Here is a 71,041-nt window from a genome sequence, read left to right on the forward strand (position 1 = left end):
GGGAGGGAGGGAGGGAGGGAAGGAGGAAAGGAGGAAGGGAGGAAGGAAGAGAGGGAGGAAGAGAAACCCAACAATAAGAGATCATAGAATAAATTGGAATAAAAGAATGTTATGATGTAATTAGAAATAATATAACAAGAATATTTAACAATATAAAAAACGGGAAAGAAGGAAATGGGACAAAAGAATATGAAACAGTACAAACTTGAGGATTTTTAAAAGAAGTATACATAGAAAAAGAATATGCTAAAATGTAAATGTGAATTATCTGTACAATAAATACATTTATTATTCATTTTTTCTTTTTCCAGTTTTCCTAATAAGCACATCATTTTTCAGAGGGGGAAAACTAATGAATTTTTAAACATTGGGAAAAGAAAACAGAAGGAAATGTACCAAAAGGCTATGCAAAGTATATTTTGGAAATATAGTAGGTAAATGTACTATGAAGTATTTTTCCCTTTTTTCTTTTTTCCAGATTCTCTGTGGTTATAGTTTTCCAGCAATTTCATAAAAAAATAATCTATGTGGTGAAATGTGGAGCAGATGGGCAATTAATTTTGTCATTCAAGATTATGCCTCACCTTTCCCACATGTTATTATCAAGGTGATGTACAGAGGGGTTACCATTTCATAAGTCAGATGAGTACATTTCTTTTTGGACAATGTCACCCCTTCTTTCACTCTATTTTTCCCTCCTGTCCCCGCCCACAAGGTGTGTAGTTCATTTTCAACATAGTGGCTACTGAGTACCACAGCTGCACTTGCTCACCTCAAGATTATATTTTTAAAATCCTCCTGCAGCCCCTGCTTCCTGGTGTGAATCTGCTCAGGGCCTGCTTGCTTCCAAAGAGGGAGGGGCTAGCACTTCTGGGGGGAGGGGTAGTACTGCTGCAGTGGGGAGTCTGCTGTGCTGGGGGCTGGTGCTGGGGCGCCTGGGTCACCTCTCTCCCTTGGCAGAAGAACTCTGAGAAATTCCTGAGCCCCGGAACCTGTGGGCAGCAGCTCTCCAAACTCACCCCTGCTCCTCCATTCTCTCTCATTCCTCTCAAATTCTCCTTTCCCATTTGCACTTTGAACCCCACCCACCCACACCCACACACATGCAATGCATCTGCACCCAGTGTGAGCTGAGTCCCATTGCCAAGGTCTTCCAATAAAATCTACACCTTCTAACACATGTCGCCTCCCTCCTGACGCTTCACCTTTCCCATTTGCTTAAAGGGGGGGGGGGTAAAAAAAAAGCCTAAAAATGGGGAGACAGCAAAGGAACGGATGACATTGTCCGAAAAGAAATATACCATTACCTGCCTTATGAAACCAGAACTCCTCTGTACATCACCTTTATAGTAACCATAAAAGGCCTTCTTTAAATGGAATAGTTCAGTGTTTACTGGTGTTAACAGTTATAATAATCCTAGTAAAGTGATAGAAGAACTAACAGGCTGAAAGTTTATAACTATACCAAACACCAAGGTGATCGCCTCTACCTGTAGACGTCCATGTGGTCCAGTCAGTGGTACTGTTTATCCCCGCTTGGTGATGAAACCGGCCGGCAGCAGAGGGTAAGCTAGTCCCTGCCCCGAGAGAACTGGAGATTAGCTGAACCACATCCCACCACCTCCCCTCACTGTAGAATGGGCAGAAAGACCCTGACTACCACTCAGCTTGGATTTAAGTCTCTGAGCTGACTCAGCTGAGATCTTCCTCACCAAGGCTACCTAGGGATGGGAGGTGATCTCCAGGACCCTCAGCTGACAGGACACCTAATCCTGGGGGCTAGGGCACCTCAGTAGGCAACAAAAGATGGGTCAGTGGAGGTGTGGCTTCCCTCAGATCAAAGAAACTGCTCAATAGCCAGTACAAAGATCTGCTACATTGGAGTTGTTTACACACATCTGCCAACCAAACTCAACCTCTCAATGAATCCAATTCTGAGGGGGAGAAATCCAGTTTCAGAGAACAGTTTTGGCTTCCATTTTTCACGTCCTTTACCTTTCTATAATGCTCCTCCACATTTTTTTATCTTTGTTGATCCTCGTTATTATTCATAAACATGGTATAATGATCAGGAATCAGAGAGGTTAACTGGTTTGCCTAAGGTCACACAGCTAATAAGTTGCAGAGCTGACTAGAAATTAAATCTAGCCTTTTTGACTCCCAATCTGATGCACTTTCCACATTGCTGCACAGACCTGCCTGCTTTCTAACATTTCTAACATTCTGAGAGCTTCACAGAATGAGCAAATTCACCCTTGGAGGCTAAGAATCCTGAACTCCAGCCTCTTTCTCCTCTGAGGAAAGCGTCTCCCCACCTCTGCTCCTCCATCACCATCTCCAATCATCCCCTTCCTGTCCTCCTTCCTCTCAAACCCCCTCCTCTCATTTGCATTTTGAAACTGTTTCCTTAATTATTGTCTTGCCGTGGAAACCTGCTCTCCCTGGCTTGGTGGCATCCTTTGATTTATCTCTGTCTGGGTAACAGCGCCCCAATTCTCCTTGGGGAATTCAATTTTCATTCATTTTTCTGCGGGGCTAGATTGATATAGACCCTCTGCCCTGGTCCATATTACTCATCCCAACAGAGAGGACCAGGGAACCCACCCCGCAGCCGGGCCCCTGGGGAGCTTCTGTCTTGTTTAAGGAGCCACAAGGAGTTCTCCAATAAAAGGACAGGGGCCTTTGCTCTTCTCCATCTGTCCACCCAGTCCTTCCAGTCATTTGTCACGGGCCCCTTCCGTGGACCCACCACTTTGTCATTTGTCTCCTTCTCTTTCCCAGAACCTTGCAGGGGTCAGTCCCCACCAGGACACTGCTCAGAAGGCCCCCCACTGCTCCTCTTCAACCGGCCCCGTGTCCTTGAAAAGGGAATGGGAGGGACACAGAAAAGGGACAGCCGGCCATGCCCTTGAGCATTTAACCCTGAAGAGCCTTGCTGTGAAACAGCACGGGGGCGGGGGGGGGGGTGGGCAGGGAGGACCTTCGAGGTGAAGGAGCATGTCACAACAGCGATGTCTGGGGCTCTGGCCTATTGCCCTGTATTAATCCCCACAAATCCTTCCAGGCCCATTCTATTTTCATCCTCCCTTTACAGATGAGAAAAAGGAAGCGCAGAGAGGTCAGGTGATATGCCCAACGTTGCACAGGGGAGAAAGCATAAAAACATGTTTCCAGATAATCTGGTTCTATGTCCACCAGCACCACCAACACCATCAAACAACACTTAATAACAAATCTCCATCCGATCCATCTGATCCATCCATCCATGCAGAGTGCACAACCCAGAGAGTCCATCTGTGAGCTATCTCACTCCATGGACTGTGGGTACAGGAGGGAGCAAAGAATACATCTGGGGATCAATTTTGCTCTAATTTCAGGATGAATTCTTTCTATGAATCAGCCAAAGTCAAGAGTATTCAGCCCATGTCTTGATTGGAGCATTTATTAAGCACTTATTACATGCCAGATACTTGACTGATCCTGGGAGTGTCAAGTACGTGTGTAAGAGACAAAGTCAGCAGTGTGGTCCTTGCCAGGGCGGGGGTGGCAAAGGGGAGTTGGAGAACTGGGTTAGATGGGGCTCAGATGCCTGGCATTCAGACCCGAACTTGGATATATTTATGGAAGGAATCAGGGGACAAGAAACTATTCCAGATGTCTCTGAGCAAAGACTAGACTTCAGGACCTCATCTTTTCTAGGAATACAGCTGGGTGATGGGTGGTGATCTTTGCATTTCCCTGGCAATCCAATTCAGTCACAGCTAAAGTCAATGCACCAGTATGGCTCTTTGGGTGACATTTTCACTGGACTGGGGAAGGGTCTTAGTCTATTATGAGAATAGTCACTTTTCCCTTTGCTCGGTAGGAAGAGGACAGGCAGGTAGAAGCGAGGTGATTCTATGTCTTCTCTTCTGGACCCATGTCTTCTCTTCTGTACTCTTCTTGTTGTTTGTTATTTTTCCAGTGTTGAGGATTGAATCCAGGGCTTCTAGAAAGCACTCTACCACTTGAGCTTTGTTCCCAGACCTTTTGTTTGTATTTTGCTTTTGAGATAGGGACTTGCTAACTTCGCCTGCACTGGCCTCAAACTTTTTGTTTGTTTGTTTGTTTTTTATTTTTTGCCGGTCATGGGGCCTGAGCTCTGGGCCTGGGCACTGTCCCTCAGCTCTTCAGCTCAAGGCTAGCACTCTACCACTGGAGCCACAGCGCCACTTCTGGCTTTTTCTGTTTATGGTGCTGAGGAATCGAACCCAGGGCCTCATGCTTGCAAGGCATGCACTCTATCACTGAGCCACCTTCCTAGCCCCATGGCCTCAAACTTTTGATCCTCTTGCCTCTACTTCTCAAGAAACTGTGATTAGCGGCATGATACACCACACCCAGCTTTATGATCTGTTTTCTGACTGTATCTTCAAATTTCTTTTAAAAATGAGTCTAGAAACAGATGGCTCCCAGCTGGGCCCTCCTCCCTTCCTAATTTCCCTTGCCCACCTCCAGAGGTCCCGAATCCAGCTGCTAGGAACCAACATTTGTGCAGAGATGGACACTCAGCTGAGTATGTCATATCCCTTTTTTCTAGCCTTGACCTCAGACAGCAGGTACTGCACACCCTAGACCCATCTCCTTCTAGAGAAAACCTTTGTGCAAGAAGATCAAGTGTCTGCACTGCTAACCCTGGGCTCTGTCCCAGAGCTTCTAACCAGACAGGATGCTGTATAAGGAGGGGAAGGAGGAGGAGGAGGAGGGGGAGGGAAGGTGAAAGGGGGGGGGAAGGAACAGGGAAAGGAAGGGCAGAGGGGAAAGTCCAGCCTGAGTCTGTTTGAAATAGCTGCAGGTGTCAAAGCTAATCTATAAAACAATTGCAGCATGGTGCTGGTGAAAGATTTTTACTGGAGGAGCTTAACTCAGCAGTTTCCCCTCAGGAACTGACTTACAACCAGGAAATGTAGATGTGTTAGATGTGAGCTGAGGTGACAGGAGAAAGACCTGGAAGGTTTATGGGAGGAGGAGCAGCAAGGCAGGGACTAGGCTTCAGACTCTAAACCAGGAAGACCCCAGCCCATGCTGGCCCTGCCGGAATATGGGACCCTCTCGGAGCCTCGTTTACCTCCGTGAACAATGGGGTAGGAAGGGCTCCCACCTGACCAGTGTGGGCACAGGAGGGACAAAGGTCCATGTGCCCCAGCCAGGCTGTCTTCTGAGTTAGCTCACCCTAGGGACTGAGTGCAGGAGGGGGCTCGGGGATAAATCTGGGGATAAGTCTTGTTTAATTTCAAAGAAGTTTAGGGCTGGAATGTAGCTTGGAAAGTGATTGCCTAACAAGAACCATGTCCTGGGTTCAGTCTCCAATACCAAACAGGAACACACACACACACACACACACACCAAGTTTAGAGTGCCTAGATTATTCCTTAATTCATGCATTTTTTTTTTTTTTGGTCCGGTCGTGGGGCCTGAACTCTGGGCCTGGGCACTGTCCCTCAGCTCTTCAGCTCAAGGCTAGTGCTCTACCACTTGAGCCACAGCGCCAATTCCGGCTTTTTTCTTTTTGCTTATGTGGTGCTGAGGAATCGAACCCAGGGCCTCGAGCATGCAAGGCAAGCACTCTACCACTGAGCCACCTTCCCAGCCCCTAATTCATGCATTTATTCAGTACCTAATATAGGTCAGCACAGGTTTAGCGCATACTCAGCTGCCCATATATAAATGTTAAGTGTCTTTAGTGTATAGAACAGGGCTCTCAGTACCTTCCTGGGGCTTGGCCTCCTCTCTCCTCAGCCCTGGCTCACTAGGCTGGCCCTTAGCCCTAACCTTCCTGCTTTCAAACATTGACATGCAGAAAAGGGACAGGCTTTTGGTGGTGAAGAAGGAAATACTGAGAGCTTTGGGGGTGGGGGAGGGCAAAAGAGTTCCCCTAAGAAAGCATTCTGCAGAAGATCTAAGTCCTCTCTGCCTCACCCCTTCCCCAAAACCTCCTGAGACCTTACCATGCAAGTCACTTGGTGAGGAGGGTTGTTCAAGGACCACAGAGGACCTGGAGTTCTGTATTTCTACTGGTTTTCTGGGAGATGCCTGCCCCGCCCCCCCCCCGCCCCCCAGTGTGATAAGCTGCAGACTGCCATCACTGGCCACAGTGGGTACGACACACAGGACACACACGCAGCCTTGTGGCTGATCAGAAGTCAGACATACTGTAAGTACAAATTACATACTGGATTTTGAAGGCTAAATACACAGAAGAGAATAAAACATCTCATTCAGATTTAAATCTTTTTTATACAGGAGATGAATATTTTGGATAGATCGCGTTAAATAAATTAGTGTCATTCATTCCATGTATTTCTTCTTTTAGCATGGCTGAAAGAAATACAAAATTACCTACGTGACTAGTATGGTCTTTTTAGGGAGCACTGCTGTTTTAGGGCATTCTGACTTGCATGGGACTGTGCACACACACACACACACACACACACACACACACACACACACACACACACACATGCACAGAGACATGCTGTAGTCCCCTTTTCTCCCAGCACCTAGCACCAAATGAGGGTGTAGCAGGCATTCGCGGGGGATGGAAGGGAGGATACCAGCACACATAGTCCCAGGAGTCGTGGGCCTCTACACCGCTGAGGGGACTCAGCTGCACAGGCCGGGCAGCTGGCTGAGCCTGAAGAATGACCACCTCCCCCTGGCAGTTGACCCTGACCTGCTACCTATCTATTCACTGTCAGCTTCAGCTCCACCCTCTGCTCTTTTCAAGGCTCTGACAGCCAAGAAAAAGGAATTCTGGAGCTCTCTCCCTAGGGCTCCCAGAAAAGAGCACAGGGCTGGAAAGGGACCAGTTGGGGACGGTTTGAAGTTCAGGGCATACGCTGTTGGATGCAGGAAGCCTGCATGCTGAGAGCCCAGCCAACCTCATGGGCCCTGGCTGTCACTTGTACCCATTCCCCAGCCACACCAGGCCACGGCACCCCCTTGGCCTCTCCCTGTGGTTCTGCCCTATCCCTGCCATGGCCCGGAAGCCCATGATCGCAGGGCTTAGGCCAGCAGGAACCTTCCCAGACCTCCTTGAGCCCCTGTTACCCAGGGTCACTCTCAAAGAAGGAAAGGGAAAGAGGCTTCTGAAGATGTGCCACCCCCCATCCTCCACCCCATCAGCAGACAACCCAGGGCCCTGATTCCCTCAGCTTCCAAGACTCCCAGAGACCTGAGTCAGATTTCAGGACATGGGGAAATGGAGAGGTGGGGGTTGGCTGGAGAGAAAGCCAACTCCATGAAAGGCTGGGGGAGCTAGGAGAGTCCCCAGGGTGACAGGAAGCTGAGCTGTGTCCCAAATTGCAGGGTGTTGAGCATATGTACAGGAGGCCCCCCTCCTCCCACACCCCTCCTGCCCAGTCCCCCTCCCCAACCCTTAGCAGGACAAAGAGAATTGTGGAAGCATAGGAACTTACCAGAGGCCTGAGGAATCTGCCTTCATGTTGAGGATGGGGAGGAGGAGCTGGTCTCTTTGCCCAGCAGCTGTGGAGAAAAGTGGAGTCTGGGAGGCTAAGCCCCCCATCCAGGGAGGGAACAGGGGAGAGGTACGGGGCTGTGGAGGGGGGAAGAGACTGCAGAACAGAGCCCAGAGAAGGCCTTCTCCTCTTTCCTCTGAGAGAAGGCGCACTGCTCCCCTTTGGAAGCTGGGGAAAGCCGGGTCTGCCTAGGGGGAGGGTAGCAGAGGGGCTGGAGACCGCCTCAGCGAAAATTAAATTGCACTTGAGGGCAAATTCTATTAGGGAATAGATCCTGTCTCTCAACAGCCTGCGTCCATTTAGGTGATTAGCTCAGCCCGGCACCTCCACCCAGAGCCTGACCAGCTCTGTCCCAGGCTCAGGGAGCCAGGTGGTAGGCTCTGGTGGCTCAGCCATCCTGCTTTCCTCCTGGTCCTCACCCACTGTGCGAGCGCGCTCTCTCCACCAGCAGCACCATAGAGCCCCTTTGAGTGAGCAAGGGCAGGCACGGAGGCCGAGGGTTAGACTGCAGGTCTAGGGCAGGGATGGGGGGGGGTGGATAGTGTCAGAGGTTTAGGGGAAGAGATCACTCAGTGCTCAGAAGGGCTAGACTGCAGGGGGCTGGGAGACTGGAGGGAGGTGGACAGGTGGAGAGGGCAGGAAGGAAAGTGAGGAGAGGAGCAGGAGACAGAGGATCAGCAGGACTTAGAAGGAGTGAGCGGGTTCAGAGAAATACAGCGGCTGAGATTCAGAAAATGGCACGCATGATGGTAGATGAAGTGAGCCTAACATTGACTGGTGACATACATTCATAAATGGGCTTGATACTAATTTTGGCACTTCGTGGGCTGTGAGACTACCCCTGTGCACATATGAAGAGCAACCAACACTGGGGACTTGGGCTGGGGCGTAATTCAGTTGTTAAGAGTGCCTGACAAGCATGCACAAAGCCCCTAGTTCAAACCCCAGGACCAAAAACCCGAACCATAACAACAGACACAGGGGCTGTTAGTAGCTATTCAGTGTATGTGCATACGCTGCTGTCAGTATATGCGCATACACTGTCCCTGCTTTGGCAGAGGGTTCTAGATTCAAAGCCCTTTGAGAACCTTTAAGGCTCACTCTGACCACCTATTTCATGGCATCACTATCAACCCAGGCAAATGGCCCCCCTCTGGACCCTACAGAGTCTGCTTGATTTTCCTCACCTTCTGGTTATTAAACTGATTCGCTTAATGAAAACTTATTATGCCCTCCTGCAGTGTATTCCAAGGAGACTCTTGCAGTTTCCAGAAGTAGGAGATATGTAAGCACACACAACTTAAAATGAGTTCTGAGAACACATATAGTCTTTGACCATGTGCATGAAGAATCCGGGTTATGAGATGGGACAATCCTCTCACAGACCCTGCTAAAGCCTCCCATGTGCTCTGGGGACACAGAATTTCGGCCCTGGGTAAGTTTAACCTTTAAACCAAAGGCGCAACTGTGCATTCATATTACTAGAGTGATTACACTCATTTAAGGGATTCATGTTGGGGGTAGGGAAGGGGAAGCTCAGTGTGTGGAGGGGGGAGGAGGAGTGTGTGGGACATAGAGACACAAGTGTTCCCAGGCTGTGGCCTGAGGAGGGAAGCCCAGGCCTGTTCCGCCTTGCCCCTGGCAGTCCAGGGTCTCCTGCAGGGGACCTCTTCTCCCCAGTGATGGTAAGCCCCTACCTCCCCCCCACACACCTGCCCAATTTTCAGGGTGTAGATTTAGCATCTGAAGGTCCTGTGAATCACGAGACCTGGCTGGTGTGGCAGATAGCCAGGTCCCCTCCTGGTGGGGACTGTTCCAGTTTCCCAGGGGCCAGGCTTTGAAAACAAATAGTGTTGATAAATGCCCTATTCCCTAACCGTACATAGGTTTCGCTGTCTTCACGACAAGAGCTTCCCTAATCACACATCCCTTCATGGGACCTGGGTGTCCCCACCTTGTCCAGTCATCTACTCATGAGGACTCTGCCAGGTGGCTTTGTGAAGGCCTTGAGGATTGCTGGTTCTTGTTTCACTCTGGGAGACCATCAGCACTGCAGCGCTGGGCACCCGCCATGTTCCAGCTGAAGAACATCCTCAAGGCGCTCCCCCATGCCGATGCACCACGTGCCTCTTGGTCCAGGCTTCTCCAGAGTCATCATGGAATCCCTGGGCCCCTTTCTCCACCTCACTTTGCTGGCTGAATCGAAATGGCCGTGTTTACCTTTCTCTTTCCAGTTCTGTACACAGGACCTGGCATAGTAGGGCTTCTTAGAAGTGTTTGTACAAAGAGGGAAAGAGTGAATACGTTTAAAAGTAATTTGCTGCTACAGCACAAGAACGAGGAGAAAATCAAGCACTTCCTCTTGGGGTCAGCCAGGCTGGGAAGGGACACCTGCTCTCCACAGCAGCTGAGCCGCAATGGTGGCTCTGTCAAGCCTGGTTACATTATTGGCCCTGTTATTAGTGTGGTCAGCTGGCTAGATACTCACGGTGATGCGGCTGTCAGGACCCCACTTACCTCTCATCTGTAATGGTCCCTGGCTTTTTATGTACTTCCTGCTCTCTCGTGGCACTCTATGGACTTTATTACATTCGCCACATGGTCTCCTGTGAGGGGAGCTAAAGCAGAAGGGAGGCTGGGAGAACAGTTCAGAAATGGAAGCACCGGCCGCTAGTGACTGGGTAAGCCCGGGGCTCCTGACTGGATGCTTTCAGCATGTGCCCTGGGCCAAGGGTGCACACCCCACTTCTGCCTGCTCTCCCCGGCCCTTCCTTTAGTCAGGCCAGGAAGCAAGTGTGGATTCTATTTCCAGATTGAAAAGCATTTTAGAAGTCTCCAAGCCCAACTGCCTAGACAGGCAAATGTAATGACTGCAGTATCCCAGGTGACCGTTTGCTGCCTCAGGGTGGACACAGGGCTCAGTAGTTAGAAAGGGCTCTGTGGCAGTGGGGTACACGGGTGGCCCCAATGAACCACATCTCTGGGATTTGTGTCCGTGTGGAATCCCTCTTCTTGATCAGAACAGGACACCTGAAACGTTAATGGCAGAACAGAACCACAATAGATGGCAGTCAGATATAATGTTTTACGATGACATCATCTGAACACGAGGACTCTTTAGTAACTGACACAGAGGCAGAGGAACTGTGGGGACTTGGGTCCCTTGGTACTTGTGTCATTGCCTTTCTGGGCCCATTGGTTGGAACCAGTCATGTGGCCCCAGCTCCCCGCTCAGGGCTGGAAAATTGAGGAGCAGATGATTGCCTGGTGAGCATTACTGCCTCTTCCCTTATGTGTAGACTTAATATTCAAATTTCAAATGCCTGTGAGCGATGTGCAAAGGATTTGATGCGCAGTCATTTTAGACATTTTGCTGAAGAAGAAAATTTCCTCATTTTTAATCATGGATGGGATCTATCTGTCTCAATAGTTTAGAGCTGCACTGCCGTAGCAAATGAATGACACTTGAACAGTTAGTTTGCCAGTGAGTAAGAGTTGTTGCAACCTGTGGAGCTCACAACTCCTACTGTCTCCGCAGAGACCCAGGTGCCTGTCAGAGGGGCCAGAGGGACAATGGGAGAAACAAAGCTTCAGAGCACCAAGGTCTCAGCACAGCTTGGCCCTCTGAGGTGTGACATCTTCCTAAGAAATACCTCAGGCTGGGCCCTGCCCTGCTGAATAGCTGTACCCCCAAACAAACAAACAAACAGCTCCTGCCTACAGGATCTGGTGCAAGTCTCCAGGCTGTCCCTTCATCCTAGGACATGCCTGCTTGCTCTTAACCATCTCAGCTCTACTCTTTCCTTCTCTCTTCCTCCCTAGCCCCCGACGCATGTGAACCCCTTACTGTTTCTCTACGATCAGCCCTGAATTCCCTTTGCCGTGCGGAGGAGTGTCTGCTCATGACCACCAGGCTTGTCATTCGCACACTTACTTCCGGGTGGGTTGTATGAGACTCTACAGGCCAATCTCCAGGCTATGAACATTACTTCCCCATCTTCTCTTTTCCTTCTGGAAAAGCCTACCTGCAGCTATCCTCTGGACCAGGGCAGCTCTTCTTCTGTCCAACTGCATGAAGTTATCTGCACTTATGACTTCTGGTAATGAATTTCAAAACATGTCTAGAATTCTTCAACACCTCCCCCAAACACAGCCACGGCACAGTTTCAGTCTTTTTAGTCACAGAGACAAGACAGGGGTAACAAAAAGTGTTGCTTTGGCCACAGCCTGGACACAGAAAGGAATTCTTCCAGAGAAAAACAGAATGAGCGCCACTCCCTCCCTCTGATCTGAGAGGTGACAGTTTCCTTTAGGCCGCTAATCTACCATGAAGGCTGTGTTTCACACTTGTGCTCTGGAGTGGGCCTACAGGGAATTGCTCCTGGAGAGTGAAAATTGGAACCCGTCAGGGTAATTTGTCCATTTTACCACACACGTTGCCATTCAGTGCTGGTACTCAAGGCCTGAGCTGTGTTACTATGATTAAAACTGGTCTCAGAGAGATGAGGGCTGGACTTGGTTACCCTTGGTTCAGAGGAGGTTTGGCCAGTGGACCAGCGCGCCTGGCCACTGGCCCTGGCATGCTGTTCCCCTGCTGTGCCATCTCATGGCCTTGCTCCTCCCAGATCAAGGGCAACAAGAGTCTCCTGCCAGGCCTGTTGGACAGCTTTGTCCTTGCGTCTAACTAGGGAGAGGGCAGCTGGAGGTCTTAGATATTACAAGTATTTTCTTTTTCTTTCTTTCCTTTTTTTTTTGTCAGTTGTGGGGCCTGAACTCTGGGCCTGAGCGCTGTCCCTCAGCTCTTTAGTTCAAGGCTAGCGCTCTACCCACTTCCAGCTTTTTCTGCTTATGTGGCACTGAGGAATCGAACCCAGGGCCTCATGTATGCAAAGCAAGCGCTCTACCACTGAGCCACCTTCCCAGCCCTCCTTTTTTTTTTTTTTTTTGAGATAGCCTCTTTGACTTTCTCCCAGTTTGTGGTCTCTTGCTTACTTTTCCATGGAAGGAAATTCTTCATTGAGAGATAAGTCCATTGATGCTTTACCTTATGGTTTCAGCTTTGTGCTTCCTGTGTAAGAGGTACTTTACCACTCTAGTAGTATACTTTCATATTTTCTTTTATTGGCTTTAGAATTTTTCAAATTTATGTTTCATATTTATGTTTCTAGACCTGAACCATCCATCTTTGGTAGAAAGCATGTATGAAGCCAGCTTTGTATCCGCAGTTACTAATCCATTGATTTATGTAGCCACTTGTATTATATATTATGCTTTCATAGATACTCCCTTGAACTATTTTTTTTTTTGCCAGTCCTGAGGTTTGAACTGAGGGTCTGAGCACTGTCCCTAAGCTTTTATGTGTAAGAATTGTACTCTACCACTTGAACCACAGCTCCACTTCCAGTTTTTGGTGATTAACTGGAGATAAGAGTTTATGGAGCTGGGCACCTATAATCCTAGCTATTCAGGAGGCTGAGATCATGGTTCAAAGCTAGCCCAGGCAGGAAAGTCCATGAAATTCTTTTTTTTTTATTACTAATGTTTATTACAGATTTGTTCACATCAGCCAAATGGTGGAGTTAGCTGAGGTGTTCAACAACCAATTGAACTGATAAAACATGGTACCTATATGCTATGGAATATTACTCATACATGAAGAAAAATGAAATTGTCATTTGTAGAAAAGTTGGTGTAGCTGGAAGTCCGTGAAATTCTTATCTCCAATAAACCACTCAGAAAACCAGGACTGGTGCTATGGCTCAAGTGGTAGAGCACTCGCCTTGAGCTGAAGAGCTGAGGGATAGCGCCCAGGCTCAGAGTTCAAGCCCCATGACCTACCAAAAACAAAAAAGAGAGTTTATGGACTTTCTTACCCAGACTGGTTTCAAATTGTAATCCCAATCCTAAAATCTTAGCCTTCTGAGTAGCAACTAGGATTACAGATATGAGACACTTGTGCCCAGCTCCTTTGGATTTTTTTTATCATAAGCCAGTTATCCTTTTATTTGCCCCTACAGGAAAATTATACTTCTTTTTTGTACCATTACTGGGACGTGAACTCAGAGCCTGGTGCTCTTGATTAGCTTTTTTTTTCAAGTTTGATATTCTATGACTTGAGCCACATTTCTACATCTGGTTTTTTGCTAGTTAACCGGAGATAAGTCTCATGGACTAATCCTCAGATCTTAGCCTCCTGAATAGCTAGGATTATAAGTGTGAGCCTCAGGCACGTACCTAAAACCTAAGGCTTTTTTTTTTTTTTTTTGGTCCGCCGTGGGACTTGAACTCTGGGTCTGGGCGCTGTCCCTCAGCTCTTCAGCTCAAGGCGAGCGCTTTACCACTTGAGCTACAGTGCCACTTCCGGTTTTTCTGGTGGTTATTGGAGATAAGAGTCTCACAGTCTCTCCTGCCCGTGCTGGCTTTGAACCGCGATCCTCAGATCTCAGCCTCCTGAGTAGCTAGGATTACAGGCGTGAGCCACCAGTGCCCAGCTAAACCTAAGGCTTTTTAATTTTTTTTTTTCATGAAGAACTCCACTATTGTGACTAATGAGGGGAGGGAGGGATTATTTCCACTCAGTGCCTCAACTGAGTCCTGGACAGTAGCACCTTCTGAGGTAACCCAGGGCTGCCACCTGAAGGCGCAGTGCCAGAATCCCTTGTGTGGATGGGACTCCACCCGGACACAGCGGAGTCCCATGTGAGGTAAGACAGGAAGCTGGCATGAACAGTGTGCTACCATCATTAAGCACTTACTGGTTGCCAGCATGGCACCATAGTCTAGTGAATTAGGTAGCTTATCTCTACTCGTACACAAAGACAAGGGGACTTCAAGAATCAGATTACCTTGCTCAAAGTCACATAGCTGGGAAGTATTGGAAGTTGGATTCAGATCTAGACATCAGATTCCAAGTTCACAATCTTCAAGGCTAGACTTAACTCCTTAATCCAGCCCAACCCAGACTTAAGAGCTTCCTCTGGGCCCTCTTGGGTGGGCTGCCCCTGGGCTCTCCCACCATATGCCAAGGCTGTCCGACCTCCTGGGGTAGGGAATAGGGAATGGGCTCTCCACCCCACACTTTGTGGCTTTGAATCCTGGGTCTGGATAAGCCTTTGGATCCTCTCTTTGCTGGTGTCTATCCTCAAGACACACTCACCTCTATCTGTACCTTTGATCTCATTTTTTGGTTGTTGGTTTGTTTGGTCTGTCTTTATTGGTCAAACTCAGTTCCAGACATCAGGGAACATGTCTCCTGTGTTTTCTTCAGCTTCTAACCCAAGGCAGCCTCAAGGTTATCTTGCACACTAACCCATTTATTTGCTTAGGAATTCTCATGTTCACTAGTTTGCTTCATTGGACTGAGTGCATGCTTTCTCCTCTGCCTGTGATGCATCTCTCTCCTTATTTTCCTTGCTGATGCCTAGTCATTTTTCATAGTCCAGCTTAGCTGTCACCTCCTGAATCCTTAGGAGGTAACATGCCACACACAAACAGGACTTTCTTTCCAGCTCCAGAAAAAAGAAAAAACAAGTACAGCCTCCTCTTCAGACTCTCTTTTGACACAAGAGCCTTCCAAGGGCCAGAGAAACAACATAGGAAGGACTGCAAGGCGCAGCAAGCCCCCACTCCCAGCCTGGCAGCCTGGTGGGGGAAGGGACCAGCTGTGGGCAGGCTGGCTTATCAAAGCTGAGGGCCAGAGCCCTGGGGAAATCAAGGTGAAAGGCAGCAGTCCTGCAGAGGAGGCCCACCCTGCCTATCAATCAGAGGGCCTGGGACAGGGCAAAATGAGGCCTGCTGTGCTGGGGGGACGGCCTACACTAAGAAGGTCCCTGAATAAGACCTTGCTCCATCTTGGCCCCGTGGGTAGACCCTATTGAACCAGAGCAGCCCAAGACAGCAGTTCTAGCTGAGCTCCAATCCTAAACACCCAGGTCTTGTACTAGAAAAGATGGTCACTGAAGCCTATAGGAGTTGCTGACATGACTCATCTGCACTTGAAGAAACCAGGTGGTGGGGAGCAGATACCTCAGTGGTCTTGGCTGGGGGGCCTTGAGCATTGGCCCAGGACCCTCAGGCCTGCTTGCTGGATGTGCTGGCCCAGCAGCCTCTCAGACTCAGCCAGGGTCCACCCAGCAAGCACATGCTGCCCAGGAGGATGGAGGGAGCAGGCGGGTGGCTTAGATTGAGGCACAGAGAAGGAAACTGTCCCAGAAGCTAAACAGGTCAAATGATACCAGCACCAGCAAGGATTGATTGGGGGGGGGTGGCTGCTTTCCCCATCCCCCCACCCCAGCTGTCCAAATACAAGGGGTGTCCTTAGCATTCAACCAGCTCCACCCAGTGCTGAGGCCATCTGACTTGAGTGAAGATGTCAGAGAAAACCCCAAATCGGATTGAGGCTCCTGCCCCCCTTAATGAGGTTCATTATCAGCTGCTCTTATCCCTGTAAACCCCAGCAGGCTGGATTAGGGGCAAGCACTCTAATCCGGGTGACTTCCTGCTGAGCAGTAGCCAGGCCTGCTAGGGCCCACAAGCCCTTCATCCTGGAAGAACAGAGGCCTGAAGGTGCAGATGGCTTCTCCAGACAGGCTCAGGCAGGAGTCCTGGGGAGATGGGGAGAGCTGGGTGGCAAGGCCACATATCACAAAGTCAGTGGCCATTGCATATAGAAACTGAAGGCTGGGGCAGAGCCCTGTGGGGCAGTGGGGAGGGGACCGGAAGTTCCCACCTAGGGGAGGCTGGATGCTGCATGCTGTGTCCAAACCTTGACACTAGGTTTCCAAGGAACCAGTTAAAGAACACACAGGTGCTTGCCTTAACAAAAATAATTTATTCCACGTCCCTCCCTAGTGGGGACAGGGTGGAACCAAGCACATATACAGCGTTGTCTGCCCCTTAGACCCAGGGCCTCTCCCGGAAATGGAATCTCGAGCGAGAGGACACTCCTGACTGCCATCCACCCGCACCCTCCACGTCCTAGCACTGATTTAGGAGAGCAAAACAAAAGCCAGAAGACCCAGCTCAGAGGAAGGAGCCCCGTGGGGAGAAGGCAAAGCACATCCTTCTCACTGTACCCCTTCCGGTTGAGCCCACAGCCATGGCACGGCCCAGCCCAGCATGCTTCCCACACTCCGCCCCTTCACCCGCCAAGCAAGCCAAACCCACAGCCCGGCGACTGCCATCCGGGCAAGTCCACACCCACCCAAGACACTAGTGCAGCAGAAACTTTCACCTTAACCTCATCCAGGAGATGAAAATGATTTCCAGAAGATTCCAGAACCCCCCTTCTCCCTAAAGCCAAACCCCACACAGGTCTGAGAGGGAGGTTAGGCAGGCCAGAAGTGACTCTTCCTCTTCAAAGACCACCTCATGACCAAAAGGAGCCAGGGACAGGCGGAGCCCTGGGATGTAGAGAGGAGGGTCACTGAAGCCCACCCAGCCTGGGATCCTTCTCTGGGTAAGAAGCCTTGGGAATTCTGAGCTTGCGTGCTCCAATTTAGAGCCAAGACTAATCAGGCCAGACGGAGGCTTCGGCAAGAATGGGGCAGGACTTCAGATAAGCTGAAAAACAGGAATTTGGTGCTGAGAGACCAGGGCCCAATTCTCCCCTGTTCCCCTCAACTGCTGGTCCAAATACTGGTCTTTTGTCTATGGGACTCTCCTTCCTGGCACAATCAAGGGTTCACTAGAGCAACTGGCTTTCCTGGTCTTCTCACTCTGCTAGGCTGGATAAGGGGGAAAGGGTGGAGGCGAGGCAAGGGGCTGGAAGAGCCCCACGGACAGCAGCTCCCTTCCCCACCCTCTTCCAAGTTGGACAGTTCAAGCCACAGGGTGACCAGCATGGCCTTTTAGGGCCCTCATCCTGGCCCGGAAATAGGTGTACACAGCCAACAGGCCCATGAAGGACAGGGAATAGAGCCCCACACAAAGGCTGACATCCAGGTGGGAGAAGCCCCCTCCCAGCACTCGTAGCCAATGGCCTTGGCCCCGCACCGCTGGCTCCCCCCCAGGTCTGCTAGCCAGCTGCTTGGAGCCATGGCCCCCTAGCGGGCCTTGGAGGTGGCTCACCTCAGCCCAGGACTCAGCAAGCAATAGGGCCCCTGTGTCTCGCTTGCTCAAGTGTCGCTGGCCCTGGAGCTGCTCGGCTACGTCCCTCTGAAGCTCTCTCACATGCTCAGCCTTCCCCTGCCCTGGCACAGGTCTAGTCATTCCGAGGCTTGGGTACAGATCCTGGGGGCCACTTGCCTCAGGTCTGGGGGACCCTGCGGTACCAGCCTGCTGAAGGCCCAGAGCTGAAATTCTGGTCGGCAGTTTCCACGCGCCCATCACCAGCTTCGGGGTATTGGTAAAGCTCTGCACACCCCTCTGGTGGGCCAGCCCAGCTGTAGGGGAGTCCAGGACGATGTTTCTCGAGGAGAAGTGGTCCTTGAGGAAGCCGAGGGTGGCGTCCACGTCCCACACCGGCGCCCCATTGAGCTCATTGTGGCAGGTAGAGCAGAGTTCACGCGGTGGCCACTGTATCTTGGGAAACTGGGGGTCTTCACTGGGGGCACCTGGAGAGGGAAGCACACACAGCCTGGCTGGGGCTCTCCAGGTCTGTGAAGGAACTCAGACCTCCCTCCTCCAAGAGATACATAGAACTTGCCCAGAGCCTGGCACTGCAGGCCTGCACTCCACCCCACCCGGCCCGCTGGCTGCAGGAACTTGTGCAGGGGAAAGCTGACTTTGCATCCCAGAACCTGCCATGGCAGGAGTAGGAAGACACGGAACGAACTGCACTGCAGGCCGGCGGGTCTACGGTGTTGGCCCTTTTCTCCCCCCTCACATTTTTCTGAGATTTTACTTGTGTTGACTAAAGGGACGAGAGTTCCCAGCTGTTGCAATTCCACAGGTGGACCCCTCTCCCTGTGGGGTAGGCTGGACAGGGCAGGCCGTGGGGAGGAGCGGGGGACAGGTAGACTGGGGCACTGGACAAGTTCTGGAACTACGCCGGACGCATTCCTTTACCTGCGAGGCGAGCATTGACCTTGTTGTGGCTCGTCCAGAGCCAGAGAACCGCATCATTCGGACTTCCCACCTTGTGCATAGAGGCGGCAGCCATTTGCTCAAAGTGGCCCGCGCACTCTCGGCAGCCGAAGAAGTAGCGCACGTAGTTCCGGATGGCTTGGAGGACCTCCTGGCCATTGGCTACAAGGGGAGGAGCCACTGTCACAGAGACCCTACAGGCTGCCCGGCCCGCAGGCTCTACCTTCATCCCCTCCACAGGTCAGCCTGCCCTTCCCAGCTCTGCTGCGGCCACGCCTGCACAAATGCCTCACATCCTCCTCATCACCCTGTGACGAGGGCCTTGTGTCCCCAGGCCAACGGCTCCCTCTCAGGGGTCATCTTAGAGGTGACCTTTTTTCCTCCCAAATTCCTAAACCCCGGTCCTCCTGACCACTTCCTCCATAGGCTCACTTCTATCACTTCTGAACTATTTCTCCAGCTTCCTGATTGGCTTTCCTGCCTCTCCTTACCCGAAGAAGACCACCCTCTACCCAGCAGCCTTTCTAAATAATCACTTGCTTTACTCCTCTGTGAAACAAGGCGTTTCTCATAACACAAATGTGAGATGTATACCCATCCCTCAGCAAGGCCCTCGGGCTAGTGTGCCTCCGCCTCTTCTACCTGCCTTCTCTCTAGCTTCACTTCCCTCCCCACCAGGACCAGCCACAGTGCTGGTTCTCTGCATCTGGTGGCCTTGGCCTATTTTATGGGCTGATTTGTGTCCCTTCAAAATGCCCATGCTCAAGACCTAACTCTCAGTACCTCAGAAGATGGCTATCTTTGGGACAGGGCCTTAAAAGTAACCATGACTGGTTTCCTCATCAAGGAGAAAGTTTGGACAGAGGCAAGACTTGGTGAAGAGCCAGAGTAAGTAAATGTGGTCCTTTACTCAGGGACCAACCCCGCCACGCTTCCATCTTGGGTTTCAAGGTTCCGGAACTGTGAGAGCGCTAACGTCTGTCATCTGAGCCTCCAGCCTGTGCTGTCTCACCCATCCCTAAATGTATGCGGCAGGGAGCCATCTTGCCCATGTTGCATGGTCATGATGGTGGTCGGTGAAACCAGCGGGACTTACCTGGCTCACGTGAGTGGTCTGCACTCTGCTGACTTGCCTGCACAGTGAGGGTGTGGAAGAGGACCCACAGCGAGCAAGGAAAGCCTCGGAGATGTGGTTGGCTGCCCTGGCAGCCAACCCAGTGCACCTTCTCAGGAAGAACGGAGTCCTAAAGGACACACGGGAGAGTAAGTGCACAACAGAAGGGAAACAGTTGTGGGAAAGGAAGTGATGAGAGAAGTTGCCCGGAGATGCCACAGTCAACTCACAGCCCTGCAACCTTAGGGCTCAGCCTAACTTCCCAAAGCATCATCCACCAAGGGGTCAACAGGACGCCTCATTCTAACCTCACCTCCTGTGAAATGAGGGGCTGGTCTCTAAAGACTTTCAAGCTTTGAACAGATGAGTAGATGTGTGAGAACAAGTCTATACACTTAAAGAAATTTGTACAAACAGGACTATATGCTCACAGATCTGTTAGTTAACCTCTCCTACCCTCAGTTTCTTCATCTACTAAATGAGGATAGTATCTAGCTGCTGTTCATTTATGAGGATAAAAGTGGTACGCTGGCTCAAAGTGGTAGAGTACCAGCATTGAGAGCAAAAGCTCAGGGACAGTGCCCATGCCCTGAGTTCAAGCCCCATGACTCACACAAAATTTAAAAAAGTGATATGCACACAGAGCTTAGTAGCAGTTTAGTAACTATTAATGGAATGAGCTCTCTGCTTCCCAAATGCAACTTGAAGGAGGCTGGAGATTACAGCGTTAACCCCTTCCATTCCCTTAAATGTTAAGATGGTGAGATCTTCATCTGTCTCCCGGACTCACCTCTCTCCTGCTGTCCAGAGCAATTTTAAAGAAATTGTAGGGAATTTTCCTTCTCTGCTGCTTCATAAACCAATCACTTACAGAGTGCAGAAAGTTCTGGACCAGAGGCTGGCCAGGAAAGTACTGTGGGAAGGAACAAGAGGAAGTTGAAGAGTGAAAAGCAATTCTGCCCTCTCAGCATCCTACAGAGAACAGGAGCAAGGGTGGTCCAAGGCAAGTTCTCTAGAATGTTCCAAAACCACTAGAAAAATATTCTGCCTGGGGCTGGGAAAGTGGCTCAGTGGTAGAGCGCTTGCCTTGCATGCATGAGGCCCTGGGTTCGATTCCTCAGCACCACATAAGCAAAAAGAAAAAAAGCCGGAAGTGGTGCTGTGGCTCAAGTGGTAGAGTGCTAGCTTTGAGCTGAAGAGCTGAGGGACAGCGCCCAGGCCCAGAGTTCAGGCCCCACGACCGGACCCCCCCCCAAAAAAAAAAGAAAGAAAAAAGAAAATATACTGCCTAAGGCACAGCTGTGAGCTTCTCACGGCCTTTGCTCTTGGAATCTGGTAAGCCAAGGGGAAAGGGTAGGGGGAGGAGGAGACTAAGTGCGGGTAGTGCCCCAAAGGTTTCTTCCCTTAAGACTAAGCTCTCGTGCTAACCTGGACCATCACATGCCACCACTTAGAGGAAGGCCTGCCTCCCGGCCATCCCCCAGGGCTGCTCTTCATGTAGTCTTCTGATGGGAGCAGCTGGCTAGCTGGAAAAGGCCTTGCATTTGTATTCATGGACTACCAGGAGGGCCAGGCCGGCTAAGGGGCTTACAGCCAACATCCAAATCTTGATGGTAACCCTAACAGTCTCAGAGGAACATGAAAAGCTACTTTGACAATAAGTCAACTCAAATCTGATTAGTATCAGCACTTTAAAACCACAAGGACTCCAGGGAGGAGGATATATGTGCATGTGCACATGTGTGCATGCGCAAATGCACATGGGTAGGAGTGGGGGTGGGGAGGAAGAGGGCGTAGCAACAGAGCAGGGAAGTTACAACCATGAAGAGGCAATGGAGGAGGATAGTGACCCTGAGAAAATTACAGAGAAAGGAGAAAAAAAAACTGTTTTGAAAAGTTGGGTACCACTGCTCACCCCTATAACCTTAGCTATTCAGGAGGCTGAGATCTGAAGATCGAAGTTCAAAGCCAGCCTAGGTAGTAATGTCTATAAGACTCTTATTTCCAATTAGCACCAAACAGTCAGAAGTGGAGCTGTGGCTCAAGTAGAAGAGCATTAGCCTTGAAGAAAAAAAAAAAGGCTCTGAGTTCAAGCTGAAAAGTTGGCACAGTTTAAAAACAAAAACAAAAAACATTGAGTTAAGGACTGGTGAGTCAGACCTGTAATCCTAGCTACTCAGGAGAAGAGATCTGAGAAACAAGGTTTAAAGCCAGCCCAGGCAGCAAGGTCCATGAGACTCTTATCTCCAATTAAGCACCAAAAAGCTGGAAGTGGAGCTGTGGCCTATATAGTAGATTGCTAACCTTAAGCAAAAAAGCTCAGGGACAGTGCCAAGGCCCTGAGTTTAAGACCAAAACAAAAAAGAAAAAAAGTCCATAAGATGATTCTCTCCAATTAGCCAGAAAACAAAGCCAGAAATAAAGGGGCATGCTCACACACACATGTGTGCACACATGTGTGTGTGCACATACACACACACACACACAAATGTTTGAGAGAAGAAGGATCCTGGAGATATAAAAATGACTGAATAGGGAAAGCAGGCTACCAGATCCAGTCCTCTGAAAAAGCCTTTTTTTTCCCCTTTTTTTTGTCAGTTGTGGGGCTTATACTCAGAGCCTGGGTGCTATCCCCGAGCCCCTCTGTGCTAAAGGCTAACGTTCTACCATTTGAGCCACACCTCCACTTCTGTTTTTCGAGCGGTTAACTGGAGATAAGAGTATCACAGAGAGTCTTTCTGCCAGGGTTGGCTTCGAATTATGATCCTCAGATCTCAGCCTCCTGAGTAGCTAGGATTACAGGCGTGAGCCTCTGGTGCCAGGCTCATTAAATATTTTTATCAAACCTCAGAGCCTGGACCCACTCCCCCAGAGTGCCAAGTGCTTTCTAGAATTGAGCTTCAGTTTCCTCCTTCCCTGTTAGCTCACATACAGATTTACAGCTTAAAGTCAGCATTTCTCACTGACTTTCTCCTGTGGTCCTGAGCTGGCACCTTAGGCCTTCTAAGGCCATCCTGTCAGAAGGAACAATATATTCTAGGGCTCTGGATGGCTGGAAGTCGGGGGAAACTCTGGTGACTACACGCCACCTAGTGGTCAGTCTTTCCAGCTGCTCACATGAGGCTGGACTGGCAGAGTGAGCAGGCCCAGCCCGCAAGGAGCCCTCTAGTGGTAAAGAGCGAGGGTGAGGTGGGTGAGAATCTTATCACCCTCTAGGGAGAAACTACCCCAGCAAGGGTAGGGTCAGAATACTGGGTGATGGGCTGGCAAAGGTCAGCCAGAGGGGCCCCAGCATCCTGACTATTCCGCTATCCCATTTATTCCGCTGAGGGTTGGCCCTGGCTGGCCTCCCCCTGTCCTTTTAAAGGGCCTCGGCCTGGTGGAGGCCACCTTGTTGCAGCCCTTGCTGCAGGTGGCACTGAGCACAACACAGAGGGTGCTGCTTCGACCCCTCCCCAACACAAGCACTTTCTGGGTTTCGCCCCTCATATGGGATGCACATAGCCCCATGAGGGGGAGCAAAAACAACCTCACCCCAAATCCAAGCTTGCATACAGCCGAGAGCTACAAGTAGCACACAGAAACCACTGTGCGGGGCGGCCGCTCACCCAGTACAGCATGTGTCCTCGTCTCCTGAGCCCTGCTGGGAAAGCATGCTGGCAGGGAGATAGCAAGGACTTGCTCTGGACTTATTTTCCCTTGGGTTTCCAAGGCCTCACCACTCCCAGGCCTCAGAGGAAAGGAGGTCTTCATCCCGTCAGCAGCTTATCCGTCAACACTTCCAAGAGGAGAAGAAGACTGCAACTTCTCTCCCAGGGGGTATTTAGACACAGTCAAAACTGAGAGGGCCAGGAAGGGTAGGACTGGGTAGAGTCGAGACATAGGACAGATGCAGAAAGTTTCTGGAGACCAGCCTTGCTGAGAAGGGCACATAGAGGGAAGCCGACTGTACAGGCAGCCCCCAGGGGACCACTGCAGCCCACCTGCAGCTGACCCTGTAGCACTCAGCAGCAGCCTCTGCCTGCCGGGTGTGGCCAGTGGCTCTGGTACAGGAGGAGGGTGGCAAGGGAGAGGTAGCCAGATCCCCACTCAGAGAAGGGCTGTGGCAAAGATTAAAAAAAAAGCACAGGTTCTGCGGAGCGCTGGTGGCTCACAAATGTATTCTTAGCTACTCAGGAGGCTGAGATCTGAGGATCACAATGTGAAGCCAGCTCAGGCAGGAAAATCCATGAGACGCTTATATCCAATTAACCACCAGAAAATTGGAAGTGGCACTGGGGCTCAAAATGGTAGAATACTAGCCTTGAGTGGAATAAAGCTCAAGGATAGTGCATGGGCCAAGTTCAGGCCCCAAGACTCACAACAAAGGAAAAAAAAAAAAAAGCACAGGCTCTGTGGTCCAATTCTTCTAGAAGACCTAAGGCAAGTAATGTGTGCCCCTAGACAGCCATCTGGGCCCCTTAAATGGGACTCTACTTGTCACCTTGTAGAGTAGTAAGAGAATCAACTCCTGACAAATGCCAGCTCCTCAAAAGTAGGAGCTCCATTCCAAAGAGCAGCCTTTCTCAGGAAAGACCAAGAAGTAAGGCAGGCAGGGTTGGGCCAGGGATCAGGATCAGATTGGGAGGGGAGACAGAAGTTTCAGAAGAGTGTCCTCTTCACTGTGGTCTCCAGGGTCCTGCTTCTCCAATGACCATGACAGGGAGTGAGAAGCCATAGTCTGGGATGGGTGAACTCAGTCAGGAGAGCAGAGTGATGGCCAGGAACCAGCTGGGAAGATGTCCAGATGTCAGGGGTTCTGGCCCTGTGTCTAACCCACCCTCCTGCACAGGGGGTTTATGCTTAGCAGTATGGACTGGCACCCCCCAGGGCTGCAGGAGGAGGGAACCAGTCCATGGCAGATGGGAACAACTGTGGATCTAAGTGTCCAGCCAGAGGCCGTGTTCCAGGTAAGTGGAGCTGGTATAGTATGAGGCTTCCAGGAAGCACACCCATCCTGTGTGAAATTGCAATGACAACGCTATGGTCTTAATACTCACCTTGGCCAAAACTGCCACAAAATTTTTCAGGGCTATCAGGCGCTGCCCTTCCAGGATGGAGAACTTGCCCACTTCTACTCGCAGGATATAGTGTAGTGCAGACTCCAGGTCCATCATGTAGATCTTGGAGCTGATGGACCGAGAGAGAAACAAGAGGAAAAAAGGACACTGACTGCAGGGTTAGGGCTGGGGAGAGGCACTCAGGGCTTAAGGGAGAGAAGAGGAAGGGCACTTCTCACGTGCAGAGTACTGTATGTTAGCACTTGGCTCTGCTAGTAGTTTGGCGAGTCACCTTGGATGCATAACTTAACTTCTGTGGGCCCCAATTCCTTGTATGTACAATAGGAATAATCCAGTGCTCACAGACAGCTTTGCTGAGAGGACTAAATAAAGCAGAGCTTTATTTAGCACACCCACCAGCAGCTCCTGGAGGAAGTAGGGGGTTTGTCCTGTCCAGGCCCACAGCCTATCAATCCTGTGACTCGCTCCTCACTCAGCAGGTCACTAGTGTTAGGTTAAGTTTCATTCTGTTGTTATTAAAGACTGCTAAGAACAAGCATGTGTATGTATACACACACATATACACACACACAAGGAATACTGGAAATGCTGGTCCTGTGTGAAATGAAAGGTCACGGGTTTAACCATCTACTAAGGCTGGGGACTGAGATGGCAGATGTGCAGGGCAAAAACTTTCTATTTCTTTCATGCCTCAGGTGGGGCCCCCTTTGGCGTCATCAACTCCTGCCCTTTGTGCTCCCCTAGGGGCTCAGGGCTCTGATGGAAACAGCCTTGAATGTTGGCTGCTTCTCTTCCCCTGCTCCCTAGAACTGAGCTCTAGTCAGTACCACAGGAGCTTAAGCAAATCAGCTTACCTCCCAGGGCCTCAGTTTTCTTTGTGAAATCTCCTCATCATTCTGTCCTATCTACCTTCAGCAAGGCCAGTCCACAAAGTTGCTCTGCTCTCAGGCAAAATCTCCTTCTGTTCCCTACTCTGGTGTCTGTGGGCCTCAGTTTACCCCTGCACTTTGGTGTTATGCCTCAAGAATGAGCCTTTTAGCCAAGTGCAGTGGCTTATACCTGTAATTTTAGATACTCAGGAGGCTGACATTGGTGAATTGAAGCTTGAAGCTAGCCCAGGCAGAAAGGTCTGGGAGATTCCATTTCTAAAATAATAGCAAAAAGCCAGGGTGGAAGAGTGGCCTAAGTGGGAAAGTGCCTGCCTTAAGTTCAATCCTGAGTACTGCTCCCCCAAATAAAATAACCAAAGGGGCAGGGGCATGGCTTAAGTGCCTCCCACAAAAAAATAGTAGTCCCACGAGGATTGGAGGTAATTATAATAAACTGGATGATCATAATGATCGTTCCCAACTCAATTCTTTTTTTTTTTTTGTTGGTCTGGGCCTGGGCACTGTCCCTCAGCTCTTCAGCTCAAGGCGAGCGCTCTACCACTTGAGCTACAGCGCCACTTCCGGTTTTCTGGTGGTTTATTGGAGGTAGGAGTCTTACGGTCTCTCTTGCCTGGGCTGGCTTTGAACCGCGATCATCAGATCTCAGCCTCCTGAGTAGCTAGGATTACAGGCGTGAGCCACCAGCGCCCGGCTCCCACCTCAATTTCTTTCTCCCATGATTTATGAGCAATCTCCTTATCATTGCTCTGAGCTGAATGTATTTGTTCTTTTTTCTTCCAGTTTTTGGTTTTATTTTTGTTTTGAGACAGGGTCTCATACTATGTAGCCAAGGCTGGCCTCAAACTAAAGTCCTTCTGCCTTGGCCTCTGCCTCCTGAGTGCTGGGATTATGGACTATAGGTGTGAACCAACACACCCAGCTTCTATTTGTTCTTGAGTAGGGTGAAGTTTAGGAGGTGTGGGCACTGGACAGCATTCCTTCCATCATGGTGGGTAATGTGACATGCTACTTATTCAGGGGTCCCACATTTCACACTGGGGTCCAGCACAGACACCAGAAAGGCCACCCACTAATCTCTGTGCTCCCACATAGCAAGACCCTGTAAACACGGACAGCTGTCCAAGGTTATCCTTGGTCTTAGGAGTAGAAATGTCTAGACTCAGTACACAGATACACCTGTGACAAGAATAGGAACGAGCAAGTGTGGAAGTGAAGGTGTGGTCTGTGACCAGAGGAGGGATGGGAGTGGGGCGGGACATGGAAAACTGATGTGGCCTTACCGATCTGCCAATTTCCACACTGTGGGCGCTACGTTGTCTGTAACGGCTGGCTGAGCTGTGGTGGGGGACGCCTCCCTGGTGATCCCAGCGAGCCTCTGCAGATAGGAGGTATAGAAAGACCTGGATTCTACCAGCCTGTGAGGAAAGAGAGCACAGGGAGTCAGTAGGTACAAAGGACAAAAAGCTGAGCAATGTTGAAAAGGGTGGCCCCTCTACCAGAAAGGCTTATCAAGAAACATCCGGTCTGAGGGTGTAGCTCAACTGGTACAGCCCTTGCCTAGAATGCAAAAGGCCTTAAGTTCAATCTCTAGTACCTACCTACACACACACACTCACTCCTCCACACACACACACACTAATCTGCTCATGGACAAGAACGGGTAGATCTGAACACTTTCCTTACAGACCCAAAGCTTCAAAAGGTGGCTGAGCTCATGACAGTTTCCCACCGACAAGCTTGCTTCAGTGTATCACAGATGACATTACTTCCCACGGAAGTCAAGGGTGTTTGGTGTGTGACTTTTAAGAAAAGTAGATATCATGGCAAGCACAAGTGATTCACAGTGGTAATCCGAACTAGTTAGGAGGCAGAGATCAGGCAGATCAAGGTTCAAGACCAGCCTGGTCAAAAAGTTCAAGGGATTCCATCTCAACCAATGAAGCTGGGCATGATGGTACATACCTGCCATTGCAGCTATGTGGGAAGTGTAAACAGGAGGATCACAGTCCATGTATCAACACAAGACCCTATTTGAAAAATAACTAAAGGAAGAGAAAAGTGTGGGGATATGACTCAAGTGGTAGAATACTACGTTAGCAAGCACAAAGCCATGAGTTCAAACCCCAGTACTGGGGGAAAAAAAAAGCATAAATAGCAAAGAAACACTAGGATGATCACAATCCTCTGACTTCTCTTTTCTCTATTCTGATACAGGAGTGCTCAAGGGCGGGCAAGAAATGTCCCCTGAACACAAACTCCTTCTTACTCCCCAGGTTCCAGCCACCTGAGACAGAGAGGCCAAACCCAGCAGCAGTGACAGGAGGCCCCAGGGGGACTGGTATCAGGAAACCTTGCTTTCCCCTCTGCGGTCCTGGCCCAGTGTTTACTGATGAGCAGATGGCTCAGGAGTGGCATCGTCACAAACCATTTTCCCCTCCACCAATTCCAAGTGAGAAAACAATACCTTTTCTTCCCACCAGGACTGGCACTTTCAGGGCCAGCCTGAAAGTGAGCCCTCCCCCTCCCCCTGGGGCCATCATGCTTCCTGACTCTGACAGGTCTGTCCCAGGGCCACCTGGTGATCTTGCCAGGGCAAGGGCGAGTGGCCACTCTGTCCAGTTTCAATCTCATGTGGCCCGGAGGAGCAGCTCATTGGGCACTTCAGACGAGCCTTGATATCCCTGGCCCTCAACTGCATGCAGGGCCAGGCTGATATCAATCATCTGCCCAGGGAGGGCACCGAGGCACCATCTGGCGCCATTTAACAGGCCATTCAGCAGCAGGAGGCTGACAGAGGGGCTGAGGCTGGCCTGATTGTTTTCTCTTGGCATTTTGGAACAGGCTATTGTCTGGCTCTTAATGAACTTTTCTGCAATTAGAAAACCAAAGGGAGGGAGGGTCAGGCATATCTGAGTCCTTGCCAGGCCTACAGCCTGCCAATGAGTCTGTCTATGAACAGAGGAGGGTGGGGTAGGTCTGGGTGTGGATGGTGTAGGAATGAATGGTCAGAGCTAATGCAGGACCACTGAGCTGTCCTACAGAGACACAGAACTCTGCTTCTCCTGGAGGGGTGCTCCACCTGTCCTCAGAAGAATCTCTAGGGTGAACCTACCTGCCAGGACGATGGCCTTTCTAGGTAGGATGCGCACAGGGAGAGAAAAGAAAGCGGGGAGACAGCGCACTCACACAGGGACTCGAGCGACAGAGCCATTCCGAGACATCAGGTAGCACGATGGGAAGTCAGAGACACCAAACTTGGCCACTACGTAGTCCTCTGTGTCCAAGACCCTGCGCACAGCCAGGCCATGATACTGAGACAGGTCCAGAATTACCTGCAGAGACAGCAGGATGTTTGGAGGCTAAGCCTCTGGGCAGAGGGAGCCAGGGGTTGGGTCCTAGAACAGGGCTGGGCAGGCCCCATGGTGGCAGCTGTGGTCTGTGAAGACTGTCATGAAGAACGAGACTCTTGTGCCACCAACCCACAGGTAACAGGGTCCACAACCACCCAAGAGCCACAGGATGAAAGCTCTCTTGACTCCATTTCTTTGCTTGAAAAAAAAAAAAAAAAAAGAGGCTGGGCACTGGTGGCTCACACCTGTAATCCTAGCTACTCTGGAGTCTTAAGATCTGAGATCAAGGTTTGAAGCCAGCCCAAACAGGAAAGTTCATGAGATGCTTATTTCCAATTAAGCACAAAAAAGCCAGAAGGGAAGCTGTGACTCAAGTGGAAGAGCACTAGCCTTGAGCAAAAAAGTTCAGAGAGAGAGTCCAGGCCCTGAGTTCAAGCCCCAAGATGAGTAGAAAAAGAAAAGGAAAGCTAAAACAATCATACCAGTCTCAGAGGATAGTTATGAGGATTACAAGGGTTAATTTTATAAAAATAGATGTAATAATAACCAGCACATGTAGGTAGATAAGTATTTATTAAAAATACGGGGCTGGGAAGGTGGCTCAGTGATAAGAGTGCTTGCCTTGCATGCTTGAGGCCCTGGGTTCAATTTCTCAGCACCACATAAGCAAAAAGCCGGACGTGGCGCTGTGGCTCAGTAGTAGAGCGCTAGTCTTGAGCTGAAGTGCTGAAGGACAACACCTAGGCCCAGAGTTCAGGCCCCACAACCGGACCAAAAAATAAATAAATAAAATAAAAAATAAAAATAATAAAACCATTTTGTAGCTGAGGAAGTTGAGGCAGAGCAGATCATTTTCCCAATCAGCGTTTACCAGTCACCTCCAGGTGACAGGCCTCACCCAAGCTGTGGGGGCTACTTGTGTGTCAACAGGAAAATGCTATGTCCAGAGTGGTTTTAGCTTTACCCCCTGAGATGTCTCTTCTCTGCACTGACTTAAGCCACCTCCCACTCTGCACCCACCACAGTGGGTGCTCTCTCTCTATTAAACAATGAGGTGGATCTTTATGAAGCACCTTCTATGTGCCAGCAGCAAATCCAGACCTTCTACTGTAGATTGTCCCACTGGACAACCTGCCAGCAATACTATAAAGAAACGTAACTGTTACTACTCCATAGCCAGGGAAATGAGACTCGGAAAAGTCGGACAACTTGACCAAAGACATATGGAATGATAGAATGGAAGTCCAATGTGCATCGCTGGCCATGAGGGACTGGGTCATCCTTTACGTTCTTACTCCAATTCTGTGCAGTAGAGTAGTGTGGACACGACATGGGCTTTGAACCCAGTCAGTCCTGGGTCAGAGTTCTTTTCCACTTTACTAGCTGCATGATCCTAGGCATTATCTGATGACCCCTATAGGGATTAGCAGCCATGTATGTGCCTAGGGCTAACTCAACAATAAGCTGGTATTACTTTTGGCTTCAGGGAGAAAGATTTTAAAGTCCAACTCCATATTTCACATGTCCCCAGAAGGGGTCAGGCAGTGCCAAGCTAAGTAATGTACAGGGACAAGATGCTAACCAGTGCCAACACACAAACAAACAAACTCAAAAAGCCTGCTATTGAACGGGGTCTCTCCCAGTGGCCATCCCAGGGTAGGGGGGAAGGGGAAGTAGCTCACCTCTCTACCCAGGTAGGAGCCTTCCTTTTCAAAGATCAGAGCGAGGTACTCTTCGTTACTCCTTGGAAAGAATCCAATGATCTCCTCCAGCCTGTAAGAGACATGTCTGAGGTTACTTTCCACAGCTAGTGGGATGAGGCAAAGTACTCAGCACTTGGTACTGCAAGTTCAGGCATGTTGTCATGTGCCTCTGTGGTCTCCCTCTACCAGTCCTCTCTCTAGTGGGGAAAAACCAAACCCTCATTCTCTGAGGATGCTACCTAACCCTGCTTCTTCATCTGACCCACCTTGGGTTTTTTTGTTTGTTTGCACTGTTTTTCTTTGTCACTCTTTTAGGAGTCAGGACTGGGCAGGAAACAGGCTGGGGAGGAGATGTGGTAGGGATGCTGCTTTGTACTAGCTCTCTCCATGTTCCTTACTGAAGATGGCTTTATTGGTTTCCTAAGAAACTGATGATGAGAACCCACCAAAGTCAAGTCCTAATCTGCAGCAAGTCACCACCAACTGGGAGAGCTGCAATTTCATCTCAGAATAGGCACAAAAGGAAAACAAAGAGCCAGTGAGGACCAGGTACAGGAGTCTTTAGAAACTAGAATTTAACCTCCTTGGTTTAAGATGAAGAAAATGAGGCCCTGTTTTCTTAGGTAGAAATAACTAAAAATTCACATCCACTCTCCTAGCCAGAAAATTAAAGTATAAATTGTTTTAAAAGGTCAAGGTTTCAATAGGAAATAATACAGAATAATTTCTTTCCTTATTCCAGTTAAAACTACACATCTCACACATCTTAGGAGGCTGGCAGGAAAGAAGACCCAGAGGTCAAAGGAGACCGGATCTTTTTTCTTTTTTTTTTAATCGCCTACGTGATGTCTCATTTCTGCTGATTAGACCCAAAGACATGGCAGTGAGCACCTCCAAATAGAAAATGTTGATGTGCATGAATTCATGTGCATGAATGAACATGCCAGAGAGGCGGGGGTCAGGCTGAGCTTCACTGGGTGGATAAAAGGTATCATGGATAAACCAGCCTCTCTCTGGGGGTAGGAGTGGGGGAGGTATGCAGTGTGTCTCTCTCAGACTACTTCTTCAGACCTGCCCTACGCAGCCAAAGAGCAAGTCCTCAGCTCTTAGGGAGCAATAGCTTACCTTTCATCACACACCTCTGCCTCCTTCTCAAGCAGTTTTAAAAGGATCACTTTGAAAGGGGTTGGCAGATTTGACCAATTTGTTGTTTTTGAGATCCTCAGGGCTGGAAATAAACCCCACGAGGGGCATTCGTATGTGTGAGAGATGGAGACAAAGGAACAAGGAAGAACCAGAGCACAGCTTGGCATGGGGATTTTCCTGGGGAGACTGTGTTGATGGTTTGTATATGTAGTATACTCCCAAAAGAGGCTTTCATGTCCAAAGCCTGGTCTCCAGCTGGTGGATCCAATTACTGAGAGGTGATTGGATCATGAGGTTTCTGGCCCAACCAATGGATTAATCTACTGATAGACTGATATCTGATATCTCTATTTGAGGAAATAGGACACTGGAGGCATATCCTTGGGAAATATTGTCTCAGGTGTCTCTGTCTGTCTGCCTGTCTGTCTGTCTGTCTGTCTGTCTGTCTGTCTGTCTGTCTGTCTGTCTGTCTGTCTGTCTGCCTGCCTGCCTGCCTGCCTGTCTGTCTGTCTTTCTCTCTCTCTCTGTCTATCCTATGTTCCTTCCCCGATGATATCCTGCCTTTCCTCAGGCCCAAAGCAATGGATTCAGTTAACCTTGTACTAAAACCATGAGCCAAAATTAATCCTTTCTTTTTTTAAATTGTTTCTCAGGTACCACAATGATAGAAGAAACTAATACAGATGAGGTCTGGTTTTGGAACTCCAAATTACATCAGAACTATATACTGACTCCAGGGTCTCTGCAAGGCCCTCTGGGAAGAGAGGGAATTGGCTAAAGAATAAGGAAGTCAGGTGAATCTGATCAATCAGCAGGGCTATCGCTTTTGAAGTATGCTGACACACAAACTTCCAAAGCCTTCAACCTCCTCTGCCTCACTTAGCCTTCCCAGCTCTGGGGCCCTCTGCTGTGTTTCAAGCTGGGCTTCGTCTCCAGGCCCTGTTGGTTCATGGATTTATTCCTTCTTGGCAGGAATTCCCTGAAGTGAGCCTTAACCCATGAGAGTTCTCATTCACAAGTGTGTGTGGAAGGGGGCCTAGTCTTTATAATCTCTCTCATTGCCCTTATTTTCCTAGCCAAAACAAATCCAAAAAAAAAAAACAGTCATAAAACTTTCCCACCAGCCACTTGCACCTGACCCTGTAACACAGGGAGCTGAGGGTCACCCCATTCCCCAGCTGATGCTCAGAAAAATGACCACCTTTGGTTAGAAGCAGGGCTTTACATTTCTGTACACATCCCCTGCTTCTCCCCCTCCCCCGCCACTCCCCTTTTCCTCTCAATGGCATTTGATCTTCAGTCTCCCTATTCTCATGCTGTCAGCAGCCTTTCCTGGCTAAGATCATGTGAAATCCTGCTGTACTCCAAATGCTCCTAAGGACCGGTGGAGAGAAGCAGAAACAGGTATGCATGACCCGGAGAGCCTCACCTACTTTACTTCACACCTGGAAGAATGGACAACAGGGCTCCATAGCACCTGCCACCAGCTACTCTGAAATATCTCTGGATTCCAGCAAATGGAGATGTCTGCCCACAGGCAAAGGCAGCAGAAAGAATCAAAGTGGCTCCCATCCTCTTTTTCCCACCATTTTTGGACCCTGGTGTTTGCTGCACTTAGCCTTCCCCAGCCCCAAAATACTTGGCAGGCTCCAGTGGTGGACAGTCCTGGGGCCATGTGTCGCTGTGGGACTCCAAGGCATCAATGAGTCTCTCCCGTAGGATCTGCACGGTAGCACCAGCCACTGTAAATGAAACAGGCAGTGAGGGGCTATCAGGAGAGAAGGGCTGACTCCAGCACCCTTGTCTACTTCACTCCCAGAATCAAGGGGCCCCAAGTCAATTCTTAGAACGAGTGAGCACATGCCGTTGGGGCGGGGCTCCCCTTATGATTGAAAGCAAAACCAGGAGATCCAACCTCCTGATGGCAGGAAGGAGGCCCTCAAAACCAAGCCACCGAAGGCTCTCTCCGGGGGCCATCTGGTCTGTCCTCTGCCATCAACTCCTTTTTTGACATGAAGGCTATTCTGGGAACACAATTGCCCTGTCCCCCACCCCAAGACCCAGATGGGACACAATGAAAGGCTTCTTGAACCTGGCTTTCCTAAGGGATCTCCCAGACTGAATGGGAAAAAACATGTCATGCTTCCCTTGGAGAGAGATCCCTCACCCTTGTAAAGAGGGTTTTCTTCATTCCAGTAGAAACCCTGGAGGCTAAAGGAGGAGGCAGGGAAAGGAAGATGATGACAATACCAACAGGACAGCCACAGCCAGGACACCCACCTGGCAACACTGCTCCTGAGCCACTCTTGGAAAAGGCCTTAAAGAACTGGAAGCAAACACAGGCAGAGTCAGCAATGCATGCTGGTTAAGAGCACAATGGTGGTATCAGATGGACCTGCATTTAAAGTCTAGCTGATCAGCTGGGATGACTTTGTGCAAATTACTTCCTTGCTTTTATTCTCATTCTGTAAAAGGGAAGTCAGGGAAGTAGCCTTTTGGGTGTGGACACTGACTCCCTTCCTCATTCTGGCATCCAATTGCTTCCTCTACAAAACGGAAGCACCCACAGAACCTGCAAGCAGAGGTTTATAACTCTACTAGAGTGGGCTCTTTCCATAAAGCTCTAGTGCCTAGTTCATAACCATTGCTAACTCTTCAGTGCACAACTGCGGCTGGCTTTCAGATACATCTGAAAAATGAACTGAAGTCACTTATATATCCCCATGGAACAGCTTTCCTTCGTGTGAATCTGCCTTTGCCCTTTATCTTGGGGGTGGGCGGCTAGCATCTCCATCTCCAAGGCCTCCTAGCCTGGTACTGCAAACACTCGGCCTAGGGAGAGGGCATGAGAACAGGTACTGTTGAGGGGTGGGTCTGAGCCCTGCAGAAACAAGCCTGTGACCGACTGTCCAGTTTGACTCATCATCACTTCATCCTCTTCTCCTGTGCACACACCTCAGGCCTCATCTATCAACTCCTTGGGGTGAGAAGACAGAGAGACCAAACAACAGCTCCTTACATACAACCTGAGCCTCTGTCCTAGTAGTAAGAAAGCTGCCAGGACTCCGGCTTGTGCATTCCTTCCTTAGGAGGGAAGGGTTGGTTGTTCTGAAAGACACTGAACTACCTTGGAGAAAAGCCTGCAGCCTTCTTCCCGAAGGCCTCTAACCTCAGGGCCGTTTTTAGCTACTTTGAGCCTCTGCCTCCAGTAGCACAATTCAAATAGCCTTATCCCAAGCTGGCCGCTGAGTGCAGGTCTTAGGCTCTGGTAGAACTGTCTCTGCTATGCTTTTGCTATGTGGCCTTGGACATTTTGTCAACTTCTCCAAATCTTAGCATTCTCATCTTTAAAATGAGGATGATGCTATCCACCTTTAGTTGTTGCATGGCCAATACATATAAAGTAATTGGAGCCCATTACTCAGTACATATAGCAGGGAATTAGTGTTAGGTACATCACCATCACCATCACCATCACCATCCTGATCCATTCTCTTTTCTCCTTCCTACCTTTGAAACACTAGGAAATGCTGATCAGCTAGGATTCTTCACCCCCCCCCCCCGGTCCTGAGGCTTGAACTCTGGGCCTGGGCACTGTCCCTGTGCTCCTTTTGCTCAGCTAACACTCTACCACTTGAGCCACAGCCACATGAGCAGCTAGGATTACAGGTGTGAGCCTCTGTTGCCTGGCAGCTAGTACTTTTTTTTTTTGTTTTAGCCATGGAAAGGCAGAAAACTAAAATCCACCAGAGATCTGGTTATCCACCGAAGGAACAGACAGAGACCACCCCCACCCCACCCCGCCACACCATGTGCAACCTTCTCTTGTTCCCTCTGACCTTGCTGCCCCAGTAGCTCCATTTCTAGTTTTTTGGTAGTTAACTTGGAGATAAGAATCTCATGGCTTTCTTGCCTGGGTTGGCTTTGAACTGCAGTCCTCAGATCTCAGCTCCTGAGTAGCTAGGTTTTCAGCGTGAGCCACCAGCACCTGGCTTCATTCCTCCCCCCCCCCTTTTTTTTTTTTGGTCCGGTCATGGGGCCTGAACTCTGGGCCTAGGTGCTGTCTCTCAGCTCTTCAGCTCAAGGCTAGTGCTCTACCACTTGAGCCACAGTGCCACTTCCGGCTTTGTTCTTTTTTGCTTATGTGGTGCTGAGGAATCGAACCCAGGGCCTCATGCGTGCAAAGCAAGAGCTCCACCACTGAACCACCTTCATTCCCTTTTTAAACCATGAAAATAACCTTTTATTAATGAGTGAAAACAATTCACTGACATACACTGCCCATATTTATATGTGTTCTTTACAGTTATTGAGCAAATCTTGATCTAGTTAAATCATGCTATTCTAATAGCTTTAAAAATGATCATAAAAGTACAAAATATAACTTGGTGATTGTGGTCCTGTTTAAGCACTCAGAAAACAGACTTCAACTTGCCTCTCAGACAGAAGAACACCTCTGCCACCATGAAGCCTCAAACTGCATGCCTTTCGCACAGCCACTGGCATCTAGCCATTTTTGAATGAATGAATGAGCGAATAAATGGAGCTAAGCATATTGTTTCTCCCTTGCCAAACTCGACTATATCGTCCAGCTGATTTGCATTCTCAGGTCCCCACTCTAGACTTCTGGCTCCTCCTGTGCCCTCCACACAGGTGTCAGGGCACCCCTCCCCACACACCCAGGCTGAGTCACCCCTCCTCCAAGTCCTTCCTGCACCTGTGTGGTAGCTCACCCAGTGTTCAGTCCTGACACCCAGACTGGCATCTCCCTCTCCCACAACTCTTATCTAGTCTGCTGACAAGTTCTATGACTCTGACCTTTGCAACTTTCCTTTAACAGCTGCCTCCTTTCCTACCTCTTGCCTGGTCCAGGCCAGGGCCAAGAGGTGATAACTTATCCATCCCTACTCGTTCATTCTTCATGAGTAAGAAATTTAAATACTTTGGATCTTTTGTTCTTCAACCATCTTCCTTCTTGCCACCAAGGCTAAGATGCCACTAAGACTCAGTTCTGTTGCTCTTCCTCAAATGCCTCCATAGCTCACCACTGCCCACGAAAAAGATCCAAACTCCCTGTACTTGAGGGTTTTGTGTGTGTGTGTGTGTGTGTGTGTGTGTGTGTGTGTGTGTGGTTGGTTGTGGGGCTTGAACTCTGGGCCTGCGCACTGTCCCTCAGCTCTTCAGGTCAAGGCTAGTGCTCTACCACTTTGTGCCACAGCACAAAGAATCTCACGGACTTTCCTGCTGGGGTTGGATTTGAACCATGATCCTCAGATCTCAGCATCCTGAGTAGCTAGGTTTACAGGTGTGAGCCACAAGCATCCGGTTACTTGAGGTTTTTTAAATCAAAGATATGAACCCAAACTCACTTTCCTCTGCCCCATAGTCTACAGCTACAATGGACTTCACCCTGAACTTTCCACCCAGCCACCCAGCCACCTGCTAGACTTGAAAGCCAGACTATAGCTTATTTACCCAATATAAGCCATACTGGGCCTGGCACAGAGCGTAACACATGGAGACACTCCACAGATGTCTGCTCAACCCAGCAGAGACTCTGCCCTTTGATCATCATGGGAGCTCAGGAGGAGATCTAGTCAGGGCACATTTTTGTCCTCTTAGTAAAATGTATTCTTGATGGATTGTTGGAGGCGTGTGCCAAGGGCAGCACTGACACTCCTTGAAAACAGGCCACTGAGCCTTCAGAAGTGAGTCTTCTTTTCCCCAGGAAGAGTCAGCATCTGATCCCTTTCATCCCCTGGTACAAGATAGGACACAAGACAGACACAGAACAGGTGCTTCTTCCTTCCCCAACCTTGGCACTCTTGAGAGGCCAAGAGCAAGCAAATGGGGGCTGAGATAGCTCATAAGCGACCCATGGAACAACTAATGCCCTGTGAGCCAAAATGACTGGACAGAACAGAAAATACACTTTCCATTAGTACACAGTGATGGTCCAGGGTTCCAGCTCCTTGGACAAGTTTTGAGGAAAACAATACAGCCTCCAAATACTTCAAGATGTGCTCACAAAGATCGACAACCCCAACTACTTCCTTGCTGTAAATAGCCAAAGATGGCTGGAAGATAGCAGGTGACAGTGGCGAGGGCGTCCTGTCCTTTTTCCAGACAGGAGGGAGGCATCCTCCTGAGTCCTGTCCACTTTCCTCACATCTCACCGTCTTGCAATGGCTCTGTACCTGCCTTCCAAGGCCCTGCCATCCCTAAGCTTCCTCCTTCTCCTGCCCCGAAATGCCCAACAGGACTGGTCCGCTCAACATGCCACAGCTCTGTCCACATAGGGCTTTGTCTAACTCTCTATCATGCTCCTCTGTCCTACTCAAACTCCATCTGCCCTTTGACACACTCGAGTTTCCATCCTACCTGAGTCAAAGCTCAACTCCTCCAGCATTCATACTGTACACAGAGCTGGGAAGGTGGCTCAGTGGTAGAGTGCTTGCCTTGCATGCATGAGGCCCTGGGTTCATACTGTACACAGATCACTCCCAGCTGCCCAACCAGCAGGTCAGCTCTACATCCTGAGTCAAGTGTTCCTGCTGACCTGAAGATATTCCCTCAGTTGTTGCTGCTGGATGGGTGGCCTCAGATGTACCTACATGGAGGAGCTGCCACTAGCCCCAGGGGGGCAACAAGAAGGAAGAAAACTGTCATTTTCCAGACCTCAACTAATACCAGTGCCCCAGCCCCTTCACAGATATGACTTCATTTAACATTCTGCAACAATCCTGTTAGGTAGATAGCACCCCATTTTCACAGAGCAGGAAAACTGAGACCCAGGGCTGGTGAGAGGGGGGCTAAGTACCTTCCCAAATCACAGAGACAGTGAACAACAGAGCCAGGATCTGAATCTGCATCAATGGTTTCCTCAGAATCGGCACAGGAAGATTTGCTCTCTCCAACACCGTGGCTCCATGTAATCCTCAGTGCGGTTAGGCCTGCAAAGAGCTCCTTTCCCCTTGCATTGAGGGGCACAGCCACAGCCTGGGAGAAGCCCTTTGTCAGAGGTTCAGACAAAACCTATTGCAAGCAAGCCCTACCCTCCTGGAGCCTTTGTTTTATTTCGGTCAAACTCCAGCACCATGTCCTGGTCTGATGGTGACCTGATCCAGCTGCTCTGCCCTTCAGGGCCAGTGTTTGCTAAACAGGCTGGGCTGGAGGAAGCTCACTCTTTGCTCATGGTGACAAGGGGCAAAAGGCAGAAGAAAAGGGAAGTGACACATGTCCATAGTGGTGGCCAGACTTGTGTGGGCCTGTCAGCATTGAACTGGGCAACAGTCTTCCCCCGAGTCCTCCCCTTAGGGCTCTCCTGGCCTGTATGGGTACGGTGAGCAAAGACAGGCTCTGGCCGGCAGGGACAGGAGCCCATGCAACAGAACCATCTGCCTGGCCTGCTGGCAGCTGGCAGGTCTCTAAGATCTACTATGCTTTCTAGGGATCGGGACCAAGGTGCCCGTAGGTATACTATCGATACTAGACTTTCAATGGGTTAGAATCTCTGAAGTCTGTTTGAGTACTTTTTAGTACTCAGAAGCAACCTAGTAGTCACTTGTCAAAGAAGTTTAGCAAATCATAGGAAAAAAAAACCAGAATAGAAAATAGAAGAGTACACTATATCCAGTAAGAATGAATGTTTTATATTTTGGTTTAGTAATAGATACAGACCAGCTCTGAGATCACAACGTAAAATGTCTATTTCTTGCTATAGATTATAGGTATAAACCATTCAAAAGCCACTGCATATGTCTCAGGAGCACAACCAGAGATCCACAACTTGAACTGCTTGAGCACGGCCTACGACAGGTCACTGAGTGCCTTTCTTTCTGCTGGTTCCTTGGAGAGGCTTTGCTGAGGGAGGTCACAACACTGGACAGCTTAAGAAATGGACAGCTGACAACCAGACTGGCCCAGCCAGGTGCTGCCGGTCTGGAGGCAGGGGAAAGCCAAGAGGAGCAGTTAAGGGCCCTCCCACAGCAGCTGGGTGGGTAGGGAGGTGATTAATCACTGGAGGCATCCTGACTGCGTGCGCTGCGTGACCTGAGTAGGTGCTGAGGAGACACTGGCCTGTGACTGCCTGGGCCATTTCCTTCACACCCAGAGGCTGAGCTTCTCCCAGACAGAATAGAAAGCCACAGGTGTGGGGCCCTACAGAATCCCAACAGGATGTCCTGGTATTAGCCTCCATACCAATGCTAAGCCCTCCAACGGGCTGGGCAGCGGCAGGTGTCCTATGTCCAGACTTCGATGGGAGAAAACGATCTACTGGTGAGCAGCTATCATCTTGTGCCCACAACTTTCTGCTCGGCATTGCCTGCCCTGGCTTAGCCCAAGGAACAGGGGGGCTCCGTTTAAGACTTTCAGTGACATGTCTCGCCCAGTACAGGCCAATGTCCTTGGACAGAAAGAGTTTCTATTTTAAAGAGCTTACTGATAAGCAGTCTCTCTGCTGCCACTTCTGAATGATGTAGCAGTAGCTGCTGGCTCACTGCAGACCAGTCTGGCCTTCTACCCGGAAGTGGTAACAGTCTTAACTGAGCTGTGGAACCCCCAAGTCCAGCAGGAGTCAGAGCTGGCAACTCTTGGACAGCCTGGGACCTTGCTTTCCAGATGTATTTGTTGGAGGTAATCAGGCGTGGGTATGCATAAAACTTGAGGTCCCTGAGCCTGGAGGTGTCTTGTTCCAAAGACAATACTTGGCATTTCAGCTTTCAAAGGGATTTCCTGATTACTCCCTCGTTGCTATATAGGAAACTGCTTTTCTAGATGCCGTTCTGGCAGGCCTGAGCCCTGGGAAGGCCTTTGCCATAAATGGAGCATTTCTTACTGCTCTAGTCATGCAAGGGCCTCCTGCCTGAAAGCCTTGGAAGCTGTTCGCTTGTTAATTAACTGAGCTGTTGGTGCCCCACAGTGGGCAGACTGGAAGAGAAGGTATCAGAGAGTCTAGCCAGAGCTAAGTTGACAGAACCCTCATGTCTTAGGTGTGATGGAGCCCATGCCAGGAATCACTGCCCCCTGAGGCACTGGGCATTTGGACTATAGGGTGAGGCTCTGCCTGCAGGTCATTTCTGAGCATTTGCCTGGTGAGATGAGGCTTGCAGTGTCTCCAAGCATGGGAGGCCAGGAATGAGAGAAGTGAATCTTGGGAGCTGGGATGGTCACTTCACAGTCCAATCTAGAGCATCTGAAATCCGTCCACCCCAACACAGCCACCTTAGGCTCTTTCCTTTAAAAAGGAAGAATTTTTTTCTACACCAAATGAGCCTCTTTCTTTTTTGCCTTCATTTCTAGAACATCAAGCAAAGGGATAGTCCTAAGGGCTGTGATTTAAACAACTCAAGCCTGGAAGTGTAGCAGGCTCCACAGAATTCAGCAGCCCAGGCAGATGCCAGGGAAACACAGAGTAGGGGGCACTGTGCTTGGCCAGAACCAGCCCCAGCCCCTTTCCCCCGCCACACACACCCTCACAGTCGGGAAGCCACGGATGTTGAAGTCTCTGCAGACAGCATTGTTGACCTCCTCAGCACAGTCTAGAACAGCAAGGTTCAGTACTGGCCTCCAGCCTGAAAGGACAAAGAGAACAGGGGGTAAATGAGAGGAGCTGGCTGCCCCCGCCATGCAATTCTCCACTGCCACCCAGCCTCACCGCACCCAACAACGGAGCTCCATAAGAAAGGTCTCACCTTGCTCGGGAAAGGAGCTCTAAGATACTCCCTTTAGTTACATTTAGCCAGAGCCTGTGCTTAGGATAGACTTACCTAGAAAAATAGTACTGGCTTGTAATAATGTCTGTTCCCCCGAGTACTCTATGGGGTTAGAGTGGGGCTGGAGGGGCTAAGAGATGTGAGAGGAATCTGGCCTCCTAGAAAAGGTCCTAGGATTGCCTCTGTCTCTCAAGTCCTTGTAGAGGTGAAGACTTCCAGAAAGGTAGAGAGTATGCGTCAAGGGACTTGGAGTTCCCCAGTCGACCCCTGGTGACTGAATGATGGTTGCTGGGGACAGAGGTACTGCAGTCATCCAGCTTAGATGTATGTACACAGGGGATTGGGTCCTCAATAATAGAGGCAGCAATTGTAAAAGAGAAAAGAAGCAGCTGGAATAAGGGAAGGAAAGAATGTAAGAAGGAATGTAGGCCGGTCTGGCAGATTAACCACACTCCTTCACCAGACTGCCAAGCCTCTCTGGGAAACTAACTGGTAGGGACAATAATGCACAGGCCAGGATGAGTGAAGCGGAAAACCAGCTCCTATTCAGGCAGTCCTTCTGAGCTCTGATTCTAGGTCAGGGGCCCCGGAAGCACCCACATTAGTTCCACCCACACTGAGGCTGCTCCAGCTTCCAAGATACACACATGAGGCCACACTAACTGTGAGAAGGCAGTGGCTAGTCTAAAGCTATGTGACACAGACCTCCAAAAGCTTGGACACTGGAGAGATCAGTCCTGTGGACCAAGGCCTGGGCTTTGCTGAAAAAGTGGAAATTGAATAGAAGCTTGACACTCAGGCCATTTGACCCAGAATGCATGGCTGGAGGCTAGAGGGAAGGGAAGAGGAAGAGGGGACAGTAGACTGGGGAGAGAAATTTAAAGAGACCAGGCTCTCTCGAGAGGAGGCTCTGGCAGGAGACCTGGCAGTCAATCTAGACAATGATAGGAAGAGGACACACTGAGTAATGTAGGGGTCAGGTTTGCCCCATCTCACCCTGGAGCCACTGGCTATGCCTTAAGATGCAGCCTGATAGAGTCGCAGCACAGAGATCCAGGGTTCAAGTCTTCCATCAGTCCCCACCCCCGCCAAATAAAATCCAGAAGTGGAGTTATGGTTCAAGTGGTACAGCACTAGGAGCACTTGAACAGATAAGGCTCAGGGATGGTGCCTAGGCCTGATTTCAAGGTCTAGGACCAGCACCAAATAAAAGCAAGGAGTAGTCCAAGCAAGTTGGACCTGAGAAAGGGAGTTTGCAGCAGGGTGAGTAAGGTTTTGCTGCAGGTTTTGCCCTGACCATAGGCAAGGGCACCCAGGCCCTTTCTGCTGCACCCTGTCAAAGGGAAGACCAAGGAGGGTAAGAACTTAGGTCACCTCCTAGCGCCATGTGGCACATACTACACCTGGCTCCTTCTGGTCTGCACCTAGGGTTCTAGCTCCCTGGTCCTTGGGGGTCCACTTGTATCCGTGTGTCAACTAAATACAAAGACAGAAGAGAGGAGGCAAACTGGCCTCTCTTTCACCAGGGAGGGTGTGAAGAAGTCTCCCAGGGTGACTTGGCAGATGGCCAAGGACCCAAAGGCCGCAGCTACTCCTTTCTTATCCAAGAAGGGCAGGCCACCACCCCTCAGGCCAGCTGGTATGCACTGCCCCTCAGGCAGGACCTGAGAAGGAGAGGTCAGGAAACTAGCATCCCAGACCACATACTGGATCATCACACCACACCCCCACCTGTCCCCCTGCAAATGAGGACATGGACTGAGAAGCCTCGTAGCTTGTCCACTTTCTCTGGCTGGGAATGTGGCTTAGTAGTAGAGTGCTTGCCTAGTATGCACAAAGCCCTGGGTTCGATGCCACAGTACCACATAAATAGAAAAAGCTGGAAGTGGCACCATGGCTCAAGTGGTAGAGTGCTAGCCTTGAGCAAAAGCAACTCAGGGACAGTGCCCAGATCCTGAGTTCAAGCTCCAGGACTTGCAAAAGAAAAAAGAAAAAAAGAAAACACACTTTTTCCCCTGCCCATCTCACCAGGGCCAGGGAACTACCTTTGCCATTTGTGCACTTTGTTCCCATTAGAGTGTGGAAGAAATGTGTGTCTACTAGTAAGGAATCCTTCTCTGTAATTCACAGCAGTCAGCAGCCTAGGCTCAGCTCCAAGAGAATGATGCTATCAAGCATGTGGACTGAGTTTGTTGTGTGCTCATTTTATCTAGCTGAGTGCTCTCAACAACCCTATAAGGAAGTAAGAGGGCATTTATCTCTGAACCTGCTTCCTTCAACTATAGGATGGATTAGATAACCATACTCAAAGGAGGGAAAGCTAATAACGGTGAACCTGGAGTCTAAACCTAAGATTTGAGTGAAATTAGGGTCTGAACCCAGGATATTAGCCAAGTTGGTGGGTCTGAACCCAGGAGTTGAACCTTAAAGCTAATCTCAAGAGGATTCAGGCCAAAACAAATAGCTACTCTGTTGGTCCCAATAGGGACAAAGGAGGGAGGTGGGTCAGCAGCGAAGGACTCCAGGAAAAGTGATGATGCCCTGCCTTTTCTTCTTACTCCTATTTTGATTCCCTGGGCTCTTTGAAATGGAACCAGTGCCTTACCTGGAGTGGAGACTGGTCAGAACTGGGAAGGTCCCGAGCAAGTAATGTTTCTTGGGACTATCCTTGTTCGTACCTTAATGAGCCATAAGGAAGCTAGGGCAATTGATTCAATTAGTATTCAATTAAATGTATTTTGTAAGAAGCCATTGGTTTGGACTGAGCTCTTGCACTAGGCCCAAGAGACTAAGCCAAAAATGCAGTCTCTCATGCTGCAGTCACATGCCACGACATTGCAACTCAAATGACCTGACCTTCCAAGAAATCAGAGGAGAGAAGTAACAGCCAATCCCCAAACAGGCCAGTTCTAGCCAACATGATAAGGCCTCAGTGCTTTATTGTTTACAAGGAAAGAAACTTTGAAATGATTAATCCACTTTTTGTTATTTCTGCCATCTTCAGCCTTTCCTGTCTGGACAGCCACACTTTTCTGCTCAGCTCATTGGAAATAGGCATTCGACTTTCTAGAATGAAATGTTATCCAGTTCTAAAATTACAAATAAAAACCAGTTAAGATCTGAAAATTAAATCTGCCTTATCTGAGTGCCCACTGCTCAAGCAGAGCTGCATTTAAGTAAGTGCCTGCTGTCTGGGTAAGAGAGATTTTCTGTTGTAGTGACTTTATTTTATTTTATTTTTATGCCAGTATTGGTATTTGAATTCAGGACCTGGGCACTGTCCCTTAGCCTTTTCACTCAAGGATAGTACTCTACCACTTAAGCCACAGCTCCCCTTCTGGCTTTTTGGTGGTTAATTGGAGATAAATCTCATAGACTTTCCTGCCCCAGGCTGGCTTTAAACTGCAATCCTCCAGTCTCAACATTCCGAGTGGCTAGGATTACAGGTGTAAGCTATGAACATCCAGCTGGTGAAGCAACTTTAATATCACAGCCCTATTCACTATTGAGAAGAAAGTTTCAGGGGTTGGAGGCATGGTTCAGTTGGTAAGGCACTAGCCAATGAGCAAAAATGTTGAGTTTGAATCCCAGACTTGGACCAAAACAGAGAAGTGGGGGAGGGAGGGAAGGGAGGGGTGGAAGTGGGGAGGAAGTTTCTGGGAGCAATTGTGGACATGTACAGAGTATTTTTTCTAGTAGCTACAAATCAAATAGGAAATGGAGAAAGAGAGAGTTGTAAGATAGCAATGGACGGAGGATAACTGCACTGGAAATTCTGCTGTGACCCACGAAGCTTCTTCTGGATTCAGAGGTAGAATCCCTCTGCAACTCCAAAGTTCAGGAAGGGAACTAGATTCAGACATGGAAGACTTTCCCAAAGCTATAGCGTCTGGAGCTCTACATGACTCCCATCTTGGCTTCAGCTTCAAATGAGTGCCAGGACCAGTGTTTCTACTGCCCTTTGCAGTTCTGATAACCATTCAGGTTCTAGATGGCAAACAATTCTTGGCAAGGAAAATGACCATGTTTCTGCTGGGTGTTAAAGCAACCTGGACCTTCAATAAGGCCCAGAGGCAGAGACTCAGATGTACCCAAGCTACCAAGAGCCAGTAAGATCAGTGCTCCAGTGATTAGATCTGACCTATTCTCATTTCTGACTCCCCCACCCAAGTCTTCAGGAATATATGCTCTAGGCACAGAGCTAGCTTATCTCATGCCCTGCTACACAGTGCTATGCCTTCACCACCATATTCTATCCCCTGTCCAAGGCTTCTGGGCAGTGAGGTCACGGCATGGACAAAATGCCATGCCTACCCCTCACACCTGGCTGACATGAGGTCTGAGTCAAGAGGAACCACAGCCCCAGTAGAAGATTCTGTTGCTCACATTGTCATTTGGAATCCCAAGGCTCAAGCCATCAGTTGATCTGCGTATTTAGACTCCCACCATATACCGGGCTCAGTGCTAGGTATCACAAGAACCCATGTAAGAGATGTTATCTGTGCCTCAAAAAGGCAGGAAAAACATAAGACAAGGAAAAACCAACAATGTCTACTGTGGCTGCACTGAGCTCAAACATTACAAATAAATCTCATCCCTATGGCTCTGAAATGCTATTGTTCTATCTGGAGTACCCTTCTTCCTCCACCCACCTCTATTCCAGCCCAAACTCTGGAGAGTCTGAAAGAACTGGGGTCAAGCTGCCTCCACCAGGGACTGGGTGAGCTAGTTCACACTGGGTGAGATAGTCACACTGGGTGTGATAGTTCATACTGGGTGAGCTAGTTCACACTGGGTGAGATAGTCACACTGGGTGTGATAGTTCATACTGGGTGAGCTAGTTCACACTGGGTGAGATAGTTCACACCTGTAATCTTAGCCACTCTGAAAGATTGTGATTCAAAGTCAGTCTGAGTAAAAAGTTATTTGTATTTCAAACAAGACAGATGAGGTAGTTCACATCTGAAAGCCCAGCCATTAGAGAGGGAAGAGGATAAAAGTTGGAAGCCAACCTAGGCAAAAAAAAAAAAAAAAAAAAATGAGCGCTTATCTGAAAAACAAAACTAAAAGTTAAGGACTGGAGATATGGCTCCAGTGATAGAGTGATTGCCTAGAAAGTGGGAGGCCCTGAGTTTAAAAAAAAAAGAAAGAAAAAAGAAAGAAAGAGAAGTAAAAAGAAAAACAAAACTGGGAGGGATGGGTGAGGATGCTGAAAGGGGTGACATTGATCAAGACATATTGTATTCATAAACTGCTTTGTTGAATGGCAACTCCTTTGTACACCTACTTAAAGATAATAAAAATGATTTATTAAAAAACCACCCCCCCAAAAAAAAGACTCAAAAATGAGCACATTGGTGACACATGCTCACACATACAAGATATACACTGTGCTTGCCCAAGGCTCACAACCAGTGGGACTGCCCTATCTTGAACTCAAGCCTCCAGAATCATGAGGCAAAATGAACATCATTTTACCTCATAGAATTACAGGAAGATATTCATGTCTCAGATATTTTCTCGGAAAAGATTATCTACGAAGCCATAACATAAGGCCAGTGTATAATAAGTAACTGCTTGAAGAAAGGTCATTGGTGATCAAATTATCCCTCGGTCCCTTGAATTCCTACAACAAAAAAATGGCTGAACCACTCCCGTGATGCTTTTCAAACACAGCATTATACTGTTGCCAATTTTCTTGCTGTGTGTGGTTCACTGCCCCAACTGCTATGTAAACAATGCTTCATGACTCAATAAATATTTACTGAATGATTAGCTGGTGAATACTAATGAAGTTCTCAATTGGACAGAATTTCTCAAACATACAAAGAACCAGTAAGAGCTTCTGAGGAACAGAAAGGGGCAAGGTCCTCAGAAACAAGTGTTTTACCGCAGGGCAGTGACTGCGCCAAAAGACCTTCCACACTGGTCACTGACCAGACACACTAAATGCCTGAAGCCAGCTGGGCAGGATGGCAAAGGGCCTGCCCCCTCCCACACCATCCAAACACTCTGTTCCTGCCTAAGATACATCTATCAGCACAGAGCAGTGTGAGAACTGCCCTCTGCCAGCCCACAGTTACTTTTTCAAGGAATCTCGGAGCACAGATGCTTCTCAGGTCTTTGGAAGACTTTTTCTTTTCAGGGAAAAACTGACATTCCATTTTTTTAATTTTTTGTCTTTTGCTGGAGGTACTGGGGTTTGAACTTCGGGGCCCTGTTGGCCAAGCCAGCACTCTACTACTTGAGATACACCCCAAGCCCTTTTTATGCTTTAGTTATTTTTCACATGGGGTCTTGCACTTTTGCCTGGTTATAGCCTCAAGTTAAAATCCTCCTACTGTGGCTAGGCCTCATTCATAGCTCCCTAATCCTTAGAGGGATTATAGGTGTATCTCACCACAGCTAGCTAATATTTTACCTGGATTTGTGTCAAATCACGATCCTCCTCTCTTCATTTCTCAAGAATCCAGGATTACAAGTATGCGCCATTTCTCCTCCCCCTTTATTTTCAGTACTGTCCTCAGAGACTTGTACTTGCCAGGCGGGTGACCCACTGTTGAGCCATGCCTCCAGCCTTTATTTGCCAGTTATTTTAAGATAGGGTCTTACTTTTTGCCTGTGGCCCACATCTGAATTGCCATCCTGTTTTAGGCATTCTACTGGGATGATAAACAGCACCAACACACCCAGTCTCTTTTGAGGAGTCTTGTGAACTTTTTGTCAAGCAATCACAATCATCCTGATCTCAGTCACCCAGGTAGCTGGAATAACAGGTGTGTATCAATATACCTAGCTACTGGTCAAAAAGAACAGGGGATGGGGGGCATAGGCATAAGCATTTTGCCCAGCCTGACCTTGAACCATGATCCTCCTGAGCAGATTGCAGGTGTAAACCACTAGACCTAGCCCCCTCCAACACCCCCCTCCCTCTCCCTTTTCCCCTCCCAATATTCCCCGCCCCCCCCCCGGCACACATACACTTTTTGGTGCAAATATTAGGGCTTGATCGAAGGGCCTTGCGCTCTCTTGGCTTTTTTGTTCATAGCTGGCACTGTATCACTTAAGCTGCACTCTCACTTCTTTTTTGCTGGTTAATTGGAGATAGAGTTTTACAAACTTGTCTGCCTGGGCTGTCTTTGAACTGTGATCCCCAGATTTCACCCTCCTGTGTAGTTAGGATTATGGGCATGAGCTACTAGTGCTCAGCTCTTCTTTGTGTTTGTTTTAAATTAATTTAATATAAAAGTGACATTCAGAAGGGTTACCATTTCTTAAGTCAGGTAATAAGTACATTTCTTTCTGGACAATGTCACTCCTTCCTTAGCGCTCTCCTGATTTTTCCCTCCCATCCTTGCCTACAAGTTGTATGGTTCATTTTCAACATAGTACCTACTGAGTGCCACTGCTGTATTTCTTTTCTTTTTTTTGAGACAAGATCTTGCTAAATGGCTGAGGCTGGCCTCAAATTTACACTCCTCCTGGCCTCAGCCTCCCAAGTGTGGGAGGTTGCAGGTGTGCACCACCAGGTCCAGCTTGAAAGTCCTCTTTTGGAAGAGATAACCCTAGTACAAGAACAGACTAGGTTAGTCTCTGGATGTTCAACTCATAGGAAAACTGAGCTATAAGAAGCCAAACACATGAATCAGCTGGAAGGTAATCTTTCCTTTAGCATTCTCAAGGAATAAGAAAGAACGTTTTAGATCATATCCCTTTATAGCCATTGAAGGCCTCCTACAGCTTCAAAGTGGAAACTGATTAGGGCACTTTTACGCTGTTCAGGCCCACACTGTCCCCTGAGATTATCTCCCCTTTGTGTGCCGGTTCCATGGAACACATTCTTCCTCCCTCCTGCCCTGGCCACATGTGTTGACATCACTAAAATAGTGTGAAGGGCTGCTCAGAGGTGGATTGTGGGTGACAGGATCAGGGAGGCATGTGGTCCCTCATAAATTGGAGGAAAAGGGTTTATAAATTTTGTTTAAAAACCTGTTTTTCAGGGCTATGTAGCTAAATACATACATGCAATTCCATCTAGCTTCTTCAATGATACCTTTACAAGGTATTGAAGGGAGGAAGGAAGCTGAGTTGGAAAACTGATACCTACATATTGTTGAGGTTATCAAGAAATATCAATACCATAACAACAGTTATAATTCTTCTTTCTCTAGAAAGCCCTAAGTCCCTAAGATGTCAATAGTTCTCATACAATGACCATTCCAGGACCATTTAAGAGTCCTGCCAGTACCCTAGCACCAAAGCCAGAAGTTGCTCAGTTCAGAAGCAGAAAATCAGAAACAAATCACTACCACCAGACATTCCTGCTCCCTCAAATGCTGCCTGGGCTAGGTCCATGAGATACAACACGGATCTTTAAACTGTACAGAGGAAACTGAGGTAACATATGTTCATCAATTAGTAAGGTATTTGATATATGCATTCAGTATAAATATTAAGTACAATAGTGACTATAATTCCTCAATTCCAAGACTTGGGTTTTTAACCATTGTTACATTTCTACAATACAGTGCACTTGAAAAATCTCTATAAATTTAGTCGGTTTCTTATCCTGCTCCCCCTCAGGCTGTTATTAAATGAATGGCGCATCTTACAACTGGCATCTTCAAATCAAGAAAACATGGTGCTAGGACTCAGGCCAGAGAAAAAGGCACATGGAGAAAGGGCCAAACCTACCTAGTAGGGGCTGCTACTGGGTCCGTGGAGTTAAAGGTCCGAGAAGGCCCAGGGCCAAGGGGAAGAGATAAGGATGCTGACCGGAAGCCAAAGAACTGGGAGTTAGCAGATCAAAAGAGACCAGGGCCAGAAACAGGAACATTGCCCTGTGTGGCACTCACCTCAAAGACAACCATGAGAAAGGAAATCTATACACCAGCTGTGTCAACTAGCCACGGGGCGGAGAAAGGCGGTGGGGGCGGCAGGGTGACGGTCAATTCCCTTTCCTCCCAGCATCGATCCAGGGCAGCTAGGGAACTCGGCAGGTGACATGGTCCCTGCGCCCCAAGAAGAAGATTGGCCCGGGGGAGGCCCTAAGGGGTCTAAGGAGCAGGAGGAACAAAGGAGACCCCCTTTCAGGCATAGGGGCAACCTCCTGACAGACGACCGGCGCCAGCAGAGGTTCGAGGGCCGGGAGGAGCGGAGGGGAGCCCCAGACGGGAACCGAAAGGGGCAAAGGCAGAAATGGAATCAGGAGGATGAGAAAGCGAGGGCGTGCGAGGGGCAGAGCCGGCCGGAAGGCGGGAACCCAGGCAGGCGGCGGGGGCCCCTAGGAAAGGAGGGTGTGCGCGGGGGAGGGCCTCGGCTGCTCACCCTTGACGTCCTCGGCTAGAGCCTTCCACATCGGGGCGAAGGCGATGCAGTGGCCGCACCAGGAAGCGAAGAACTCCACCGCCCAGGCGCCGCTGGAGTCCAACACGGTGCCGCGAACCGTGTCCGCCTGCAGCAGCGTCAACGGGTCGGAGGCCGAGTAGAGCACCGAGAGCTGGGCCGCGCCAGCGTCGGGCGCCAGGAGCAGCAGCGACGGCAGCAGCAACAGCAGCGGCGGCGGCGGCAGCAGCGACCGCCGCGGCCCCGAGTGGCGGCCGTACCTCCCCATACCGGCCGGCTGGATCCACCACCTCCGACAAGTTTGTGACCAGCCGGGGCCGGGCGGCGCTGCGGCACCCGGGGCCTCCGCCCGGAGGGCGGGGCCTCGCGACCACGCCCCTGTCCCCGCCTCCTGCCCCGCCCCCGGCCGACAGGCCTAGGGCTTTGAAGCCAGTCGACCTCGAACTTGGCGCGGGAGCCGCTCGGGCGGCGAGCGCCCCCTGGGCGGTCAGCTGACTCCCTCCGGGATGCCTGACACAGTTCCCGCCTCGGCCAAGCCCAGCCCCAGCGAGTGCCATCCGCCAACAGAAGGCCCCGGGCTGGGGTCGCTGGGGAAGGTCATTTGGCCTCTCGAGGCCTCTGTATGCGACTGAAGCGGAGTCCGTTGGGATGGATGCTACTGAGCCTTCTCCTGTTCTGGAAAGTTCCAGGAACCCCACCACAGTAACGACGTGGCGAGTTTGAAATAGGCCGGAAGGAAGAGGAGCACGCGGTAGGGCAGTGTGCACACGTCTGTGAGGCCGCCACGGCCCGCGAGGATCGGATGGGATCGGATGGAGGCGCTTGCCCCTCGGAGGCCCGGACCACCAAAGGGCGCCATTGCGGGAGGGAGGCGTCGGGGCCGCGCACTGGAAGCGCGCTCCACGGCGGCCGCGGCCCGCCCTGCCTCTCACCAGTAACCTCAGCAGGGCGTCAGGGTGAAGACGATCATGGATTCCCACTGCCAGCTTTTGTAGCTCCAGGGTCTTGTGAGTTGGTTGAAGGGGAGAAGGTGTGGGTCAGACGTTCGGTCTGAGGTTGGTGCCTCGCCCACCCTACCTGCCAGTCCGCTCACACCAGACGTGTTCATTGGAGGTTTCCGCGTTCACCGCGCTCTCACGACGAAGACCAAGACCCTAAACAGAAGAGACGGTGAGGACGCCAACTTACCTTATTTTTGAGGCTAAAGAGATGGAACACAAATAGAGGAGAAGCAGGTCGGGTGCCGTCAAATTCTATGAGGAAATAAGACAGGACGAGGTGCTGTTTTAGAGAGGATGGTCAGGGACAAGCCCATCCCTAATATTTGTAGGGACTGTGTCCGTAGTACAAATGGAAACCACATGAGATCCTATGTGTCTGGGGTGTTTAAAAATTACAAACCCGCTGGGCTCCAAGTGGCTCACGCCTGTAATCCTAATCACTCAGGAGGCTGAGATCTGAGAATTGCCATTCGAAGCAGGCTGGGCAGAAAAGTCCTTGAAATTCTTATCTCCAATGAACCACCCGAAAACTGGAAGTGGCTGTGTGGCTCAAAGTGGTAGAGCTCCAGCCTTGAGCAAAAGAGCCCAGGGACAACACCCAGGCCCTGAGTTCAAGTCCCACAGCCAACAAAAAATAAATAAAAATAAATTACCAAATTGAAGTGTATGTGTGTGCCAGTGCCAGTACTGGGGCTTGAACTGGGCCTGGATGATGTCCCTTAGCTTTTTTCACTCAATGCTAGTAGCACTTTACCATTTGAGCCACAGCTCCGTTTTCTGCTTTTTGATGTTAAGTTGGACTTTCCTGCCCAGGCTGGCTTTGAACCACAATCCTCAGATCTCAAACTGATAAGTAGCTAGGATTATAGGTGTGAGCCACTGGCACCTGGCTTCCAAATGAAACTCTTACTGTAACATTTCCTACTTTTTTCACGAGACAATGCATACCTTGGAAGGGCAAATTGAAGTTGAGAAACTTTGGACATTTCTGAGATAGGCAATGGAATGTAGTGACTTGTGGGTAACTGGTTTCTGGTCTTTATCCTTCCTCCTCCTCTTTGCACCTGTAACATCCTTGTTTGCACTTCTGAGTTCATACATATCTCCTACACACAGCCTCTCTTTGCTCACTCCTTTTAGAGTGACCTTGGGAAAAGGGCAATTCAAGATGTTTCCCTGTTGCCTGCCAGTTGCTATAATGACCGTGAGCTTTAGGGTCTCAGGCACCCACAGAATAATCACAGAACAGGTGACAGCTTTGAATGGTCACTTGTCCTTGGCTCATGAGTTTCTTGCTTTGTGGAAAGTTTCGGGCATGACCAGAAGAGGATTGGCAAGCCCCCAAGGTTGATACTCCTGTTGCAGTTTAGTAAGATAACATTTGAAACCAAAACTTCAAATGGAGACCAGAGGGAACCTTGTGTTAATCTGGGATCAGAGCATTAGGAGCAGAGGTCTTCATGTGTTACTTGTTTGCTCTGTCCAAAGTCTTAAACTGTATAAAGATATTATACTGTTGGAATGTTAGGTACTATACCAATTCCAGATTCTTGGAACTCTTCTTTAGGATTGAGCCCCTGAACAGCTTCTATGACCCACTTTCCTCACTTTAACAGATACAGGAACCAGATCTGGTCCAGAGTCATAAAAATGGAGGATCCTGAGTAATTTTGTATTCCAGGGGTTGAAAGTATTCCAGAGGTTGCAAGTATTGCAACTGCTGGATCAGATGTGCCTTCAGATGTCTCTGTTGTTAAACAATGTTGCAGTTACCTTTAGGAGACTTTGTTTACTGAATAGGAGGAGTGTCCGGGAAAGAAAGACACTCCCCCCCCAAGATAAGTGCACTGAGTTGCTTTTTTGCATATGTCTTTCAGAGCATCAGAAATGGTAAAGGCTATAGACTAGAGAACGTGTCTTGGCAGGGAGGCTGAAAGATGAAAGGACTGAAAGTTGTAAAGTCGGAGATTTTAATACCTTGTCAAAACAGAAATTTTCAACCTTTTAAAGTCTTGAAAGCCTTTCTTCTAAGAGTTTGGAAAGGAAGCTTAACCAAGCTGAGGCGGCAGAACCTACTTTCTGTGGGCTCTGGGATTCTGGGGAACTCCAGGCTCCCCGGGACACTATTTGTAAACAGGCTACAATCTTGCTGATTGTCTTTCCTGGAGCTCCTGGGATGAAAAGCTGAAAGAGATCGAAATCTCTGAGGAACACAGTGCAGATAGAGACCGAGTGCTGAGGAAAGTATTGGAAATAGGAAGTGACCCTTAAGAATTTTCTGCCAGGACCCTTTTTCTCTCTTCTTATACATAAATGATAGGAAAGTGGACCAGGCCACTGAGATGAGACAGTACTACCAGTAATTGCTAACACTGTACCTGCCATTCTCATCACTGCAGGTTACACATTTAGTCCTCGTAACCCTATGAGGTTGATATTATCCCATTTTACAGATGAGGAGACTGAAGTACAAGGAGCCCTGGTGACTTTCCCACTTGTGAATCATTCATGTGTTATGCATAAATAAAAGAGGCAATTTGAAAGTCTAATGAGATAGATGGTAAGAGGAATGCAGCTTCTACATAAATACAGATAATTATGGTGAGCAACAGAGGAGTATTTGGTAAAATATGTCACCTGGTAGCAGAGCATTAGATGACTTTCCACTTACTCACCTGCACCAAAAATCAGAAGGTGTGTGAAGCTAGAGGCAAGTGCCCAGGGAGGATGTCTTGTCTCTTCAAAAGGTGCCTTCAAGTCTTCCAGATTATATCTGTTTTATATTAATTGATTTTTGTTGCTAATAACACAGTGCTACAGACTGGGTTAAGTTATAAAGAAGAGAGGTGTCTAGGCCTAGGTACTGAACCTCAGTTCTTCAGCTCAAGATTAGCACTCTACCACTTTAGCCACAGTGCTACTTCCAGTTTTCTGGTGGTTAATTGGACATAAGAGTCTCCCAGACTTTCCTATCTAGGCTGGTTTTGAACCATGATCCTCAGATCTCAGCCTCCTGAGTAGCTAGGATTACAGGTGTGAGCTACCAGTGCCCAGCTAAGAGAGATTTATTTATGATTTGTAGTCTGACAATTCAAGATCCAGTAGCCACATCTAGTGATGGCTTCTTTTTTGAGAGGTGGGGAGAGGGTGGTAACTGAGGTTTGAAGTCAGGGCTTCACACTTGCTAGGCAGTGCTCTACCACTTGAGCCACACTCCAGCCCTTCCTGATGGACTTCTTGCTGGCATAGTCCTCCTAAGGTGGTCCAGGGCATCACAGGCCAGGACACAAGGGGCACATGTGTGTGTGTCATCTGGTCTTCCCTGTTCTTAGCACCAGGATTCAATCATGGGTACTCCACCCTGATGATCGTATCTAATCATAATCACCTCCCAGGGGGCCTCACCTCAAAATACAGTAGTCAGATTGCTTCCACTTCTTTTTGTTTTTTCTTTCCCAAAGGAGTCTCAGTATGTTTTTTCTGGCTGCCTTGAATTTTGAACCTTCTGTTCCAACCTTTAGAGTATTTGAGATGATAGGAATTATAGGTGATTACTACCACAACAACCTAAGTTTCCACCCTCTTAATACTTCACAATAAGGAGAGGTTTCAACACCTGAAGTCTTGAGGTATATGCTCAAGCCATCTCCAAACTATAACACTTTTAATATTGGGGAACAGTTAGAATTCTCATCTGAAAGGTGCAAAACAAGTAGTTTGTATCAGGTATGACAGAACAGAGAAGGCACATTCAAAGGGCTCAGGAAGGGGTTTAATGGAAGAACTCTATACAGAGGCATGGTCAGAGCAAACTTAGGTACTAGCAATGGCAAAAGAAAAAAACAGTTCTCTTAGCACTCACAGCAGAGGAGATAAGAGGGTGAAGTCAGTGATGGAAACCAGTGAATCCAGCAAGAGGGACCACCCTACTGGAGTTGTAACCACAAAACGCCATGCTGCCAGAAACACAGGGAATCTGGGAGGTGCTGGGAAAGTATAACTTCCAGCTCTTTCCCTTCAGTCCTCTGATCTCTTGCCAGTCCCTCTCATTGGCTAAACTAATCAAAGGCAGAGAGTGAGGCTGCTCTGATTATATAGTGTATAGAGTTGGCATCTACAAGAGAAAGTACGTAGAAGGTGAAGAATGTAAAATATAGTTCCTAGCACAGGGTCCCTAAACATGGGCTCTTAGAGGCTTTAGCAACAAGAATAGGAAACAGGGGAAGTGGAGCTCTATGGCTCAAGTGGTAAGAGTGTCAGCCTTGAGCACTAAAGGCCAAGTGGGAGTAAGAAGCAGAATTCAAGGCCCAGTACTGCGTGTGCACATGCACGTGCATGCGCGCACACACACACACACACAAATGGAAACAAATTCCTGCACATCCTTTGTGAGTCTCCTGGATACAGATTGGGGGCTAGAAACCTACCCAGCCACAAGAATAACCCAGCAGAAGTTAAGTCAGCAATTCTTTCCCTGTTTCTTATTCTTTCCCTGTCCACACTCAATCAATCCATTTACCTTATTCTGCATCTCTAGAGGAAACAAGGCCTGAAGAATTGGAAGGACTTGCTCAAGGCAAGGTAATGACAATCTTACTTAACAGCATAGCCACTGAAGGATCAAGAAGGAATATTTGAGGCGAAGTGCCATGTTTAAATAGAGCTTCCCTCATCCCAGGTCACCTGATGAATAGCAATACAGAGAGCGAGCAAGAGGGAGAGAGAAGCTAATTATTAAGAATGAATAATATAAATGGAGTATATACAGCTCTCTGGCCAATGTTAAAGGTTAAGGCCTTCTGACAAAAAAAAATACCTAAAGTAAAAGGCAAAAGGACTGCATGGGTGGAGAATACCCGGCCTTCCCACAGAAGGGCTAACATTGTGGTTAGATTTACTGTTTTTACTGCGGGAGCTTTAGACTGCTGGAGCAGATACTCTAAGTTAGACCATTTTCTGCAATGTTCTCTGTGAAAGGAACAATTTGCAAACCTTTTCTATTACAAGAGTATTCTCAGAAGTGGCCTGAGGAGAAGGTAAGTATTATGGTATCAGCGCATGTGAGAGGCCACACTAGTAGATGAGGTAGGGAGGGGACAGGAGTAGCAGGGCCAGGTGGAAGAGGGCAGTCAGCTGAGGCTGACATGGGGACACATTCCTTCTTCCCTGAAGGCATACGTTTTGGAATTCTGAGAAGATGAAAAGATACAGTAAACCAGCACCTTGGTCTATTGGAGTCACTATACATGAATTTCAGTCCTTGACAGCTGACTTCAACTCTTGAACATTAGCTTCTTCAGAGCAGTATTTTTAAGTGTGCAGTTCTTGTTCATGGGTACTGTGCTGATTGGATCATATTTAGATGTGGCTCCATCAGTGGCTTCCGTGACCAGTTCTTAGACTAGTGAATGCTCTAGACAGAATTCACCTAGCCAAGGATTCTTTCTTTCCTTTCTCCCTTTCTTTCTTCCTCGCTCCCTCCCTCCCTCCCTCTCTTCCTTCCTTCCTTTCCTTTTTTCTTTTTCTGTCAGTCGTGGGGCTTGAACTCTGGGCCTGGGCCTGGGCACTGTCCCTGAGCTCGTTAGCTCAAGGCTAGTGCTCTACCACTTGAGCACCACTTTTCTAGTGGCTACTTGGAGATAATAATCTCGTAGACTTTCCTGCCTAGACTGGCTTTGAATAGCAATCCTCAGATCTCAGCCTCCTGAGTAGCTAGGATTACAGGCATGAGCCACCTGTGCCTGGCTGTTTTTTGGTTTTGTTTTTATTTTTGAGGCAAAATCTTTTTTATGTGGTCCAAGCTGGCCTTTAACTTGCAATCCTCCTGCCTCAGCTTCTGAGGGCTGGAATTACAGGTGTGTTACCACTATTCCCCATTCTGTAAATATTTTTTTAAGAACTAGAAACATTCATCAGACTGTGTGCTCCGGCTATAATGACTAAAGAGGAAAACTGATAGTGACTGCCTGAAGCCTGTTGTTCATGATGTTCTTTTTGCTTCGTGGACTTCCTGTAGCATCTTGAAAGAAGTCACAGGAGAGGTGTCTCAACTGCTTATTATCCTTGTTTTCTTACTGAGTTCATTTGTTAGGACTGCCATAATAGAGGGGGAACAAGGTGGTGTAAACAATAGAAAATTACTGAAACTGGAGGCATAGGTCAAGTGGTAGAGCTCTTGTCTTGAGTAAAAAAGCCAAGCAAGAGTGCAAGGCTCTGAATTCAAGCTCCGTACTGGTACAAAAACAAAACCCACAGAGTCGCCAGGCACCAGAGGCTCACTCCTGTAATCCTAGCTTACTCACAAGACTGAGATCTGATGATTGCAGTTCAGAGCCAGCCCAGGCAGGAAAGTGTGTGCGACTTTTATCTCCAGTTAGCCACTAGGAAACCAGAAATGGTGCTGTGGCTCAACATGTTAGAGCCTTGAACAAAAGAGCTCAGAGACAGCACACAGGCCCTGAGTTCAAGGCTCACCACCACCAAGAACAACAAAAAACTCACATAGTCCGGCTCTGGTGGCTCATGCACTACTCAGGAGGCAGAGATCTGAGGATCAAGATTCAAAGCCAGTATGGGCAGAAAAGTCCATGAGACTATCTTCAATCAACCACCACCAAAAAAAAAAAAAAATGCCAGAAGTGAATCTGTGGCTCAATTAGTAGAGTTCTAGCCTTAAACAAAAGAGCTCAAGGACAATGCCCAGGCCCTGAGTTCAAGCCCCAGCATTGGCATTGACACACTCATAAACCCCATACAATAGAAACTTAATGTCTTATGGATCTGAGGCCAACAACCCAGTTCAAGTGTCTCCAGATGAGTTTCTAAAGGAGAAACTGTTGCAGGCCTTTTAACACAGGCTCTCTCTCAGCCTTAGTTGATTCTTGGCTTGTAGGTAGTTTTCTTCTGTGCTTTACATAAGTCTTCCCTCCGTGTGTTTCTCCCTCTGTGTCCAAATTCCTCCCTAGTCCTGAGGAATTAGGAACTACCTTAATGACCTTATCTTAATAACCTCTGCAAAGGTCTTATCTCCATAAGCACACTTTGTGTTTGTGTGTGTGTGTGCACACGCGTGTGCACACGCACATGTGCTGATACTGGGGCTTGAACTCAGAGCCCTGGGCACTGTCCCTCAGCTTCCCATTCAAGGCCAGTGCTCTACCACTTGATCCATAGCTCCACTTACAGCTTTTTGTGGTTAATTGGAGAGAAGAGTCTCTCCAGTTGCCTGAGATGGCTTTGGATTCTATTGTATGATTTCAGCTAGGATTACAGATATAAACTACCAATGCCTGCCTTAAACTCACATTTTCAGGTACTGGGCTTAGGACTTAAGCATCTTGAGAGTGATTACAATCCAACCCATAATACATTTATTTTGTGCATATATGCCTCCTTGTTATGAAGGTCTCAGTTTAAATCTCTTCCCTTGGTGCTTTTCCCTACCCACCTGTTTAGAATCCCCTTCCTCCGTCATTACTGTGTCTTTTCCTTCACAATATTCTCCTGGCAAGAAACCTCTGCACTTATACTTAATAACGAGATTCTTGCTCAAATTTGCATCTTCCTACTGTGGCTGAGCATTTTTTCTTTTAATTTTCCTTGTGATCTTTTCCCTGACCTTCAAATTATTTAGAAATGTAACATTTAGGGGCTGGGAAGGTGGCTCAGTGGTACAGTGCTTGCCTTGCATGCATGAAGCCCTGGGTTTGATTCCTCAGCACCACATAAGCAGAGAACAAAACTGGAAGTAGCACTTTGGCTCAAGTGGTAAAGCACTAGCCTTGAGCTGAAGAGCTCAGGGACAGTGCCCAGGTCCAGAGTTCATGCCCCACAACTGACAGAAAGAAAGAAAGAAAAGAAAGAAAGAAAGAAAGAAAGAAAGAAAGAAAGAAAGAAAGAAAGAAAGAAAGGAAAAGAAAAGAAAGGAAGAAAGAAAGAAAAATGTAAATGTTTAGAATTTTCCTTAAGGTGATTGATTTTGAATTTAATTATATAGAAATAATATTTTAGTCTGATTTTAATTCCTGTCAAATTCTTTAGATTTGTTTTGTGGTCTTGTATATGGACTCTCTAATGAACACACTTTACAAGAATGTGTATTCCCCAAGTTATTGATGGTTGAGTTGTGAAAATATCTTCTGCTAAGGTCAAAGTGGATGATTCTGTTGTTCAACTCTTTTACTGATTTTTTTTAATCTAGTTCTATCATTTACTGAAAGACAAATGTTAAAAATCTTTTACTGTGACTATGAACTTGTTTTTCAGTTCTGTTTGCTTTTGTTTCATGTATTTAGAGGTTCTGTTATTAAAAACATATATTTATGACAATTGATCCTTTCATATTAAAAGTATCTTTTTATATTTGGCAATACTCTTTACCTTTGGATTCTGCTTTCTCTGTTATTAATATACTCACTGCATTCTTCTCAATCTTAAACTTATGACATTGTTTATCTGTGTCTTCTTGTCAAAAGTCTATCTCTTAACATGTTTAGTTGGGTATTGTTTTTTCAGTAGTTCTCACAATACACATTTTTCTTTTTGTGGTGTTGGGGATTGAACCTAGGGTCTCACACATGCACTGCCATTGAGCTACATTCCCATCTTTGTGGTCTGTCTTTTAACTGGAGTGTTTAGTACATTAGCACAATAAAGTATGTCCAAATGCAGCCCACCCTCAAACTGCCATAAACTGTAGGAGTTTTTTGGTCAGTTATGGGACTTGAAATCAGGCTCTGGGCACTGTCTCTGAGCTTTTCCACTCAAGGTTAGTATTCTACCACTTTGAGCCACAGCTCCACTTCTGGTTTTCTGGTGGTTAATTGGAGATAAGGGTCTCATGGACATTCCTGCCCAGGCTGGCTTTGAACCATGATCCTCACATCTCAGCTTCCTCAGTAGCTAGGATTACAGAGGTGCCTAGATATTTTTTTATTACATATTATTTCCCTCTTGCAAGCATTGACTGCCTGCCCTCAAGAATCTACCTGCTTTTTTTACTCTTCAGTATCAGAAGTTTTTAATGTGATTACCATGCCCCTAAGAGCATATTGTTGTTTAAGTGAGAAGATAAGGGAAGAGGAAAAAAGTCCTGCTTTAGACATACAAAAATTATTTTATATAAAAATTTGTTTTATATAAATAAATATAGCAATAAACAGCTTAAATGATAATCTATTACAATCATCTTTCAATTTATCTGCATTCCTTTCTGTATCTAATCTTTATACCAGGTTTTTTTCTTTTTCCTTTCTTTCCTTTTTTCTTTTCTTATACTGGAATTTGAACTCAGGTCCCTGAGCTGGCTTGCCTTGCTTGCTCAGCTTGCACTCGACTACTTGAGCCACACTTCTAGCCCATCTCTCTGCTGGTTAATTAGAAATAGAATCTCTCAGACATTTTTGCCCAGGTTGGCTTCAAACTGTGATCTTCAAGGCCTCAGCCTCAATGTAGCTAGGATTATAGGCATGGACCAATAGTACCAAGCTATGCATACCAGTTTTTAACACTGTTATGACAGTAATACACATATAAATCCATATTCTGGTTACATAACACTGCAAACCAATGGTATACTGGAAGGCACTTAATAGTTTGCTCTCTGGGGTTGGGAGTGAGCACTAATTAGTAGTGTTTGCCAGTTTCCCTGGTATAAATACTTCAATCCTGGCTGATTTCATGTTACTGACATGACATCATTGAATGAGGCCTAGGAAAGAACATATACAGTTGCCTCTCTCAAGCCTGTATGGCCTGGCTCCAGTATACCACTAATTATAGTGGTTGTATAATATTCTATTATAAGAATGGGTAACAGTTTACTCAGTTACTCCTAGACGTTGAATATTGTGATTGCCTTTAATGATTTATGGGCATAAACTCTATTTACATCTTATTGGGTCAAAATAGATGAAAAATTTTATAGCTCATGACATTCATGGAACTTTCCAAAAGTACTATGCCAATTTATATGACCACAGCTATATACAAATATACAAATGGTTTTCTTTTCTTTTACTTAGAAAGCAAGCACTTTCCCACCAAGCTATGTCCTGAGCTACAACCTTCTTTTATGGAACTAAAAAACTCCATAGCCAGGTGTCAGTGGCTCACACCTGTAATCCTAGCTACTAAGGAAGATCTGAGGATCTCTCTGAAGATCACGGTTCAAAGCTAGCCTGGGCAGGAAAGTCCATGAGACCCTTACCTCCAATAAACCACCAGAAAACTGGAAGTGGCACCGTGGCTCAAGTGGTACAGCACTACTTTGAGATGAAGAGCTGAGGGACAGTATCCAGGCCCCACAACCGGCAAAAACATAACAACAAAAAACTCCAACCAAGGATCCCATTGTGAATATTAAAAAAAAAAATCAGGGCATTCTCTTTCTTCCCATTTCTAGAATTTTAATATTCTAACATAAGGCTTTATGTCAAGGAAAAGTGTGGATCGATATTCTGTTTATCCGTAGCTCCTTTTAGAAACCTTAACAATACTAAGGACTGAAAAAAATCTATAGAGCTGCCATATCGCGTCTTACATGTGTAGAAATACAGCAAGTAGGTGAATAAGGAAAGTGAAGTGTTTGGGCAAGATGTATACAGGCCATGTCTACCTAGTTCTCTTTACATTCTCTACCCAGTTTCCTTTTTTAAAAATAAGTTTTATATTGTGAAAATGCTGTACAGAGGGGTTACATGAGCAAGGTAATGAGTGCATTTCTTATCAAGCATTGCCTCCTTTGTTTTTCCCCTACCATCCCCTCCCTTCCATCTCCACAACTACACTCCCCCCCCCAGTTTCTTTGTCTACTATTATTCTCCAACATTTGGATGCTTCTATGAAGCTTAAATAAGTTCTGTTCCACTTTCATCTCTCTGATAATTTTCTTTTGTCTCCCATTTCCCATTTTTAGAGACACATAAGATCACTTCTTGGCAATAGGGGAAAGAGAAGAGGATAGAAGTGTTTGGATTGGAGAATGAGATTTCTACTCCTGCTATTTCCTTGTCCCTTCTTTCTTCAGTGACAAGGATCAAATGTTGAACTCAGCATGGCTTCTTGCTAGACCTTGGCTTCCTGTTGGCCTCTAAATGACCGGGATTAATCACAGAGCAGCCCTATTGGATTGAGAAGCTCTCAGCCACCCAAGAAGGGAAACACCTTTCTTCCATTCTTGCAAAACCTCTAAGCCCTGATAACCAAAACTCAGTAAATGCTGATTGCTTCTATCATTTTCCCTTTCCCAGAAAGCAGGCAGATTGGTTGGATCCAGAGAGGCAGAGTCATATGGTAGAAAGAAGGCATGCTGGGACTGGGAATGAGGCTTAGTGATAGAGTGCTTGTCTAGCATGCATGAAGCCCTGGGTTCAATTCCTCAGTACCACATACACAGAAAAAGCTGGAAATGGTGCTGTGGCTCAAGTAGTAGAGTGCTAGCCTTGAGCAAAAGAAGCTCAAGGGCCTTGTGCCAGTGGCTCACACCTGTAATCCTAGCTACACAGGAGGCTGAGATCTGAGGATCGTGGTTCAAAGCCAACCCGGGCAGGAACATCTGTGAGATGCTTATCTCCAATTAACTACCAGAAAACCAGAAGTGGTGCTGTGGCTCAAGAGGTACAGTGCTCCCCTTGAGCTGAAGAGCTCAGGGACAGCGCCCAGGCCTAGAGTTCAAAACCCACAATCAACAAAAGACTCTAAGGGACAGTGCCTAGGTCCTGAGTTCAAGCCCCAGGATTGGGAAAGAAAGAAAAAGAAAGAGGGTGGGAGAGAGAGGGGGGGAGAGAAAAAGAGAAAGAAAGGACGAAAGAAACAGAAAGAAAAAGAAAGGAAGAAGAAGGAAGGAAAGAAGAAAGGAAGGAAGGAGAAAGAAAAAGCATGACCTTGGAGTCCAACTTGGTTGAGGCTCAGGTCTTCTGTGACCTGTGTCTCACCCTGGACAAAACCCTGAATTCTCTGATCCCTGCTTAGCAGGGATCTCTTGGATCACAGTGTGACCTGTCTAATTTTTATAAAGTTATTCTTACACAATTTAACCACACACACAAGGCCTAAATCACCAGGGAGCCTTTTCAGGAAACCAAAATCTGACAATTTATAGCCACTTCTAGCGCAACCCTGGAGTACAGGCATCCAGACAGTGGCAGGACAGGACCGGGCCCTGTGTCTCCTCCCAGGTGATGGTTACATACGTCATGACTGGAGGACACGCCCATGAAGAACCAGCCCTCATTGAGATTTGTTACCTTGGCTCCAGGTAACAAAGCGAGGAGTTTCTCAAGCATCTTGGACTGGGTGGAGGTGGAAGTGACTGCACTTGCTTTGTGAGGGAGTGATCTGCTAGACAGACGCCCCACCCCTGAACTCACCCCAGCCTTCTGGGGATTTCCACCTTCCTTGGTGAGATGTTAGAGGGTGGAAAGAGTTATGACTCCTACTCAGACCGAGCCTGAACTTCCAACCCTTCTCTGGGGACCATCCCATCCCCTTCCTTCTCTTTACAACAAAACTTCACATCAGAGTTGTCTTTTCTCACTGCTTGTATTTCCTCCCCAAGCAGCGCTTTGGTGTGTCTGTCATTTCCTTTGCTGAAGCAGGTGAGGCAAATGTGATTGAAATGATGATGAAACTGGGTTCCAGAAGGCTAAGAAAGTCGTTCTAGTTTACATGTCTATGCAATAACGTCCCCAAAAGCCCACCCTGGCCCCATCAAATCACTCACCGTCCCAGCCATGGGGAGAAAAGAGTCAGCAAAGGCCATTTCCTTCCTGGCACATGCTTCTCCTTTTCTGTTACCCAGCTGCTTCCTATGTGCCAAGATGAACCATTTCATACCTTTGTCTCTGCTGTAAAGCTAACATGCTTCCTTCTTTCATATTCTTATACTCGACCTTACTTCAGTTATTTTGATAACAAACCAGAACCCTCCATCATCACCCTACAAACTGCCTTGCCTCAGACACTCATTCTTCCTTTGTCTTCCTCCAGCTCTTTCCTCTTGTCAACACAGACCTGTACATGTGTGATTTGGTTCTTGGGCCCCCTTGCCATTCAAGGACTTTGCTCCAGATCCTCTCACCCACTCCACACAAGATCAACTCCTTCAGCAGACTTGTTTGCTGAAGAGCATGCATGCTCTGTCTCCTACTAAAACAAAGCAAATTCTTAGAGGACCCCTTCTCCAGGGACCATCCCTCCCCTTCCTTCTCCTTACAACAAAGCGTCACATCAGAGTTGTCTTCTCACTGCTTGTATTTCCTCCCCATCCTCTCGGTTCCTCAACCTCCCTACCTGGATTCTCACCTCACCACTCCACTGAAACTCCTGGTCAGTGTTGGCAGCCGCCGGCCAAATCCCATCCTAGGGTTCCATCTCCTTTTGTCATCATATTCAGCCTTTCAAAGCCTGGTACACAGCTGGTGACTCCGTCTTGAAACACCGTTGTCATTGGAGTTTTAGCTTAAACCACATGTGTTCATTACCTATTGCTGTAGTAACACATTCCCACGAATTTAGTGGCTCAAAATACTGCACTTTTCTTTTTACAGTTTTGTAAGGATCACATTTGATAGGTCTCAGTGGGCTAAAATCAAGCTGTTGGCAGGGCAGAGATTCTAGGAGTACCCCCATTTCCTTGCTCGTTCAGATTGTCAAGATATTCAGTCCTTGTGGTTGTAGGTCTGAGGTCCTGTGTCTAGGTTGTTAGCTGAACGTCATTACTGGCAGCTAGATTCTAGATGCTAGAAGCTACCTACACTCTTGGCCTATTCTGTCTCGCTCATTCTCCTCACTGAGGCCTAGAAAAATGTCTGCCCAGTAAATGTGCTTTGAACATACTACCAGGGAATGTTCTATTTCCCTGTCTTCTGACTCCCCTTTTCCTAGTTTATTCCTATTACAAAGGCTGGCCTGAGATGAAAACTCTCCATCTTGGAAGCCAGCTGTGGTGGGTCTATTCCTGCTCATACGTCACATCTCTTGTGCTTCCTTGGATCCCTTATGTCTTCTCTATATTTTTTTAAAAAAGACTAGTTCTATTGGGCTCACTGAGATAGTCTAGCAAAACCTTTTGTCCTAAAGTTCTTAATCTTAATTGCATCTTCAGTTTTTCTTGTGCCACATAAGGTAAAGTATGGACAAGTTCTGTACATCTGGGGTAGACATCTTTTGGGTCCTCTATTAGGCCTAAAACACTGTTGTCATTCTCCTACTTCTCTAGCAGCTCGTCCTCTTCTTTTTGGCTCTTCATTTCATGACCTTTATAGGTTGGAGGCCACAACCTCATTCCTCAAACCTTTTCCTTATCTCCTCACTTTTTCCTTAAACAGTCCCATCCAATTTTGTGCTTTGAAAACACTGCAGGCCATTGGTCCTAAATTTACATCTTTAGCCCTAAATAGACTCCTGAGTTCAAGATCCATATATATGACTCAGTATTTCCACTGGAATAAATCCTTGTCATCCCAGTCTTAACATGTCCAAACAGAAACTGGGTTTTCTTTACACGCTGTTTCTCTCCTAGATTAGGCTACTTCCCAGCACATTAGCTGGTTGCTCAGGCCCCAGACCTGGGAGTCAGGCTGAACCTCTGTTTTAATTCATCCTTTCACTTCCTAGATTAGCCAGGCTCAAAGAGGGGCTGTTTACCCACTTCTCTCCACCCTCCCTATTGCCAAGCAGATGCAGGCCTCTGACACGTCCCACCTGAACCACTGGCGCCTGCCCTTGCCTCCAAACTTTTGCCTAACTCCACTCTCCACACATTTCACACTGCAGCCAGAGCAAGTTTTTTAAAAATAGTTTTTAATTGTTATTATAAAAGTGATATGCAGAGGAGTTACATAAATCAGCTAATGAGTGCATTTCTTTCTGGACAATATCACCTCTTCCCTCACTCTCCTAGTTTTTCCCTACTGTCTTCCCCCACCCAAGTAGTATTGTTCATTTTCAACATAGTATCTATTGAGTACCACTGTTGCATTTGTTCACCCCTAGTCCCTCCATTTCTGTGATCCCCCTTATTTTCCCAAAGACAGATAAACAAGACAAAAAGGAAAGAAAGCAAAAACAGCAACAACGAAAAAAAAAAACTCATTTTCATTTCCTGGTGTTTATTTAGATAAATGTTACTTTATATGGTCAGATAGACATAGGTATTGTGCCTTTGTGTTCCGCTCCTACCAATATCCTCCTTTGGTCTCTGTGTGAATATCTGTAGAGTCCTGTATAATTTACCATGTTCCAGTGTATATTAGATCTAGCTTGTGCATATGACAGAAAATAAGTGCAATTGTCTCTCTGAGCTTGGCTTACCTCACTTAACATGATTTAGGTCCATCCATTTCCCTGCAAATAGCATAATCTTATTCTTTCTAATGGTTCTGTAAAATTACATTGTGTATAGGTATCACATTTTTGGATCCCCTCATCTATTGTAGGACATTTGGGCTGTTTCCATAACTTGGCTATTGTGAACATGGATGTGCAAGTGTCTTTATGGTATCCTGACCCGTGATGTTCTAGGTAGATGTCCAGGAGTGGCATGGCTGAGTGGTAGGGAAGATCTATGTTTAGTTTTCTGAGGAACCTCCAGATTGCTATCCAGGGTGACTGTACTGGTTTACATTCTCACCAGTGCACCAGTGCAGCAAGCTTCCTTTTCCCCCACATCCCCACCAACATTTGTTGGTCAAATTCACAATACTGGCCAATCCAACTGGGATGAGATGGAATCTTAGAGTTGTTTTGACTCATATTTTCTTTATGGACAGGGGTGATGAGCATTTCCTCATGTGTTTCTTGGCCATTCTTACTTCTTATCTCCTTTGCCCATTTAGTAAGTAGTTTGTTAGCTTTGGGAGGGGTTCATTTCTTGCGCTTCTTGTATCTTTTGGATATTAGGCCTTTGTCTTATGCTGGTACAAATCTTCTCCCAGTCGGTTGGCTGTCTTTCTAGTTTAGTAATTATGTCCTTTGCTGTGCAGGATCTTTTTATTTTGATGTAACCCCATTTGTCAAGTCTCTCTCCTATATGCTGTGCCCAAAAGTTTCTGCCTATGCCTACAAGTTCTAGTATTTCTTCTACTCCCTCTTGCAGTAATTCAGAACAAGTTTTTAAATATATAAGCAGATCAAGGCTTGTCCTTATATCCTCCAAAGTCTTCTCAGTATAAGTTTTCTTTTTAAACTTTTGTCTAACTTCTTACTATTCAAAGTGTTGTCTGTGGACCAGTAACATTATCCTAATATTGGAACATAGAAATTAGGAATGTAGAATGTAGGCCAGTGGCTGTGGCTTATTTTTGAAATCCTTGTTCAGGAGACAAAAAAATCAAGAGGATCACAGTTCAAGGCCAGCCCAGGCAAAAAAGTTAGCAAGGTCTCCTCTTAACCAATATCTGGGCTTAGTCCTGTCATCCTAGCTATGTGGGAGGTCTAAATAGAAGGATGGCTGTCCAGAACAACCCAGGAATCAACAGACCTGAGAAAAACAAAGTGAAAAGGGTTGGAACATGGCTCAGGTGGTAGAGTGCTTGCCCAGCAAGTGTTGAGTTCCAACACTAGTACTGCCTGCCTCCAAGAGAGTAGACTCTCAGCCCCTCACCCCACCCCACCTTGGACCTAAGGAGTCAAAATCAGAATTTTAACAGGATCCCCATGTAGGCATAATAGTAAGTTTTGATAAGTGTTTGCTTTGATCCCTTTCTAGCCTATTTTTAAATTTTCTTTCGTGTGTGTGTGTGTGTGTGTGTGTTTGTAAGTACTGGGGCTTGAACTCAGAGCTTTGCTTTCTCACTTAGATTTTTTTGCTCAGAGCTGGCACTCTATCATTTGAGCCATACGTCCATGTCTTGCTCTTTTGCTGGCTAAGTGGAGACAATAATCTCAGATTTGTCTGTAGGCTGATGTGGAACCTTGATCCTTAGATCTTAGCCTCCGAGTCGCTAGAATTCTATGTTTGAGCCACCAGCACCCAGCTCTTTTCTTGAGTCTTCACCAAGTCAGTTCTTCCTCGGACCTCAGTCTTAATGTCCCTCCTCAGAGAGGTCTCTGTGAGCATGCTGTTGAAATTAGCTCTGCATCTGTTCCCATCTCCCTATACTGGTTATTTTCTTACAATTTACCCTCAGATTTGTTTCAATGCCCTCATCACTATTAATAATGATCTTTTTTTCCTTCACTTTCTAAATATTTTCTTTGCCTCCTCTTCCTCACAAAGACACATGAGATGAAAGGAGACAGGAAGGGCCAGGTAGCTACTCAGGAGGCTGAGATCTGAGGATTGTGGTTCAAAGCCAGCCTGGGTAGGAAAGTCTGTGAGACTCTTATCTCCAATTAACCACCAGAAAACCGGAAGTGGCGCTCAAGTGGTAGAGTGCTAGCCTTGAGCTGAATAGCTGAGGGACAGTGCCCAGGCCCAGAGTTGAAGCCCTCTGACTGACCAAAAAAAAAGGGGGGGCTGGGAAGATGGCTCAGTGGTAGAGAGCTTGCCTTGCATGCGTGAGGCCTTGGGTTCGATTCCTCAGCACCACATAAGCAAAAAGAAAAAGCCGTAAGTGGTGCTGTGGCTCAAGTGGTAGAGCGCTAGCCTTGAGCTGAAGAGCTGAGGGACAGCGCCCAGGCCCAGAGTTCAGGCCCTTTGACTGACCAAAAAAAAAGAAGACTGGAAGGAACCTTGTCTTGTGTGTCTTACTGACTCTCATTATCAAGGACCTTAGAACGCGCCTGCCCAGCGGATGTGCTCTGAGTGGTTCAACAGTGAACATCTCACCTGCCTTCTATCCTACTCCTCCTGCGCAGTCCCCTCACAAGCTGTCAGGACAGAATTTTCTAGGCCTGTAGGAAAAGCCCTTGCCTCTTGCCAGTCAGGAAGTAAGATTCTTTTCAGCACTCAATCTGTTAACAACTTTGAAGATGGCTGAGTAAGTCCAAATCATAGTCACACTTAATTGTTAGCAACACCTACTATTTGCCAAGTACTGTTCTAAGCACTTTACCCATACTGAATAAGTGCACTTATTCTTCTGTTATTCCCGACTATAATTATCTCAATTTAACAGATGAGGAGAGCAATGTATAGACAGATTAATTAACATACTCGAAATTTCACAACAAGGAAGTGGCAGCAACCGCCTCCTAGATCCACACTGGAGGGGTCCCTACCCAGGCCCCGAGCTGTGGAAGACCCTGCTTCAGCCATTCTCTGCTGGTACCTCTAACCTCAGAGCCAAAGGGCAGCCTGTGCCCTACTCTAAACTATGGGAACCGGGAGCTATGGAATCCCAAAAACAGAAAGCCTGGAGTCTGCCTGCAGGATTTTTGCTCTGGCTCTGACTTCCTGTGGGTTGAACAACGCCACTGGAGTGGCACTCATTTGGCCACATAGGCAGCTTTTATGAAAAGCTCGGATGGAGCCTGACTATGCAGAACTCCTTAAGAGAAGCAAATCTACCAAGACCAGGGTGGGAAGAGAAAGGGCAGGCTCTGCAGGTAGCCCACGTTTCTACGTTCACACCCAGAACTCTAAACTCAAATCTGGCAGTCAAGGAAGTTTACGTGTCAAGGTAGACTTTGTCTGATAAGCTTAAGACATTTTTAGCTGTGTGAGGTGGGTGAATTATTTCTTACCTTGCTTTGTGTCCTAACTTCAGGGATTAAGAGGAAATTCTAAACACCCAGTAAGTGAATTAATACATATACAGTCATCATACGCTCTTCATTTGCCTGGGGACAATGCCCTATGTCTCATCTGTCTCTCAGGAAACCTGCCTAAGGTAGACATAACACAGAGCTAGCAGGAATCGGTATGAAAATAGTGACAGAGACTCCCTGATGGAGTTCTGTGTCCTGAGCATAGCATTTGGGGTTAGATTCTGTTTCTTCTTCTTCTTCTTCTTCTTCTTCTTCTTCTTCTTATTATTATTATTATTATTATTATTATTATTTGGTGCCAGTCCTGTCCTGGTGCTTGAATTTAGGACCTGAGCCCTGTCCCTGAACTTTTTTTTTTTTTTTCTGAGACTGGGACTAAAACTCAGATCTGATACTTGCCTTTGCTATTGGCTGACTACCATCTGAGCCATGCTTCCAACCTCCTGTTTTTGAGCTTTTGTGCTCAAGGCTAGCACTCTACCACTTGAGCCACAGCTTCACTTCTGACTTTTTAGTGGTTAAT

General features: G+C 47.8%; 1 protein-coding gene across 2 annotated transcripts; it reads right to left on the reverse strand.

The window, feature by feature from the left end:
- Positions 1 to 16,327: 16,327 nt before the first annotated feature.
- Qsox1 (quiescin Q6 sulfhydryl oxidase 1) lies at positions 16,328 to 51,175 on the reverse strand. 2 transcript variants are annotated; one of them, XM_013015767.1, is made up of 13 exons: positions 50,849 to 51,175; positions 41,280 to 41,380; positions 34,086 to 34,131; positions 33,445 to 33,547; positions 30,639 to 30,729; positions 28,793 to 28,938; positions 26,887 to 27,021; positions 24,696 to 24,825; positions 20,447 to 20,569; positions 19,639 to 19,786; positions 18,525 to 18,704; positions 17,763 to 18,070; positions 16,328 to 17,078 (listed from the first exon to the last, which is right to left on the reverse strand). In XM_013015767.1, exons 1-13 carry the CDS (start codon positions 51,132 to 51,134, stop codon positions 17,070 to 17,072), a joined length of 1,806 nt encoding a protein of 601 aa, XP_012871221.1. In that variant the 5' UTR covers positions 51,135 to 51,175; the 3' UTR covers positions 16,328 to 17,069. The 2 variants fall into 2 exon arrangements, with proteins under 2 accessions (XP_012871221.1, XP_012871220.1); XM_013015766.1 differs by having other exon boundaries at positions 16,328 to 18,070.
- Positions 51,176 to 71,041: the final 19,866 nt, after the last annotated feature.

This window comes from Dipodomys ordii, unplaced genomic scaffold, assembly GCF_000151885.1.
Source record: "Dipodomys ordii isolate 6190 unplaced genomic scaffold, Dord_2.0 Scaffold27, whole genome shotgun sequence".
Lineage (NCBI taxonomy): Eukaryota > Metazoa > Chordata > Mammalia > Rodentia > Heteromyidae > Dipodomys > Dipodomys ordii.

What these genes read in the sequence shown, in the direction of transcription:
- Qsox1 (XM_013015766.1), bottom strand. Translation starts at nt 51,134, where the DNA reads ATGGGGAGGTACGGCCGCCACTCGGGGCCGCGGCGGTCGCTGCTGCCG. An exon ending in CTCTGGACAGCAGGAGAGAG is followed by an intron (nt 19,787 to 20,446) that starts GTGAGTCCGGGA and finishes TGTGTCCTTTAG; the next exon opens with GACTCCGTTCTTCCTGAGAA. An exon ending in AGACCACTCACGTGAGCCAG is followed by an intron (nt 18,705 to 19,638) that starts GTAAGTCCCGCT and finishes CTCCCCTTGTAG; the next exon opens with CCAATGGCCAGGAGGTCCTC.